The sequence below is a fragment of the Pithys albifrons genome, chromosome 1 (genome assembly GCF_047495875.1).
Source record: "Pithys albifrons albifrons isolate INPA30051 chromosome 1, PitAlb_v1, whole genome shotgun sequence".
NCBI lineage: Eukaryota > Metazoa > Chordata > Aves > Passeriformes > Thamnophilidae > Pithys > Pithys albifrons.
In genome coordinates, this window is record NC_092458.1 from 2,873,246 (window position 1) to 2,945,060 (window position 71,815).

At 42.0% G+C, this 71,815-nt stretch overlaps 1 protein-coding gene across 3 annotated transcripts; it reads left to right on the forward strand.

The window, feature by feature from the left end:
• Positions 1-6,110: 6,110 nt before the first annotated feature.
• TAB3 (TGF-beta activated kinase 1 (MAP3K7) binding protein 3) lies at positions 6,111-55,814 on the forward strand. Of its 3 annotated transcripts, none has more exons than XM_071579858.1 (8): positions 6,111-6,273; positions 36,354-36,542; positions 39,376-40,510; positions 40,691-40,828; positions 43,866-44,026; positions 46,329-46,422; positions 48,392-48,475; positions 51,407-55,814. In XM_071579858.1, the coding sequence occupies exons 2-8, from the start codon at positions 36,441-36,443 to the stop codon at positions 51,553-51,555; spliced, it is 1,863 nt and encodes a 620-aa protein (XP_071435959.1). In that variant the 5' UTR covers positions 6,111-6,273; positions 36,354-36,440; the 3' UTR covers positions 51,556-55,814. The 3 variants fall into 3 exon arrangements, with proteins under 3 accessions (XP_071435959.1, XP_071436829.1, XP_071435196.1); XM_071580728.1 differs by having other exon boundaries at positions 40,751-40,828; XM_071579095.1 differs by having other exon boundaries at positions 39,376-40,828.
• The last annotated feature ends 16,001 nt before the right edge of the window (positions 55,815-71,815 follow it).

Sequence of the window (71,815 nt, forward strand, 5' to 3'; positions counted from 1 at the left end):
TTTGACTTCTCAGCTTCAGTATTGCTGTGTTTACTCATAAGTTCCAAGATATCTTCATGTTGGACTCAAGAAGGTGATCCATGATCCTTGTTAAAACAAGAAACATTTTATACTGCTGTCTCAGAGTGACATGGCTGACATCAATTTGAAATGGAAAAATAGCCAGGGTACCTAGCAGAGTCAAAACAGCTTTACAAACAGCTCTAGCAAAAAGAAAAGTACAAAGGGTGATGGATAGGTCCAAACTGTTTTGACTAAATTTGGAATCTAGTAGGTGAAGAGTGTTCTAGAAATTGTTTTCGGGGCACAGACTTCACCGTAAGTTAAGGAAAGGCCTTAAATGTAATAAAACACAGAGAAGTGAGATGGGCTTATACTGTTTGGCACATTCCAGTGACAAAACACTCACCATGATGTCACAGGGAGAAAGAACTCAGACTTCTTACATTCAAGACTCAGTTTACAGAGCTGACATCAGAAAATTATGCTTTTGATTTGGAAACAGAACTAACTGAGTACAGGAACTTTTCAGACAGAAAACCTACGGAATGGACATTTTCTCACGATACTTGTCTGACTGCAATTTCTTGGCTCAAACATGCTGAAAATTGCTTTCTTCCAAAATAGGAAAATAGGTCTCTTGGACTGTTGCTTATAAAGAGAAAAGAGGAGCAGAAATAACTACATTTTTGTTCTGCTTAAAAATGAATGTAGCATGGAATTTAAATCCAAATCTGAGGCCTTTCAAAGATGGGTTGTAATAAGTGCCATAAGCATTAAATTTAAAAAAAAAAAGTCACACAGAACCCAGGGGCATTTTCATCTAGAAGTTATTACAGGCCTGGATTTAACAATGAATTCCATTCGACTTTGGGTTAACTGTCTGAGCTGCAAAGATTGAGGGCAGTTTTGAAATTCCTCATAGCATATTGCATTTTTAAAAATATAGACAAAAATGGTGATGTATTTCAGAGCCCTGTCTGACACACTGATTCTCACACAGCTGTCTAAGAACTGCCCTGATTACTCAATGCCAGCTCTCCTTGTTTCCAGCTGCTAAATCCCATTAGGAGCAGCTAAAAATAGATTAAATACTTTCCTCATATTACTGTTGCATATAATCAATTTTTGTAGTTGTCATACGGATAAGAGACAGAAAAGCTGGATCAGCAATAAAATTAACTTCTTTCAGAGATGCGTTCAGCAAAGTTAGAACATACACAATCTTTGATTTCTGGGGTAATCAGGCACCTAATACCCATAAGGATTTTTCTCCTAAATTCTCGAGCAGAGCACTGGTTCTGCTATGATTAATTGTGAAGTTTCAAGACTGATTAATTTCCTAGGATCACAGTCCTGCTCTCAAGCCTACAACTAGCTAAGACCAGATGAGAAATTCTGAATCTCTGCAATTTCTGTTGGAACACTTCTGCTTTGAAAGTGGGATATGAATCAGGCAACTGCTAGATTATAGTCTTCCATTACATAGAATCATAGACTCATAGAATCGATTGGGTTGGAAAAGACCTCCAAGATCATCGAGTCCAACCCTTGGTCCAACTCCAGTCCATTTACCAGATCATGGCACTCAGTGCCACGGCCAATCTGCATTTAAAAATCTCCAGGGATGGGGAATCCACCACTTCTCTGGGCAGCCCATTCCAATGCCTGAGCACTCTCTCTGGAAAGAATTTTTTTCTGATATCCAACTTAAATTTCCCCTGGCAGAGCTTGAGCCCATCATGCCCCCTTGTCCTATTGCTGAGTGCCTGGGAGAAGAGACCAACCCCCCCCCGGCTAGAACTTCCCTTCAGGTAGTTCTAGACAGTGCTGAGGTCACCTCTGAGCCTCCTCTTCTCCAGGCTAAACACCCCAGCTCCCTCAGCCTCTCCCCATAGGACTTGTGCTCCAGTCCCTTCACCAGCCTTGTTGCTCTTCTCTGGACTCGCTCCAGCACCTCAATATCCTTTCTGAACTGAGGGGCCCAGAACTGAACACAACACTCAAGGTGTGGCCTCACCAACGCAGAGTACAGGGGAAGGATCACTGCCCTGGTCCTGCTGGTCACGCTATTTTTGATACAGGACAGGATCCCATTGGCCTTCTTGGCCACCTGGGCACACTGTTGGCTCCTGTTGAGCTTCCTGTCAATTAGTACCCCAAGGTCCCTTTCTGCCTGGCTGCTCTCCAGCCACTCTGTGCCCAGCCTGTAGCGCTGCAGGGGGTTGTTGTGGCCAAAGGGCAGGACCCTGCACTTGGCCTTGTTGAACTTCATCCCATTGGAATCAGCCCATCTCTCAAGTCTATCCAGATCCCTCTCCAGAGCCCTCCTGCCTTCCAGCAGGTCGACACTTCCTCCCAGCTTGGTGTCATCAGCAAATTTGCTGATGATGGACTCAATCCCCTCATCTAAATCATCAATAAAGATGTTAAACAGGACTGGACCCAACACAGACCCCTGGGGAACACCACTGGTGACCAGCCGACAGCTGGATGCATCTCCATTCACCAGCACTCTCTGGGTCCGACCCTCCAGCCAGCTCCTGACCCAGGAGAGGGTACACTTGTCCAGGCCATGGGCTACCAGCTTTTCCAGGAGTATATTATGGGAGACAGTGTCAAAGGCCTTGCTGAAGTCCAGATAGACACATCCACAGCCTTCCCCTCATCCACCAGGTGGGTCACCTGATCGTAAAAAGAGATTGCGGAGGAAAATCGTCATTTTCACACAAAAATCACTGGCTGCTGCTGAAGAGAAATGGAGCCACAGAGCCCACTTATACAAAACTGCAGTGGTTTGCCAGAACACACTGGAGCTGTAGGACAGTGACTTTAGAGAGGCAGTGAAAAACAGTGGAGGAGAGGTTTGACTGGGATGTGGATTTGAAAAATCTGGAAGCAACAAATGACAGGATGAATCAAGCCAATAGCTGGAAAACACAAAAAGTGCTGAAGAAGTCAGGGCCAGTGCAGGTAACCCAGGGCACAGAGACTCTTGCGTGTAGCATCAACTGCTGCACCAAGGGATTTTTCTTACATTTTAAGCAAGACTAGATAGAGCTACTGGAACTATTCACCATGTGTTTATATGGAAATTACGGATTTTTGCTGATGAACGTGCACTTCAGCACCTTGATGATAATTCCATTCACAGGACAAGAATCCATGTTTGTTGGGTAACAGTATTGTTGCACTGAAATCCTGTTTACTTCCAGTTTTGCATCTTGCCTGCCTAGAAGGCTTGGCTTGTTTCCAGTGTAGGGATTAGAATACAGGAATTCCTTAATTAACTTCACACAACCTCTGACACAGGAGCTGAGGCCTCTGAACATGGAAGATGACATGGAGAATCAGTAATGGCAATACAAGGCACACATCCTCCCTGCACTTCCAGTTCCCAGAGAGAAACAGGAGGTGGTTACGGAATTCTGTGTCTGCTCTCATTGGTATAAGAACTGGTGTTTCTGTGGCTTTGGTGAAATGTGATAAGAAAGAAGGAAAAAAATAGACTAGACAGATGTTAACTAAAGAAAGAAGAGTATATAAACACAAGTACAAAAAGGATATGAAAAACACAAATTATGGTCTTTTATTGTTTGGGAAAAGATGCTTTAGACCAGTTTACACTGGCACACAAAGAGAACATAATCTCAAGTGAAGGTCTGTGGATGAGAAAAATCAATGCACACCCACTAAACCATCTGCAAGGCTCTGCCTCAACAGGAAGATTTCAGCCCCCGTAGACGTCAACGAAAAGTTCACATTGGATCAACCCATACAATCGCTGCCTCAAGAGTGTCCTGCCAACAGAGGGACACAGAAACACCCCTGGGGATGGCAGAGGACCATGGGCCCTTTGGCCAGGAGCACAGCACATGGGCATTTTCCTGCTCCCAGCCATCCCGTCCTACGTGGGAACACACAGTGAAACAGATTGCCCAGAAAGGCTCTGGGGGCTCCCCCACTGGAGATATCCCTGAGCCCTCTGGGTGCAATCCTGTGCCAGGTGCTCTGGGATGGCCCTGCTTGAGCAGGGAGGTTGGTCCTGATGACGCACTGTGGTCCCTTCTGACCTGAACCCCCGATATGAGCTGTGCCATGTAACCTTTGTGTCCAACCCCTTATTGCCGCCCTCAGCACTGCTCTCCAGGCAACCACAGTCTTCAGCTGTGCCAGGGAAGGTTTAGGTTGGACATTATAAAGAAACTTTTTACATAAAGAATGACTGGGCATTGGAATGGGCTGCTCAAGGAGGTGGTGGAGTCACTGTTCCTGGGGGTGATAATGGAGACACTGGATGTGGCACTGAGTGCCATGGCCTTGTGGGCTGGGCAGTGTCGGGTCAAAGGCTGGATCTGATGATCTCAAAGGTCTTCTCCAACCCAGTCGATTCTGTGATTCAGAGCGCCCACCCTCCCTCAGGAGGCTCCTCTCCAAGGAAAGGGTGAAGGCTGCACCGAGGGTGGGCAGCCCCCACACTCCATCCCTCGGGCCGCGGGGCACCTTCGTGTAACGGAGCCGAGGGAAAGCTCCCGGTGCAGCGGTGCCGGGGGCGGGAAAGGGCAAGACAATCGCAGGGCCCGGGGATGCCAAGCCCAGCATTAGGAACAGAATTAGGACTTTGCTGAAGCTGAACAAACTGTAAGAGAACAGGGGGTGGGGTGTTAGTTTCTAATGGGTTTTCGCGTCTTTGGAGGGGGTTGGGGGTCTTGGACATGGAGGCGGATCGGGCTAGTGTGAGTCCCTCAGTATTGGCCAACAGAACAGGGGCAGGGACCTTTCCAGCCAGGAGATGGTATAAAAACTTGTGGGGTTTTTTGTTCTGGGTCTGTCTCTTGGGCCAGAAAGAGACACACCCGGTTCGGCCGAATCTGTTAAATAAAAGTTTGTGTATGTATGTATGGCCAAACTTCGCCAACGCAGATTTGGGCAGGGCTGTCCCCACGTGGGTGTGCCCTGCCAGCCTGCGCAGTGGATTTTAGGTGAGGCTCAGCGTGCGCAGAACTGGCCCCACCGTTTCAGTCCTGAGGTTCATCTGCCACGGCCGAGCGAGCTTGGACGGTGCCAGTGAAGTCCTCAGGACTAGAACCTCCAGCACCCGGCATTTCCCAGGAGGTCTCCCATCCAAGTACTAATCCGGGGCTGACCCTGCTGAGCTTCCGAGATCTGACGGGATCGGATGGCAGGGAGGCATTTAACTGCCCGGTACGGTCTCCACTGGGACTCGAACTCACGACCTTGTGATCAGAGTCTGGAGCGCTCACCATTACACCACAGGAAATGATGCCGTGAATGACCCTTCCCCCCAAAACCAGGACTTCGAGCCACGTTAGTGCAGGGTAAGATAAAAAGTAAAGGTCCTTTAATATCACAGGGCCTACAGCCCACAGGAATACAGGATGACATGCATGTGTCCCAGTTCTTGTTTCCATGGCTTTTATAATAAGATCCCTCCAATCATTGCTTTACACATTTCTCAGTCCAGCCCCAGTCCCACCCCTGGTCCAACCCCCTGGAATTGGGTCTGGGGTCGTCAAGACCCTCTGTCTTCATCAGCTCTTCTTCCTCAGGCACACAAAGGTCTCTTGGAGTTCATCCAGTTCTGGCTTTTGGGTCACTCTGACCTGTGTTTATGTTTCATTCTGTGGGCCTTCTGATATCCTTCAGCTCTACCTTGGAAAGGAGTCTGAACAAGATTAATTAACTAAAGGAATTTGAGCTCCCTGTTCTGGGACAGGGGTAGTGATAGAAAGGCATTAAACTTAAACTGTTAGAAATATTAACCCTCTAAAAATCCACAACTACTGTGTTCCTAAAATCTACAAAATGTGAAAATCAGAACAAAAACCCCTTTGGCATCAGAAAGCACCAAATAAAAGTTTAGCTTTGCTTTGACGGCTTTGTCCGCTCTAAATTCTATTGGTAAATGTGAGCATTTCTCACACCAGCAATGCAATACCCCAGGAATTCCAGACCCCGGGAATGCCGATCCCGGCCTCGCCGATCCCTCATCCCGCCCCTCACACCGGCCCCGCCTCTTCTCCCGTGGCCACGCCCCCGTCCAAGTCTCGCGAGAGCTGGCCCGGCCGGCGCTCGCGCACCGGGCCCCGCCCCGCCCGGCGGCCCCCGCGCGCCGCCCCGAGCCCGGAAGCGCCGCGCGCGCCGGGACCCCCCGCCCGCGCCCCCGTTCCCGCAGGAGCAGCGGCGGCCCCGGCACAGCCCGCGGCGGGAATGCAGCCCCCGGAGCCGCCGCAGAGCCCCCAGCGCTGCACGGTGAGGGCGGGGGGGCGACTGGGGCCGGGCGGGAAGGCTCAGGGGACACCCCGCGCTGCCCCCCGTCCCGCCGGGCGGGGGTGTCCCCATGTGCCCTTCCTGCCTCGGTGGGAGCGGCTGGAGCCGCCCGGGGAACGCGGACGGGCGGACCCGGGAGCGGGAGGTGTCCCTGCCCCGGGAGTGTCCCTGTCCCGAGGGGGGATGTCCCTGCCCTGCCCCGGGATCGAGGGGGTGTCCCTGCCCCAAGAACGGGGGGTGTCCCTGCCCCAAGAACGGGGGGAGGTCCCTGCCCCGGGGGGTGTCCCTGCGCTGTTCTGGGATCGAGGGGGTGTCCCTGCTCTGTCCTGGGATCGAGGGGGTGTCCCTACCCTGTCCTGGGAGTGGATGGGTGTCCCTGCCCTACCCCAGGAACGGGGGGATGCCCCGGGATCGCGGGGGGTGTCCCTGCCCTGCCCCGGGATCGCGGGGGTGTCCCTGCCCTACCCCAGGAACGGGGTGGTGTCCCTGCCCCGGGGAGTGTCCCTGCCCTGCCCCGGGATCGGGGGATGTCCCTGCCCTGCGTGGGCCCGGGTGTGGTGCCGGGAGGCGGCTGGTGTTGATCCCGGTTCCTGTTTTGGTGCCGCACTCCCACGCAGCACCGAGCAGGGAAAACTTTAGTCTTTGTTTCTGGAGCCCTCGGCAGGGCCCGGGGAGCCCTCCCGTGCGGGTGTCCCCTCTGGTGTCAGCTGGGCCACCGGTGCTGCTTCTGCTGTGTGAGAAAAACAGTAAATAAATAATAAAAAGCAGGTAGAGTCACAGGTAGACGCTGCCCCTCGGACGTGACTGCAGCAGATGATGCTGCTGCTCTGCCTTGGCTCCGGGGATGGACGGCCCCCAAAGGCAGAGAGGCCTCAGTTATGCTCCGTCCAGCGTCTTGGCTTCAGGTGGGGTTTAAGATCTTATCAGTTGTTTGTTTTGGCACCGGGGAAGATGAGCTCGGGTTTCATTTTGGTTTGCTTTTTTAATATAGGTGGATGTGGTGGAAGGATGCAGCTTGTATTTAGAGCTTGATACTGTTCAGTGTTGGCGTTCCTCTGCAGTCCCTGTGCTTTCCCCTTGTTCAAACATGACTTGTAATGTGATATTGGCTCTTGTTCCCCTTGCTTTAGCAAGGAGAAAACAAGGAGAGGAAAGGCAATTGCTTAAATGGCTTAGGAGTAACTGTACTTTGGGGTTTGCTAGAGTTCCCTGTCTCCAAAAAATGGAGTGGCTCAGATAAGCCACACTTGGAAAGTAATGGGAAAACTTAAAGCAAGACACTGTGTTCAGATAGACATGAATGAAACTGTCTCAGAAGGTCTCAGTGGTAACTGATTTGAGGGTGTTATTAGTACTCTATTGATACCTTTGTAGCTGAAGAATGCAGTAAACATTAGCTAAATAAATTGGCTAAAGGCTATTTGTATCTGCTTTCATAATAAGCACATTTCAAGACTTTTGAGCTCGATGTTATTTGGTAGCTTTCCTTTTCCCCTCTTCTTCCATCTAAACAAATATTGAGAGTGGTCATGTCACCCTGTCCTGCTGATGCATTGATAGGCATCTGTTATTTTTAGTGCTGTTGTTCACAAAATTGAGTAATATTTCTTTATGGGCTTGTGTTCAGTAGCAGGTCCACCTGACCACTTCTTAGGACTTAGTCTAACAGAACTCCTAAAACTTACAGGTAAAGCTTCTGTGGTCAAAGGCCAGTCGCTGTTCTGATAACTTTAATTCCAGATCTGTGAGAAAAGCAATACTTTATTCAGCCCCTCTGCAAGTATATTTTCAGTTAACATATTTCTTATAAAAAGAATAAATGTTAAATTCATTTCCTCTTTGTAGAGCGAGAGGAACAGGATTCTTAAAGTGTTTCACAATATTTGTTAAAGCTTGCCCTTTGTCCTGTGTTGTGAATGGTGTCTGTTGATAGCAGCAATCTGAAGAATGCCATAACAGCCTGTGTTAATGTATATATAGACCGTCTCAGTTCATAAAATTACCAGTGTGTCAAATTTTACACTCTTTAGCAAAGGATAAGGCATTTAAGCCTGCCTTTAATATTAAATATTTTGGTTTAGATACAGTTGAATAAGTGTGATGAATCCTTACTATGAAATTATACTTCTGTAATGTATTTTTATCTGGCTTGGGTCATAACCTTTGCTGTAAGTGATTGCAGATAAATGTAAAGAGGTTATTGTGAGATCTGTGGTCAGTCTTGTTCTTTCCTAGGTCCCACTGGGACTCCTTTTTCCTTCCATTAGTTGTCACCTTGAGGAAGACAAGAGAAGTGGAATAGGTGTTGTGAAAACGTGTGTTCTTTTCCACCCATCTTTGGCGTTTGTCTGTTCTCATGTCTGTCCGTGGCATTGCAGAGTAAACAGTAATCCTGATGGAAAAGGATTCTTTTGAAGTCATCCAAGAGAATATGTTAATGTGATTCTTAAGGTTATCTGATGGCAGCTCATCTCCTTCTGTCCCCTTTTGTAGCACTTAAATGAAGTTCAGTTTTTGTTTGCATTGTAGTCTCTTTCTCCTGACTTCAAACCTGTGGTGATTCCTTTTGTATGTGTTTTTAAATAGCACAAGGAGTCTCAAAGTATGATCTGCAAAAGTACTCTTGGTTAGGACAAGAGTTATGTACTGCAGTACATAACAAAGAGGAATCTTAGATGTTTTATTATTTTCAAAGAGCTGTATCTCCATGTTGGATGACAGCTCAAGTCTTCACTCCCACACCTGCAACGTTCCAGCAAAATCACGAGCAACCCAAGCAAAAGCCTTTGATTTGTGCCTCTGACACCAAAGGTATTTTGGTGATGATTGAAACATTGAGTAAATGATCAAATCTAGTAAATTTTGGGTAATGTCAAGTCTGTCATGTGTGCTTAGTCATCCAGTTCAGCTATAGTGTGACACCCTCTGCTCTGGGTGCTGCTGTCCCCTCTGCCCTGAGCTGAAGCAGGAGCAGTGCCCGGTGTGTTTGTGTCTGTGTGTGCACAAATCAGCACAACTCAAGTGTGAGTAAAGGAATTGCAGTGAAAGAGTTACTTTTGTTGCATGGTATGTTTACGGTTAAAAGACAGGTGAGAACTGGAGTGTGAAATGAAGAGACAGTTCATACAAAGCCTGAATAATAGTGCAACAGTGCAATAAACTGTTATTAGTTATTTACTTTAAAATCCTGCCAAACTTCTCTGATACTGTCTTTTTTTTCCTTGCAAATTGGAGCTCTCCTTCAGTTACACAGATAATACAAGTTTTCTGCAGACTTATTTATGTGTGGACATAGACTAAAATACTGTGTGAAGGGTGATACTGGCTGTCTTGTTCTCATGAAAGATCAAGAATTGTTGAGATTAGATGTGTGGTGATGCTGTGGTGCCAGTTCACATGTGAGAAGCTTTCTTCCTAAATGGAAGGATGAGAGTTTTGAAATACTTGTTTAAACTCGTGTATGCAAATGTTGAAGGTGTTGGTTGAAAGCATTGCTAGAATAGGTTTTGTACTCTGCCAAACCTTGAAGTGTCAGTCAGAGTTGTCTTTTGAAAGGCTTTCAAATTATGAATGTGCTGTAATAATTAGCACATTCGTCTCTGCAGCTTCAGACAAATGATGTGAGTTCAACCTCACCGTGTAGGTGGTTCTGTGGTATTGAGTATCTCTTACACTGTGTGAGGCAGGTAGTTGGTCAGCAACTTCTGGGCTGTTCTGTCAGTGTTTAAGAGGTGGCACTCTGGTATTAATGTCCAGGAGACCTGTGCACAACTTCCAGAAACAACATCACTGAGGCTTTTTTGTCAACATGAGAAGCTGAAATACATCTCACAAAATTCAGTATGTAGTAAGGTGAGATGAAGCCACAGTGGTACTAATAAACCAAACAGTTCAAGCTTGTGCAGTGAGTTCTTATTGTTTAGCACTTTTCTTGTTCTTTTCCTCTTTTTTGAAGATTAATAATCCTACACAACAACCCCCTGCAGCCCTACAGGCTGGGCACAGAGTGGCTGGAGAGCAGCCAGGCAGAGGGACCTGGGAGTACTAATTGACAGGAAGTTCAACATGAGCCAACAGTGTGCCCAGGTGGCCAAGAAGGCCAATGGGATCCTGGCCTGTATCAAAAATAGCGTGGCCAGCAGGACCAGGGAAGTGATCCTTCCCCTGTACTCTGCATTGGTGAGGCCACACCTTGAGTGTTGTGTTCGGTTCTGGGCCCCTCAGTTCAGAAAGGATATTGAGGTGCTGGAGCGGGTCCAGAGAAGAGCAACAAGGCTGGAGAAGGGACTGGAGCACAAGTGCTGTGGGGAGAGGCTGAGGGAGCTGGGGGTGTTTAGCCTGGAGAAGAGGAGGCTCAGAGGTGACCTCAGCACTGTCTAGAACTACCTGAAGGGAAGTTATAGCCAGGGGGAGGTTGGTCTCTTCTCCCAGGCACTCAGCAATAGGACAAGGGGGCACGATGGGCTTAAGCTCTGCCAGGGGAAATTTAAGTTGGATATCAGAAAAAAATTGTTTCCAGAGAGAGTAATCAGGCATTGGAATGGGCTGCCCGGAGAGGGGGTGGATTCACCATCCCTGGAGATTTTTAAATGCAGATTGGACGTGGCACTGAGTGCCATGATCTGGTAAATGGACTGGAGTTGGACCAAGGGTTGGACTCGATGATCTTGGAGGTCTTTTCCAACCCAATCGATTCTATGATTCTATTCTATGTTTCTACATAGATCACACTGTCTGTGTGTCTTGGTTTAATATCAATGGAACTAATATTTCAATATACTTACACTCCATTGATTACCACATTGAATGTTTCTCCCTTTTCAAGTATTGTTTCACAACAGCCAGCATAGCACTAGAGTATAAAAGTGAAAAATGTCATCTCTGATAAGGTTATGTACAGCTTTGTGTTCTCAAGAAGCATCAGTTCTCAAATTTCAGGTGGACTTTATTTTATTCAGGGCCTGAATTCCAAGGAGCTGTGTTTTAAAAGCATCTTCAGTGAATTACCAGGTTTTGTCCTAATCTAGCTCAGTTGTAAGGAAAGCAGGGAAGTCACAGACTAGATAGACAGGTCATTCTGCCACAGTGCTGTTCAGTAACCTGACAGTCACAGGGGAAATACAGATGTTTTCCTACCTGCATGTGGGACTTGCTGGGGGATCGTTAAGGGTGTTTTATTAAAAACGCTTTTCAGCTGATCTTGTTTGGTCAGTCCTGTTCCACACTGGAAATACTTGCTTTCAAATGAAATTACAGATCCACTGAAGTGTATAGAAATTTGAGAAGTGGTTCAGTTTCTCTGCAATCATGGTTGATCTAGGAGCAAATGGAGTGTTTTTAGAAAAAAAATCTGTTCCTATCAGTATTTGTCTTGGATGTTGTGGCAGAAAAAAAACTTGAATGGTTTTCTAAACTCTATTCAGTGTTCACTGTTTCTTATCAGATTTGGTAAAAAGGTTCACAGCAGTACTAGTATTTTAATCTTGTTGCAGCTTTAAGCTTTCATTCTTCCCTTGCTTGGTTATGTTCTAAGGTGGTTTGCCCTGAGGTCTCATCTGTTTGAACAATTTTTACTGGTTTACAATGTCACAGCTCCCTTAGAAAAGGGCTGAGGGAAGGCTTGGCTTGTTCTGTATCGATAGAAATCCTCAAGTATAATTCTTTTTGTTCTTCTGGGGAGTTTGTATACTTTGACTTGACTCAAAATGTGGACTTTTTTCCTGGGACTTGAAAGAGTTATCATAGAATCATAGAATCGATTGGGTTGGAAAAGACCTCCAAGATCATCGAGTCCAACCCTTGGTCCAACTCCAGTCCATTTACCAGATCATGGCACTCAGTGCCACGGCCAATCTGTGTTTAAAAATCTCCAGGGATGGTGAATCCACCACCTCTCTGGGCAGCCCATTCCAATGCCTGATTACTCTCTCTGGAAAGAATTTTTTTCTGATCTCCAACTTAAATTTCCCCTGGCACAGCTTGAGCCCATCGTGCCCCCTTGTCCTATTGCTGAGTGCCTGGGAGAAGAGACCAACCCCCACCTGGCCAGAACTTCCCTTCAGGTAGTTCCAGACAGTGCTGAGGTCACCTCTGAGCCTCCTCTTCTCCAGGCTAAACACCCCCAGCTCCCTCAGCCTCTCCCCATAGCACTTGTGCTCCAGTCCCTTCACCAGCCTTGTTGCTCTTCTCTGGACCCGCTCCAGCACCTCAATATCCTCTCTGAACTGAGGGGCCCAGAACTGAACACAACACTCAAGGTGTGGCCTCACCAATGCAGAGCACAGGGGAAGGATCACTTCCCTGGTCCTGCTGGCCACGCTATTTTTGATACAGGCCAGGATCCCATTGACCTTCTTGGCCACCTGGGCACACTGTTGGCTCATGTTGAGCTTCCTGTCAATTAGTACTCCAAGGTCCCTTTCTGCCTGGCTGCTCTCCAGCCACTCTGTGCCCAGCCTGGAGCGCTGCAGGGGGTTGTTGTGGCCAAAGTGCAGGACCTGCACTTGGCCTTGTTGAACTTCATCCCATTGGAATCAGCCCATCTCTCAAGTCTATCCAGATCCCTCTGCAGAGCCCTCCTGCCTTCCAGCAGGTCGACACTCCCTCCCAGCTTGGTGTCATCAGCAAATTTGCTGATGATGGACTCAATCCCCTCATCTAAATCATCAATAAGATGTTAAACAGGACTGGACCCAACACAGACCCCTGGGGAACACCACTGGTGACCAGCCGCCAGCTGGATGCAGCTCCATTCACCAGTTATGGATTTGTTTTGTTCTTTGTTTCTTGGCATTGGGCATTGGACTAATAATACGTGATAAATAGAGGGTAGTTGGTTTTTTTGGCTTTTTTATATGGGTAGTTGTGCAAGTTACGAAAGAAATCTAGAACTTGGCTTTCATGCTGATGTTCTTGAAGAGCAGCTTGCAGGAATACTAAGCCGGGCACTGGATCTTTTGGTGAGCATTGCATTGAAGTTTAGCTGCCTCATTTCCTGAAATTCTTGAGATCATCTTTATGGAATAGTAATTATCACCATAATCCTGCTAATGTCAGATCAGAAATGATTTGTCCAGTTAAGGCAAGGTGCTAAGTTGGTGCAGTTTCCCTCTTGCTTCATATTTGCTCAAAAAAAAAATAGTATAAATTTCTGCGAGCAAGTATTACATCAAATATCATCTCTTCCCACTGCTGTCTTGAAGGTGTTAAAATTTTTTTGTTGTTTTCTGGATATTCTGCTGAAATGCCACTGGTAAAGATCAAGTTTTAGCTGCTGGGTGATGTGCTGGTGTGCAAATGTGACTTCAGTAATTGCTGAGTAAGTGTTATAGCTGGACTGAGAACACTTAAATGAAATTGTATTTTAAAAATTACATTTCTGTCAGTGCTTTTGTACATTAGTATGGGTTTTGCAACTCATTATGTTTCAAATGGACAGCATGGGGTAGCACTTATTTTAGTCTGTGTCTGTCCTTCGTCTCCTGCTGTTTGATCAGCATCGTGAAAATACAATTATAAGGGTTTGCAGGCTGTTCCTTCTTTATCAACAGCAGTGACTTATACAGGTGTTTCAAAACAAATCTCATTGTTGGTCTGAAAAAGGCTTCATGCATCATGACTTTAGCAGTTTTTGAATAATTGTTTAGGAATATGTTTGCAGTTCTGTACTTGCCTTTGCTTCTGTACTGAAGAGGGAGGTTGGTCTTTGAAGTGTACTGGTCTCACTAGTGGCCAGTGACAGATAATTATCCCTGTTCACATCCTGCTTCCTTCTGGGTCAGTTCGAGTTTATTAACCCTTCATGTAACTAACTTATTATTGTTTTCTTGGAATATCCAATTTAAAGAGGAGCCAGACAGGGAAGGCAGTTTCTATCACGTGTTGAAGTTGAATTAAGTTTATAAATGGCAGAATGCAGACCCCTCTTAAATGAAATTTGCCTTTTTGCTTTTGAAGCCATGTCTTTAAATACAGTAAATGCTGGTTTTGCTTTAAAGAAAGTTCCAAGTCAAGTAAATGTTCTACCTGCCAATCCTTTTCAGGATTGGGGAGTTGAGGTAAATGAGGCTGAAGGTAGCCTGAGGCCTAAGAGAGACCTAAGTAAGGTCACCTATTTTGATCTGTCTTTAGTAATGATGATCTACTGTATTAAAAAAAAAAAAGAGTGAAAAATGGAAAAGAAAGGAAAAAAAGTCAAAAAATCACTGAGGTGTTGAAAAAGAGTTCCTTCATCTAAGAACAAGGGGTCTGTGAGAGAGAGATGAATTAGTGGCTTCTGTGGTGGACAACTTTAAGTTTTCCAAAGACAAGAAAGAATCCTCTCAGCAGGTCTTGATGTTTTTAGTTCCATTAGCTGGGTGATATCTTTCTGTAGTAATGTGGACACTGAGGCATCTTCACTGATCCTTGTTGTTGTTACTCAGCGAGACATGAGTACCAACAACACAAATGTTTCTGGTACTGTGATAAGCAGGACTTCTATTCCTGGAGGAACACCAGGCACTTGAAAGCTGCTTTTCCTTAACTGAGACATCTTTCTGTAAAAGTTGTAGCAAAAATTCATGACACATCTCCTAAGAGCATATGTTACCCAAGATGTGCTCAGGGCATGGAGGCTTGTGCTGTTTGGTTCTTATCTGCACAGTTCAGTTCTGGGTTTTTGTCTTCAGGAGTCCCCGTGCAGTTTGTTCTCATGTGCATCTGTTACAGGAGTTTCCAGCACTGCAATGGTAGACTGGTGTCTTCAGTCTGATGGAAGATTCCCCTCCTGCAAACACAGAAAAGTTGATGGAAGAGTTTCTCTTATCTTTTGAGGAATCCATATCTCCTGAAAAAGAGAATTCTGTTCACTCTTCAACTCTGGTGGTTGGAAGAGGTGAAGAAAATATTTTATTGCCAGTCCTGGGCTTGCTGAAGCCATCCCTGTGGGGACTGCAGTTCCTGGACTTGATGGCTCTAAGAACTAAATGAAAGGGAATTGATGCTGGAGAGCTGACAGGAAAGAATCAGAAGTTTGATTGTCTTCTGTGAATTGAGTTTAAATAACTCCCACAAAAACAAGCAGTCCTTATCTGCTTCCCCCACCTGGATTCCTGTTAAAATTTACCTCACAGATCGTTGGTTGGTCCATCTTTCTGAAAAGAAGGCTAAAGAATTCTCTTAATGTCTCCTGTTTTTTGAAAGTTTTGGAAGGTAAGACTTCCGTAAATATTTGGAGTGCTAGGAGAAGAGGAAAAAAGTAGAAAAAAGATTTAAATGTTTTTCTTTCATTTAAAGTCTTGGATTCAGGAGGGAAGAAAGTAGTTACAGCATTGACATTTTGGTAACTTTTGTTCTTATGTTTTGATTATGTGCTAAAACACAGATTCCAGAAAGTAACAGATTTGCCTTATGGGAGAAGTTGTGGCCTCATCACAGTGCAAATTTCTGCCTTGGGGCTACTCTGGTTAATTTCTTGAGCATAATTGTTAAGGGTTCCCCTAGGTGGGCCTAGATTTGGGCTCTGAAGTCTGGACTAGGCCGAAGCTGTCAGCTGACTTGAGCTGGGCTGAGCTAACAGCTGACCTCTTCTAGCCAGTAAGTTTGTATTCCATACCACATTATGACATCATCTCCAGGGCAGTAGGAACCAGTGTGGGAGTGGTTAAGGCAGTCGCTTCTCAGCCCTCCTCTTGGGAGGACACACGATGCTGTCCCAGGGGGGATGGAGAGGACCAGGCCCACCACTGGCTCACAGGGTATCTCAGGAAAGTCAAATGTGTTGTTCTGGGTCTCTCCTTTCTGCTTGAGTTTGTCTCCCTGGGGAATAAGTCTTTTCTTAAGTAATGTGTAGTTAGGACAGTAGAATTTGTGTGTTCGTTAAGAAGTTGAGGTGGGGAACTTGTTGTTGCAGACTTGTGTGAGTGTATATTTGTACTCTCTTCTAATTGTCTCTTTCTTTCTGTGAAAAATATATGTAGTTTTAGTATAAATGCGGTTTGAAGTGGTTTTTTTCTTTCCCCTCTCTTTTCCTCCCTTTCCCTGGTGTTGGGAGGGAGGCTTTTCTCTCTGTGCTTGGGGGGGTTGGCAGTTGCTTATCTCAAACCAGGACAATAATCATGGGGTGCTACTGTATCCACTGGGCAGTTAAATGCCTCCCTGCCATCCGATCCCGTCAGATCTCGGAAGCTCAGCAGGGTCAGCCCCGGATTAGTACTTGGATGGGAGACCTCCTGGGAAATGCTGGGTGCTGTAGGTTCTAGTCCTGAGGACTTCACTGGCACTGTCCAAGCTCGCTCGGCCGTGGCTGATGAACCTCAGGACTGAAACGGTGGGGCCAGTTCTGTGCACGCTGAGCCTCACCTGAAATCCACTGCACAGGCTGGAAGGGCCCACCCACGTGGGGACAGCCCTGCCCAAATCTGCGTTCTGGGAAACCGAGCCACTGTATCCACTTGTCCATTCATGGAAAATTTGAGTTTGAGCTTTGTTAGTAGCCTTAGTTAGTTAACCTTAGAGAAAGGGCTGCTGATATTTTGAATTACTTCCTAAATGCTGTTTGCTGAACTGAGCATGTTTATGTACTGCCTTTTTGCCACTGTTGGTTGTGTTGCCATCAGCAGCAATGGTTTGACTGCCATGTGCTTATGTAACCTGCACTCAATTTTAAGTGAAACTGTTTATGGTACAGGCGATTTAGTCTGTTCAGAAAATGAAAACTCTTTGTGCTTAAGGGGAGTGCATTTAGACTGGCTTAGACCTTTCTTTTGCCTGCTTTTCTGAGGGTTTTCTTTGTTTGTTTGTTTTAACCACGGTTGGTTTTATTTCTGGTGATGAGGGTGGTGCTGGTTTTGTTTTCCCAGCAAGTGTGTGGTATACTTAGACTTGTGGGGCAAGTTATTTCTGTGTATACCAGAATTTGTGAGTTACATAAGCATGTTACATAATCATAAAAATAATCTTAATTTTTATTAAACTATAGTAAGTGTCAGGCAGTCAGAAAAACTTGATGTTTTTGATTATTTGTCCAGTAGTAGTGATGTTCCCATGTTATGCAGCATGAGCATCTTAGTTTGGTTGCCTGATAGTAAGTACAGTGTGACAGAATCCCACTGGAAGACTATCCTGTAGACAAATCCTCTACCAAAAAGTTACTGGACTTTTTTTTCCCTGTCAATATTCAGGAAGTAGTGGTGGTTATTTGAATAATGCATTCTTAAAGAAGCGATGAAATTAAAGAGGTTTTAATTGGGGTTTCTTTAGTGGTTAATGATGTTAGTAACTGTGAAGAAAGGAATGCTTAAACATTGGGTGTGTTTGCTAAGGTGCAAACCTCAAGGTTTAATTATAGTAGGTTTTTATTACACATATATTTGAGATAACTTCTGTTATTTTTATGTGCTAGTTACAGATAGTCAAAGATGAGTAACTTCTGACTATATTAATGTGGTTGTAAATCTGCAGAATAACTTTTCATGAGAGATCTATAAGGATTGCAGACTTCTCTTTAGGTGTGTGTTTTAATTCTTTCATGACACAGAGTCAACTGTTATCACCTCTGTGCATCTTAAAATACTAATATTTTTCAAGCACAGTATAGGTATGTTTTATAGTTTGGGGTTGGGTTATTTTCTCTGTTCTGTGATTATTTGCTAATCCCTGAGATTTGTAACTGATCTGGTTTGATAGTTGTGTTTTTCCTGTGGTCAAGGCTAAAATCTTTTCGTAATTCTTCCAAATAAAAAAGAACATGAAGACTTGAAGGCAGATTTTCAGTGAAGTTCAGAACAATCAAAGCTTCTCCAAGGTTTGGGTTTCTGTCTTGCTTAAATGTAGATCACCTGTGTTTCACAGGGACACTGGTTGTTCTGTCATTTAAGCTTGGAAGGAAGACTTGTAGAAATGTTATCTCTTCTTTTCCATGACTAAATCATTAAGTGGGACTAACTCAATATATTGGTCACAACCAGAGCTGTTGGTTGGATGGTTCATTGAACTTTGAGGTGCCTGTGTCACAGAAGGAAATCTGCTCGATGGAATCAGAGTTGTGGCTTGGACTGCTTTTTGTAATGGGAAAGTCTAATTTCTAATAGTTTTTTCTGTCTTACCTGAAGGGAGAGTCTCCTTTGAGATCTTCCTTGTCAGATGCCACTGTGACACTTGAAACACTTCTCACCCTCACCTCCTGCTTCTGTCTCAGTGTTGTGTTGTCTTGGTTTGAGATAAGCAACTGCCAACCCCCCCAAGTACAGAGAGAAAAGCCTCCCTCCCAACACCAGGGAAAGGGAGGAAAAGAGAGGGGAAAGGAAAAAACACTTCAAACCACGTTTATACTAAAACTACATATATTTTTCACAGAAAGGAAGAGACAATTAGAAGAGAGTACAAATATTCACTCACACAAGTCTGCAACAACAAGTTCCCCACCTCAACTTCTTAACGAACACACAAATTCTACTGTCCTAACTACACATTACTTAAGAAAAGACTTATTCCCCAGGGAGACAAACTCAAGCAGAAAGGAGAGACCCAGAACAACACATTTGACTTTCCTGAGGTACCCTGTGAGCCAGTGGTGGGCCTGGTCCTCTCCATCCCCCCTGGGACAGCATCGTGTGTCCTCCCAAGAGGAGGGCTGAGAAGCGACTGCCTTAACCACTCCCACACTGGTTCCTACTTCCCTGGAGATGATGTCATAATGTGGTATGGAATACAAAATTACTGGCTAGAAGAGGTCAGCTGTTAGCTCAGCCCAGCTCAAGTCAGCTGACAGCTTCTGCCTAGTCCAAACTTCTGAGCCCAAATTTAGGCCCACTTGGGGGAACCCATAACATGTGTCTATGACACAAAGTTTTGTGGAGTTTTGAGGTGAATTGTGGAGCTGATGGAGGCTGGGCCAGTGTTTAGTGTTGGTAAATCAAAGTCTAGCTGTGGTCATATCTGCCTCGCCATTTGCTTTCTAAATTTGTGCTTGCATGTTGGGAGGAGGAAGCATTCAAAGGAAAGGAGAAGCAAATTCTTCAGAAATACTGTGTTTTTGTTGGGTTTAGGTGATTATGAAACAGATGAGACTTCCTTTGTGACAATTTTCTCTTGTGGGAGCACCCTGTGTGCAATCACTAAGCATTTTATGAGGGTAAAAACTTCCCTGAACAAGATTTCCGGCCCCACCCACCAACTTATTTCCTGAAGTTAGTGGGTTTGTGCCTGGTACTCACTTGAGATTTTTAGTGTTTTTTTCAGAGCTCAACAACAGTAGCAAAACCCTCTCTTTTTCTAAGATTGGTATTTGTTTGGTGTTTTCAGTTGTGACACTATGCTGGACAAAAAAACCCTGATGTATTGGGATTTTCCATATTTCTTTTCCCTTGTAACTATTTCTGTCTTTTCATAGAAGGGAATTAGGTTCCAACCTGTGTTCCTTGTTAAAAAAGTTTGTAAGAAGCTTGATACTTGAGAGTAGCTGTGTTTGTACTTTTTGGTGTGTTTTTTTTCCTTCTATTAATTATTTTGCACGTCTGATGTTTAAGATTTTCTTTTCTTTTTATCTCTAGAAATATCGTTCAGTAGCATCTTAATGAGCAGTTCTAATAAATCAGAATTCAGTAGTAAGTTGTCTTTCTACTGACTCCCAAATTAGTCTAGATTGTCTTTCATATAGTCTTCACTGGAGACATGTTTGTTTTACATTAGAATTTAAAAACAGACTTGAAATGTAAATTACATTTCACAGTTCAGTTTTACTTGGGAAGAGCAGTTGTGTGAACAATTCTGTAAATTTGGAATATGTAATTTTGATTTCGGGTAATATTTCCTTTAAATATTTGGTTCGTATTTGAAAATAATATTTTGAGTTTTAAAAGTCACTTTTTATGATAAATAAAACCTGTATACAGTTTGAGAATTTTTAATACAATTTAAGCATGCTTATTATGATCCTTTCATGTTGTTCAGTTATTTAAAGTTTAAAATAATGAATACTTGGACATTAATATTTAGAAAGTCAATACAGCAGTGTATGAACTTATTGCTTGATTGTGTGCCCGGGTTTTTTTGGTGTTTCTGTTTATTCTGGACTCAGTTCAGTTGAATTCAGTGTATATAACTACAGAAAAAATGTATTTACTCTTACACATACTTGGAAATTTGTTTGTTAAAGGCAGTTTCTGATTGGACTCTTTCATCTGTTTCCAGTTCATTTACTTATTAGAATATGTAGCAAGTTGCTCTTCTCGTCTGAGTGAATGGGTGGGTGTGGAAATCTGACCACTAAAGTAATAGAGGTGCTGTATTTGAGCTGACATAGAGAGAGAGTTGAATGTCCATTTTCTTTTGCAAGTCTTCAAATTTGTGTGAAATTTATTTTTAATCCATTTGACAATTAGGCAAAATATGTAATAAGGTATTTGAATTGAAACTAATTCCATAGGTTAAACTGTCTAGAAAGTAATGGAAAATTGGTGGGTCTCAGATAGTCAAGTTCTTTTCTGCACCCTTGTCCTGGGTTGAGCTGGCAAAGCACCAACTGTCCAGGACAGAGTGAAGAGGGTTCCTCCTCCCCCCAACCAGCCAAGGGAAAAAGAAGAGAGAGAGAAAAGAAAAACCCTCAAAACCAGATTTATGCTGGAACTAACTACATGTATTTATACAGAAAAGAGAAAATTAAGAGGAAACTACAATATAACACACACTTACACAAGTTACATATATATATAACAAGGAATAACTTCCCACTCCCCAATTAATACAAAGCCCATTACTCTAAATTCATAAGCTCTCCAAAAGACACTCAGCAAGAAAGAGAAAGTATAACAACAAAATATTTCTACTTCCCTGAATGCAAACAAAATGCAAGCAGAGGCAACAAGAGCAGGGCCCAACATAGTAGAGGAGCTGCCAGACGTTCTCCTCTTAGTGCAGCCATGATGGAACTGCCCAAGCCACTCCCACACATTGGATTTTACCCCCTTTGAGATGATGTAGTATGGTATGGAATACAATATTATTGGCTGGAAGATGTCAGCTGTGAGCTGGCTCAGCCCAGCTTAAATCAGCTGACAATTCTAGGCCCAGCTGAACTTTAAAACCTAAATTTAGGCCCACCTGGCCAAACCCATAACAACCCTGAATGGAGTCCGGTGACCCTTGGCAGAAGTTGGCTGGAACATGGAATCAGTAAGGTTGGAAAAGATGATGCTCTTGTGTAAATCTGGTACCTGGCAGTTCTTTTGATTGTGCTTCTCAAGGAAATATTGTTTAAAGAGAAGATTCTGCTCTTCTTCAGCCAAGAAGAAATCCAAACTGAACAGTGTGGAGTTTGGTTTAACATAATGGAAAAACTGGTGATGTAAAACAATGGTGAAAATAAGAACACATTGTTTTTGTATTATCAGGGTTGTTTTAAAAGATAAATTGCCTTGTTTATTTTTTTTAAAGCTGATGCTGAATCAAAGAATAGGCTTCTTAGAGGTATCTAACTGCTTAATTTGCATATTTCTCCAGCAATTGGAGAGAACAGAGAATCTACATATGACGTATAATCTGACAGGTCGCAGGTCTGTTACAGTATTGCTCAGCTCATCTGACCATTCAGGTATTTAAAACTAAGCTTTAAATACACAATGCTATTTAGCAGAATCATTCTTAAAATGTGCTTATTCGTAGCATTTTAGAAGTATGTTTCTATGTGATTTTCAGCTAGGTTTGAATTCTGTTTCTAAATAAAATAATAGTGTTTAATTGTCCAATGTGTAGCATTGCTTCCCATCCTGTAGGGGAAGGACACAGAACAAAGTAGAATAAGGCTTGTGCTTCAACAGCATGAAAAATGTCAAAGACTTTCATCTCCTTCCTTCTCCTCTAAAAGCAGAGAGAACCCAAAGTGTGCCCCTGACTCTGGTTAATGCAAATGTTTAGACCTGTGAGTTTGTTTGCGTTAGTGTTGTGAGAATTCTGAAGAAGTCATTGGGCTGTTTGGTTAAGCAGAGGTTGTGACTATTTGTGCTGTGATTTTGGAACCAAGGCATTGCATTACAGTGTTATTTTCATGTATTTTTGCTTTCAACCACTTCTTTAGTTCAGAAATGTGCAGATCTCGCAGTTAGTGCTCCTGTCTGGGGCAGGCCCTGTGTGTCAGTTTTGACCTCAGGGGGATGCTCTGGTGGCAGCTGTGCTCGGTTGGCCTCAGGGGGACTGCAAATTATTTTAAACTTCAGATTTTTCTGCTGTTTAACCTCCTGTTGTGTGCCAGACTGCATTGGATTTATAAGCAGATACAGGACCTTGATTTATTTTCCCCCCTCTGTATTCTCAGTAAATGATGCTCTTTTAAGACTCCAGGGAATTAAACCAAAAGATCTGTATTTCAGATTGAGATTCTTAGTTTCTAAATGAGGAGCTGAGCATGCTCCATATTGTTCCTTTCTACAAAACACTGCCACTTCTTAATGGGAAAGGAACTGGGAGATTGGTTAAAGAAGTAACTTAATACCACATCTCCTTTGCTGCAGCATCTAAGCAAAGAAACCAGTGTCACATCAGGTGAAGGAAAGGCTTTTGCAATCCTGACAGGGCATCTGCAGCCACTCAGACTCTTGAGTGGATGTCAGTTCCACTCTTCTGGTGGAGGTGAAGAGCCCCGAGCGCAGCACAAATAACCGGGCAAGTTCAGTGTAGTGTAGAGAATGTTTCAACAGTTCTTTTGCTTCTGCTTTATGAAGTTATCCACAAGACTCCATAAATCCTTAAAGAACAGAGAAGTGTTCAGGCGAAGGAAGACATAGATTTTTAGGATGCACCTACTTTGAGCTGCTGGACAGCATCTTTTTGGGTTTTAGAAGTGAAATAATCCAAACCCCTTCAAGAGTAGAATGAGTTAGTAACTATTTTAAGTTGAAGCTGCCTTTGAGCCCTAGTTTTTTTTCTTCTTCTAAAGCAGGATTATGAGGATAGCTTCCTAAAAGGGAAATGAAATCAGTGCAGTTTATCCTTCCAACCTTAATGGAGTACAGTAAGGCAGATCAGTGTGGAAATGATTTGGCTTTAGGGAGGTGCTGATTGCTTAAAGTGTTTAACAACATGCATGTTTAACTTATATCTGGAAGGTTATTTGTCATGCAGAATAAAAGTAATGTATTCTAAGAACTGAAATTTTGAATAAAAAATTTTGGGTGAAATGTTCTGAAAAGCCAAATACTACTCATTCCTGAAAGTTTCAGAAAGTGTGCTTCATTAATTTTGTGTCATTTTCAGATTTATTGCCTTTTTTTTCTGTAGCTGTAACTGATGAAAGTGAAATTTGCTTGTAACTTCACCAGCTGTGTCTGTTGACTGTGGGAAGACTGGCAGGACCTCTCTGCCTTTATTTTTTATACTGTAAAGCCACAGAGTTGTTCAGCATGTTCCTGCTACAGCTTGCAATCACAGGCTCTGTGAAAGAGGCATCAACTCCACCATCACAACATTGATCTTTTTATACCAGCTGTATGTAAAAAGTCATGCATGCTCCAGCCAGGAATTGCGTTAATCTCATCACTTGGACTTGAAATTTTCTGGTATCAGACCAACAAAAATAAACAAATGTTATGACTGATGACTTGAATACTGGCAAACTGCCGTTGAAGTGTCTCTGAGTGGAGTAACCAAGGTGTCCAGACTGTAGACACGGCTTTGGTTAACCCACCAAAGTCATGGCTTAAACCCTCAGAGAGAGAGGTAGTGTGGGTTTTTAAGAGGAGCTTGTGCTATTACATAGCTATGACTGGCCTACAAATGATTCAGTAAGCTTTCAATTTAATGTTAAATTGTTTGAGAAAGTCAGTTTCCAGTTGTGTCTGCTGCCCAGAGCACACACTGAAGAGCATGAATGTTATTTAATAGTATGAAGACGGCTGTTATTAGAGTGGAATATTCATTAGCTGTAAGTGTTGGGTCTTCAAATGTACAGACTTTGAATACTACATTGAGTTGGAAATGAACAATGTACTGAGTAGCTAATAGATTTTTAATTCAAGAAAAGCAGTAAACATAAATCTAGTGAAAGGCAGTGGGCTTTGAGTTAGGTGATCTTTAAGATCCCTTCCAACCCAAACCATTCCATGACTCAAAGCAGACATTAATTTTGTTCTTGATAAGTTTAGTGTTGGTGACTGCAGTTCTCCTGCTGTTATCTGCAGTTTCTCAGCCTGCTCTCTCTGGTGTTAAACCCACCTGGTTTGGAGCTCTCTGTAAGGAAAAGGATACTCTGAAGCTTTGTGCTGGTTTAAAGGCAAACCAGCAGGGGAAATGAACTCAGCACGAGAGAGATTATAAGTCAGACCTAAAATTTAATAATAATATTACCATAACAACACTGACACAAAAGGGAAATTGCTTTCAACTCACAAAAACCCAGCAGTATAACCCAGTGTCCTGGGGCACAAACCTAAGGGGGTTTGTTTGCCCTTGTGCTGAGACCCCTGTGGCTCCCCCAAGTCCAGAGCAAAAGGAAATGAAAAACCTGTTGGTGCAGGTGAGGGCTGTGGTCTGGGTGAGAGCAGTGATCTGCTCCTGTTGAGGTCCTGCTGCTCCTCTGGATCCAACGAGAAGTTCCTGAAGTCTTCTTACCCACCACTTATGTACCCTCAGGGAGCACCCAGTCCCTCCCCCTGGGTGGGGACTCGCACAATGGGTGATTAACTCTGGGAGCCAGGGGGTATTGTTGAACTGTTGATGGCCCATTAGCAGCTCTGCCCCCTCAGGCTGGGTGTGAAGGTGATAATGACTCCCTGGGCAGCTGCTGCTAATGGCCCATTGTCCTTGGGAATGAATAGAGGGGGTAGAATACCCAGCTTTGATCACCCCCACACAGGGTTAGCTGGTCCCTCCTGCTAAACTAGGACAAGCTTTTATCAAGTAAAGATATTGGATACCATACAAGTCCTTTAAAGCTGTAAGAGACTTTTGGCGGGAATGCATCAGCGCATTTTAGGATGAACAATTGTATTCATATTCTAATCCTTCCATTATCGCTTTTGGCTTGTCCTATTTCTGGCCCAAGATTATGGAACAAGTGAATCTGAAATATCTAGACTTCCTTATGGAGATTTACTATTCAAGCAGTTCCACAGACAGGACAGCTACAGCTTTATCTGAGTGTTGATTGTTTAAGCAGCACCTTACATACCAGCATCTCTTGCTGCAACAGTTGTGACACAGACTAGACCTTTTTTGGTTATCCTGTTAGTATTTTGTAATAGAGAATGCTGAAGTCAGTGTATGATGAAAGCATTTTCAAATGTCTGCATCGTGTAGTATCTAAGGCACGCCTCCCCAGAAGTCAGTCTGGGGCTAAGCTGAGATAAAATGATGTTAATAGAATGTGATTGTAGCCTTAAAATTATGTTGCAGACACAAAAATTTAATTTTAAGGCTCTCTGCCCCCAAAAGCGATAGAAAAAGCATAATCTAGGGCTTATATGACATCTATTTATATTGTTGTAGTTTGGAATTATTATGTAAATTCTCTCCCCTGCCACTAACTGCCCGTGCCAGTAGTTAACAAAAAAAGTAGTTACTGCTGATCACTTGGGTGGGGGCAGGTTGGTCTCTTTTATTCTTGGGGACTACACACAGTTGGGAGTTGTGTGTGTGTGGGGTTGAGGAGAAGCCGGCTTGCTGCTGCCTGCCCTGGACTGCTTCTGGCTGCTCGCTGCTACTGCTCCTCTTTGCTGCTCCTGGCTGCTGGTGTTTCTGCTTCTTGGACAAGGAACACAGGGGGAAGAGAGAGTCCATCTGAGAGATCATCACTCGTCTGTCTCGCTGGAGAGGGACTGGGAACTCACTCGCAGCCAGCCGGGCTGTGACATTGACACTGCTTAAGTATAACTTTCCTCCCGGAGGAAAACCTGCTGGGTTTTGTTGTTGGGTTTTTTTCTCTCTTGTGGTGTTAGGGAAGCTTTCTAGTCTGTTTACATACATATATATGTAGCAGTTAAGAACAGTTATCCTTCTTGTATTAAAAGTTCCTCTTAAATTTGATAAAGAGTGGCGTGATTATTGTGGAGAAGGCCCCTCCCCTGCTTGTGGGTAAACATTTTGGTTTTTCCCCTCAAACCAAGACATATATGTACATACATATAGCTACATACATGTGTATATATTTGTTGTTGGGAGATAATGCCATAACCACATTCCCACAGTAGCAAAAGATACACAGTGCCCTTAAAAATCTGTATGGATATGAATACATATTTCTTCTAAATTTTATTTAAAGATATATTTCATGTCCAAAAAAGAGCTATAAAGTTCATGAAGGGTCTGGAACATGTCTTGTGAGGAGTGGCTGAGGGAACTGGGGTGGTTTAGCCTGAAGAAAAGGAAGTTCAGGGGGGACTTTATCACCCTCCACAACTACCTGAAAGGAGGGTGTAGCCAGCTGGGGCTTGGTCCCTTCTCCTGAGTAACAAGTGTCAGAACAAGAGGAAATGACCTCAAATTGCTTCTGTTTTGCTAGGAAATTGGGCACAGCAATTCCTTAGCTATGACACATGCTTAGGCATCCATACATGTACCCATGTGATTATAGATAACTTCAAAGTGTCAGTCTTATATTGGAAAAACATAAATAAATAACATTAATGTGGTGTGTAACCTCTTGATATGATTTTTTGGGACACCCTTATGAGTGGGTATTCATGCAAGGACTTGTCAGAAGATATCACAGAATTGGCAAGGTTTGTGTTATGCTTCCTTATCTCAACAAATTCTGGAATGACAGAACAGACAGGCACCCTGTATAACTTCACCATATTTTATAGCAATTAGTCATGTCAAAGAAATTTGCACAGTCAGGCCACCAGAGCTTAATTCAAACCTTCAGAACTGGTGGTCGATGCTTTCTGGTGTGTAGGGAGTATGTGTAGTATTGTATTTCCCTCTACTGTTGTTCTCTACTGACTCCTGTCTGTTCCTTTTTTTTTGTATCTGCTTTCTCCTTACTTGTCTTCCTTTTTGTTCCCGTTTACATGTGCCTGTCCACTTCCATCCTCTGTTTCCTCTGCATAGAGTCATATCCTCCAACGGTTTGTGTTGGCTGGGGATTCTGAAAGGAGGTTTTGTCATCCCCTCTCTCCACTTCTTTCTAGTCTAGGGTTTTCTTGTAGTTTCAAATGGCCAAAGTGAGGAGAGGCCAGTAGTTCATCAGGCCAGCATGTTGGTAGAGGTGTTCATGCCTCCCATATTCTGTCCTTTTTCAACTGGTCATACTGGGGGTGGAAGATGTGAATGCAGTGTGTAGGCAGTCTGTGCAGTAGATTTTGCAGAGTTGTCAGTATATGGTCTGCTGATAAACTTAGGCAGGTCACTTAACTGGAAACTAGTGCTAGTGAGTCTCCTTTTATATCTGCAGGAAAAGGAATGCTGCTTCTTTACAGGTGTAAATGTGCTTTGTGATCATTTTCTCAATGATGCAGAAAAATGTGAGTGTTTAAGGTGGGATGTGTTCCAGAAATTGTCTGCATCCTGTAAAGCTCTTCCATGTATGCACTTATCAACAAAATGGAAATCTTTGATTCAATCAGTTTATTGAATATAGAGTATTTTCAGGGTTTGTCATAGAAAACTCATCAGAGACTTAACAGAGAAATGGCACTAAGCTGTTTATTTTAAACTGTTGTTTACAACAGTACTAGAGTGAGGCATCACAAGTTTTGTGTGGGAAAAATTTGGTGAGTTTTCTTTATTATTATTATTACTTCTGTCTTCAGACTTTTTGAAACTTCTGGCTCTAGTGAGTTCTTACTGATCTGAACTCCTGCAAAAGTATGTACAGTGTTTCATGTTTTGGCTGGTGTAAATGTGTCTTGGGAACAAAGCCTGTTCTGAACGTCTTACAAGTGAATTCAGTGCTTAGCCATGAATTTGTGATGTAGGAGCAGGAGCTAATGCTGAGGATCACTTGCCTTGTGTAAGAGCTATCAAACATGCTAGGATGGAACAGTAACAAATTCCTGTTGAGCTGGTCAAGATTCAGGCTTGTGAGCTCTGCAGATAACTCTCCATACATATCAGTATTTGGAAATATTTCTTTAAGAAATGTTAATCTCACTTCTGAGAAGGAAGCTCACTTTCTGGAAAAAATTGTGTATTAAGCAACAATCCAGTATTTTTGCAGTTTGTTGGCTCAGTTTCCATCTAGTATAAACCTCAGCTCTTTGTAATTGTTAAAGCTGGAAATATGAATAACAGGCTGTCCTTTAAAATGAAGAAAAAGCTGAAGTTTATTATCCAAGGATTTGCAGTAGACCTTTTCCAGTCCTTTGTAGTATATACTCACTTTCACGTTTTCTTGTATGCTTTCTGGCTCATTTTGATTCTCAAATAGGGTATAATGCCAAAACATTCTTACATCATCAAAAAACTGCTTTTAGCAGGGCCAGTGCTGAAGTTAATGAATAAGGAGATCTGACAGTGTGCTGTTCACTGCAGGATTTTTCCCAGCCATGGCTAATATTTCACAAACATTCAGTCAGAAATCATAGATCATATGTCCTGGTAAGAAAGCCAGTTTGTCATCCTCATAGCTCTGAGTACTGTCATGATACTTGTGGTAACCTGATGGCTGCTTTGAGCCTCACAGACTCACTTGTGTTTGCAACCTTTGTGTTCTGCAGAGCCTTTCTGGAAGCTGGTACTTGTGGCACAGTAGCATCATTCCTGAACTATTTCACTGCCTTGAAAACTTATTCTTACAAAATTTTGTTCTGTAGTAAGAACTGTTTCTAGTTGCTCCTTGGAGTGAGAGAACCATAAATTCCTACAGAAGTATTTCCTCGAATGTGATGGAGCCTCTCAGCGTGCAAAAGAGACTTCAGAGAAAGATGAAGCTACTTGTCAGCTTTGTTTTCAGTTTCATTGTGCTATGCACCACTTTATTGTGGTTCACATCACCCACCTACCACCTGGGGGCTTTATGAATCTGTTCATCTTATACACAGGTGAATGTTCATCAGCAGACAGCTTGCCAGACTATGAAGTTGTGGTTTTAGTGACATAGCCAGTCATTCAGAGCAGTGGCAGCACCAAGCTGAGCTCAACTCTAAATATTGGCTGCTTTTCTTTTGCTTTGTTGGGCTTTGTATGTCTGTATGAACTGGCAGAACGTCTTTAAATTCTGTTGTGTCATTCTTACCCTGTGAAGTAATACAGTCCTAAAGCTGCAGGATGTATCACCATGTAAATAAGGAAGGCTCTAACAAATTGGAGTCTTTTGAGGCAAATGTTTTGTTATTAAAGATCAGCACTAGGCAGTTAAATGCCTCCCTGCCATCCGATCCCGTCAGATCTCGGAAGCTCAGCAGGGTCAGCCCCAGATTAGTACTTGGATGGGAGACCTCCTGGGAAATGCCGGGTGCTGGAGGTTCTAGTCCTGAGGACTTCACTGGCACTGTCCAAGCTCGCTCGGCCGTGGCAGATGAACCTCAGGACTGAAACGGTGGGGCCAGTTCTGAGCACTCTGAGCCTCACCTAAAATCCACTGCGCAGGCTGGAAGGGCACGTGGGGACAGCCCTGCCCAAATCTGCGTTAGCAAAGCCGAGCCACACACACAAGGATCAGCACTAACATTAATCCAGCATTGAGATTTCTGAGGTGATAGAGTTGTTCTTAGCTATATGGAATCCTGACAATTATTTTAGCTGGACTGTTGCAGGGAAAAGTAATCCTTGTTTTTTGTCATGTATCATGTTTAAAGAGAGTGAGTGTGTAACTGAAGATGGTTGTGAGGAAAAATTACTCTTGGTGCTGTTATGACACTTCTGGTTTCTTGTGCTTCTGAAATTGTAAGATCTTCCGGCTGGCAAATCATTATAAAGATGTCACATTACCATAAAAGCATTTCCTTGCCTTTGCTGCAGGAGCAATCAAGTTTTAGCTGGATTGATAAGAGTATTCTGACATTTGTGGGATGTGTTAATTGGTTTTCTTTATTTTAATGATTAAATAAATAGAAACTTAGTGTACAAGATTGTTCTCTTTATTATTTCCAGTATTGGAATTAATATATTGTGATGACTTTAAACCAATTACAGCCAGTTTAATGTTGTACTGCAGGCAGAGACCTTTGAATTTAAGGTAATAGTGGTTCCAGAGGCTGCTCAAGGATTAGAGGTGGGATTACATGATTGCATCTGCAGCCAGGTCATGTGCTGGGCATGTTTACAAGGCTATAATTGATGCCTATTAAATAGTAGGTATGTTTTTGTATAGTTAATCCTTTGTGCAAAGCAACTCAGTTTGAATCTTCATCTTCAAATGCTGTGGTTTTATATGATGTTTTTCACAAAAATGTTGCTCTTTAGGAGCTTGTTTGCCATATGTTTGCAGCCATTGTAGGAGGTACCACAATAATAACACACCTTAACATCTACTTGAGTACTGAAATACAGAAGTGGGATTTGGATGTGATTCAGACTTTGGATGAAATCATATTTATTTGTTAAAACCACAGTATTAGATAAAAACCCAAAGATACTAATACTTAGTCTAATAAAGTGCTTTCTAAATATGTCAGCTGAGCTACTTGCTCTCGTCTTCTCATGTGTTACTATTGGCAGGCAGTGTATGGAGGGTATCCCAGCCTTTGGCAGCATGTGGAGATGTGGAGGGTATAATCATGTCAGTGGTAAAGAGCTGCTGCCTGTATTCAGCTGATCCATCATAGTTTTCTGAAAGATTTTTTGTAGAGAATAGTGTTGCCTCCACAGTGGGCAAGTGACTTGGAGTTTGAAGTCTCGTTTCACTTCTGGCCTGTTGCTGCTGGTGGTACCTGCAGAGCTCACCTGCCAGGCAGTCTTCTTGCAGTGCCAGCCTGGTCTCTGCCTAACTCGAGTATTGACAGCACCTGGGAAAGTCCCCATCATGATTTAGGGCTGACCATACCAGAACAGCTTTGGTTCTTCTTTTCTAAGTCTACTTCAGGTCAAGGTGTCTTTTTGATATGGCTTTAACTAATCAGGTGGCTTACCTGGGCTGGAAAGAAGGAGGTGTTCTTGCTCCTGTCATCCCTTTCCCCTTTTTACCCTTTCTTTTTCCTTTCCACCGTGGTGTGATGTTCAGTGCAGGGTAGGCTCATTAAGATAGTAAAAAGTGTTTGTGTTTTTTGTTTTTAAACTGTTTTAGCACGTTGAGTTAGTTCGGCTGAGTTGAGTGGGAAGAAAGTTTCAGAAAGCTGTTCAGTTGTTGTATATGAGTTGTAACTCCCACTGATCTCACTGCTGTTTCATACTGCCTCATATGCTGTGACTCTTGGTGTCCTTGAAGGACTGACTGTATCCCTGTGTCCAGATGACTCTGCAGGCAGTGGAAGTTTGTCCACATCTATTCTAGAAGCTAAATTGACATCTCCCCAGAAGCAGCCCTTGCTTAAGGGGTAATGTCATTCCAGAAATTAACAAATGTGTAATTCACTGAATAGTTTCCAATTTATAAAATGTATATCATAGACTATCCTGAGTTAGAAGGCATCCACAAGGATCATCAGAGTCCAACTCCTGGCCTGCACAGGACACCACAGGAGTCACACCATGTGCGTGAGAGTGTCCAAAGTCCTCTTGAACTCTGTCAGGCTTGGTGCTGTGACCCTTCCCTGGGAAGCCTGTTCAGTGCCCAGCCACCTGCTGGGTGAAAAATCTTTTCCTGATACCCAGCTTATTTCCACCCCCAACTCAACTTCTTTCCAATTCGTCGAGTTCTTTCCCGGGTCACCACAGAGAAGAGCTCAGTGCCTGCCCCTCCTCTTCCCCTCACAGGGAAGCTGTGGCTGCAGTGAGGTCTTCTCTGGGTCTCCTCTTCTGAACAGACCAAGTGCCCTCAGCCACTCCTTACATGGCTTCCCCTCAAAGCCCTTCACCATCCTCGTAGCCCTCTTCTGGACACTGTAACAGGTTAATATGGTTCCTATGTTGTGATGCCCAAAACTGCACACAATATTCAAGATGAGGCCACCCCAGTGCAGAGCAGAGCGGGACAATCCTCTCCCTGCTGGCGATGCTGTGCCCTATGCCCCCAGGACACGGTTGGCCCTCCTGGCTGCCGGGGCACTGCTGACTCACATTCAGTTTGCTGTCAGCAAAGGCCTGCAGGTCCCTTTCCATGGCACTGCTTTCCAGCAGCTCGTTCCTCGGTCTGTGTGAACATCTGGGGTTGCCCCATGCCAGATGCAGAATCATCCAGCATTGTCTTTGTTAAACTTCATGTGGGTGGTGATTGCCCAGCCCTCTGGGCCATCTCCCAGACCCAAAGGAAGGACATGGAGCTGTGTCAGGGGACGTTTAAGTTGGATATCAGGAAAAGGTTCTTCACCCAGAGCCTGGGCAGGAGTTGGAACAAGCTCCCCAGGGAAGTGGTCACAGCCCGAACCATGGCAGAGTTCAAGGAGGTTTGGATGATGCTCTCAGGACCATCGTGTGATTCTTGGAGTGTCCTATGCAGGGCCAGGAGTTTAACTTTGATGATCCTTGTGAGTCCCTTCCAACTCAAAATATTTATTATTTGATAAAGTGATTTTTTATTACTGCATTTTGTCTTGGTTTTTTTCCTCTTAACACTTCACTGCCCCACTTATTGTTGCCTAAGGCATTATTTTAAAACTCTTTTAACAACTAACTTTAAATTGATGAGGCCTGAGAAACTATTTTCAGATAATCTGTTTTCTGGAAATTCACTCAGGAATTATTTTAGTTTCACCATATATATTGTAATTGCATAAATGTGTATCAGTACATAATTTATAAATTTTCAGATAGTCTCTGTTGACCTAATTTAGTTTTCCATTGGATTTAATTCCTGATGATTTATGTATCTTCATTTGAGGTGGTTTAATGCTTAAATGACAGTAGTGAAATAGATTTCCTTTTTACATATTTGGACACTGTGGGGAGTAACAAGACTATAGTAATTCTACTTTATTTTTCTTTCTTTCAGAAAAGTGGCATCAGTTGATAGATGAATTGTTTGTTTTCTTAACTTGCAACGTACACAAATATCTTAAAGGAAAGAAGATTAAATTTAAAGATACTGTTTCCCTGTACGTAAAATTGGGCGTGTAGAAGGTGTGAAAAACTGATTATTATACTTGTTTAGGACTCGAGTCACGGTTTGCATAATCCCCAAGATTCACTGCTGTCTCTTGAGGTCGTCTCTGTATTAACACAGCAGGACAATTCTGTGACAATGTGCTTTAGTTTTGCCATTAGAACTGTCATGTATGTGGCAGTGTTAATTTATTCCATCCTCATGAGATACTTTTCATTTGGAGTTTGGGTACGCTCAGCTCATTTCTGAAAGTTACAGATGAAGCATCTTGTTTTTATTGCCACTTGGGGTTGGTTTTTGATGCATTGAACTTTCAGTAATTTCAAGGTAATATAATGCACCTCAGTGTGTCTGCTTAGCCTGTGGGTTCTGTGGAAGAAGGGCTTTGCAGGATTGCTTTCCTAGTCTGTTGTGGCTCAGCAGGAGTTCCTGTCTAAGCATCTTAACTGTGTGGCCTTTGCTTAAGCTCTTGGCTCTCTGAACAACTGGCTTCTCCTCCTGCTGTGTGCTATGGAGCAACATGGGAAGTGGGTATTGTGTTCCAGCCAGTTTGTGCCTGCTTAGAGTGGAAAATGTGCAGTCAGTTGTAGGCAGGTCAAGCAGAATAGGCAGAACAAACTGCTGGACAATACACAGGACAAAAGGCTGCGCTTCTCGGTAATGACAGGAGTGAATTTTGTGGTATTGACTGGGAAAAAACCCCAACAAATTTCCACAGTAGTTTAGCCATGTAATCCAAGGAGTCCTAAACGATTGTGTGTTTGTTCATGCTTCTCAACAGTTTGTTTGGGTTTCTTTTCAAGGCTCTCTGTGTAACTGTAAAAGCTGAAAGCTTCAGTTCTTCAAAATGAAAGTGGAAGTTTGTTACCCATTGTATTTAGAAGTCTGATAAAATTCATTGTTGTCCAGTAACTGCCAATTACTTTGTGTTGCACCTCTACTCACCACATTTATGCAGGAAGTGTTAGAAAACATTAAAGATCCAACAACTTTATTTAAAAACATTGTAGAAAAACACTGTAGGTATTGATGATGGATCTTCAGTCATGGAATGTTACACTCAAGTTACATTTAAATTCTTACTCGAAGAGAGAAGTGTTGCAAAGGCTCTTGCTCATGCAAATGAAATTCTTAAAATGCTTAAAATTATTATCTTCTGTTTCATATACTGTCATTTGCTATTCCAAAGGGGTTTTAGCTGCTGTTTATTCTGATAGGGTGCTCCTTCATTACTGCATTCCAGCCTCTTCCTCCTGGCAGAAGGAGAGAAAGGAAAGTTGTCTAGAATCACACAGGTCTTCATTGCTGTCAGGTTTTCTTTGGTATTGTAGTGAAGGTCTGGGATGATATCTTTCATCTTATGAAAGATCCCCTGCTGTAGGAATTTTCAACCTGCTCATGTAGTCAGTAGCTCATTTCCTTTTAAAATGAAAGGAGTCTGCAGCAGTACTGCACTGGACAGAAATGTATTGTGATTATGCAATGTAAGTAATTGCAGTATTGTTTAAGTCACAGCAAGATAATTCATGTGTCTTACTGTTCTTTAAACTTGTCTCATTTATCTTGAAAAGGTGTGTGATGTGACAGGTGTAACACTGGGTACAGGAGTATATGAGGTAGGACAGGAAGGAACCCTCTCTGTGATCACACGTGGTGTTTAATGAGTGCTGATGGCAGCTGAGAGCTGTTCACATACAAAGCAGCCAGATGGTGGGCTGGACTTGACTTCTGCTATTTTACCTCTAAAAGATTTTACCAAAGTGTTCTTTACCTAAACCTGACATTTTACTTTTCTTTCAAGATCTCTGTTCTATTTTCACACCTCTGAAAACTAAGAGACTTTCAGAGGGAAGACACAGGAAGCTGTTGGAATTTATTAGTGCATGGGATGTGTATGTTTGCTGCTCTGGACTGCTGCTGGAAGTGGAGCTCAGGTGAAAAGCTGGCTGGAATTCCTGTGCCGTGTGCCACCACAGTTGCACTGAGTTGACATAAGCTTGGTTTAAACTTGAGACTTTGAGTAGCTAATTCGTTACTTGAACACCAACTCTGCTGGTGTCTGACTCTCATTTCCTTTCTGAGCTCAGCATTGCACTCTCTGCAGTTAAGAATTCAGCTGAGCAGCATTGTTGGAAAGGCTTTTGAAGCTCAGCAGTGGCAGATGTGTTACAGGGGCTGTGGCATGCACCACCTTCAAAGTTTTTGTGAATCTTTGCTTAGACTTCAGCTGCTTTTTGATGACTGCTGTGATCATGAGCCATAAGTGAGAAAAGCATTTGTTGACTCAGACTGCATTTGCCTTCTAGTAGTCCTTGGGTATTGAAGTTGAGATAGAATCTTTTTGATGTTGAATGCAAGAATCCTGAAATGGAAAGAAGTGTTCTTTTTTTTTGTCACTAGTCACGTTAGTATGAATATAACAGATGCTTTACAAAAATGGTAAATAGATGCTTATATAATCTTAAAAAGGACTCTTTAAATTCTCTTTAATTCTTGTGTTTCACAAAATTTGTTTCTGACTACTTGGATTTGTAGTCATGTAAAGACAAAAGAGTTTAAGTTCTATTAATAGAGAAGTATTTTGGATAATTGTGCTACTTAGTTTTCCAGCCTGTTACTTCTTCTAGCATGTTGTAAATAACAGACATCTATGCTTTGTGATAACTTTAGACTTTCCTGTTCAGGGTATCACTGGGAGTAAGTATGTAATAGTTCCAGTTTTTGCAGGTCAGATTTATTAAAATTATACCTACATGGTGCCACAATGAGACTGAAAAAAGGCCTGAACTAGCACATTCCAGTGAAATGTCATACAGACATACCTGTGGTACTTAAAGTGTTTTAATATTAAAATTTGAGACATGATATTCCCACTCCTGTGTTTAAGCTGTTGTCTCTCTTGATAGCTAGAAGTAGAAATGTAATACAGCAGTTTTTATACATGTGCAGTTTGGGAAAGGAGGAAAATTATGATGGCTTAAAAGATAATTGATTGTGGGTTTTTTTCCTACAGAAAATGCGGGAAGCCTCAGAAGACCATAATCACTGGAAGGCCTGTTGACTTCCATTCTCTGGTAATCTGGAACACCATCACTCTGGCATGGCGCAGGGCAGTCAACAGCTTGACGTGCAGGTACTCCATGATCTCCGGCAGCGTTTCCCTGAGATACCCGAAGGGGTGGTATCTCAGTGCATGCTTCAGGTATGGTACACTCTGTGTATTTGATGTTAGTGTGGAAACCTTTTTTAGTAGTATACATGGAGCACAGACTTCCATTCTGGTTTTATTTTAAAGGGTTGGAAGACTCCACTACTTGCATTTTTGTCCTGTCTTTTAGGTACAAAATTTTTGCAATTCTTCACTTAGATTTGTGGGGGTTTTCCACTGACTGTTCTTCCTTTTCTGTGCAACCTGCGACTGTCATGCTTATGAAGAAATGGAAAGAGGCTAATGGGATGATTACTGATGCTGGCTACATAAATAACATACCTATACTGAAGAAGATTTTAGCAAACAGTGACTCCTTCCAAGATAAGAAGTTGGTCTTAGCTAGGAATCTAAAGGTTTTTCATCTTCATGGCATCTTTTTGCCATGGCTCTCCAAGGGGTTAGTTTTACTTCCCTGTTTCCAAGTCAGGTGGTGGTTCTCCCACCCTCCCACCACCTTGTGCTTTCCATTTCATCCTTCCATTCTTCATCTAAAATCACAAGTTGTAAGTGTTACTAAGTCATCATTTTGCAAAGTAGTGGCCATCTGGGAATACCTTCAGTTCACAGGAAGATTCAGGAATGTAATAGAAATGTACAAGATCCAGTCTGGCCTTGTGTGGCCATGGCTAATGTAATAAAGTTGTTTCTGTATCCTCCCTGTCCCTGGCAGGTAAGTAGATTTACTTAGAGCAGTGGCTGTAATTTTTGCATAGTGTGTCTTCTAAACCACACAAATACAAATTAATTGCTTCCAGACAAATGTAAAGCAGGGCAAGCCCTGCAGTTTGAATCCCTGGCAGTACTGTTATAACTATGTGATCCTTTTGATGAACTGTGTTTGTCATAGATATCTTTAAACAATAAAATTAAGGAACCCCTAATGCTGCAGAAGGATATGGTGTTCTGTATCTATAATAGGGCACTCTGAATAGCAGGTTAACGTTACACAGCAAATGCTTGTTAGTTTTTAAAGTGTAGATTTTGTTTCCAAACCCACTTTAAATATAAAGATGCACGAGCTGGTTTCTATTAACCTTTTGTAGTAAATGCTCTGTATTTACATGAGTTTTAGTTTCAGACCCGTCAAAAATTGGAGATCCTTTGAAATGAAAAATATATTTAGGGCCTGCCCTGTGTTTGTTCTCTCTACCTGCACCAAGTGACCTAAGGAAGCTGAGGACTCTGTGAAGTTGTTTAGATGGCAAGTGGCTGATGAGCCACTTTTGAGACTTCTGTCTTGACACTGTGGAGCTGGTTGTTATTACAAGGTCTAGTTCCTGCATGTTCTGGTCTTGTTTTTAGTGTTATGTCTGGATATTCCCACTGACCATTGGGATCTAGAAGAAGTGCTTAGCATGAAGGGAAGTAGTCAGGGAGCAGTATCCACGGACCATTCATATTTAAATGCTGGACTCTTCTGTCTTTTGTCATGTTCTGAAGTAAGTCTTCATATGACAAGATGTTGAATATGTGTGTCCATCTGATAGAGAAATTATATGAAATTGTGGGAAAGTTACTTTCACTCCAGTATTAAGACTGGCTAGGTAGTGGTCCCTTAGAAAAGAAATGTAACTTGACTTTTTAGCCAACAAATAGGCTGTTGAAAACTGTATTGCATGCAGGCTTTATGTGTATTAATAGGTATAAGAACTTACATAGGGATAGTTTTTTAAAATAGAAGTTAAACCATTAATGTATATTCCTTAGAACGGTAATTTTAGTGCACTGAGGAAGGTGGGGGTGTGTGTTGTGTCTATATATTAATATGTACACACCAGTTCTGGAAAGAGATGCTCTGTGCCACAGAAGGTAACAGTCTTGGGTTATTTGTAGCAAAAGTTCAGGTGCTGTGGGCTGGATTTAGTTGAACTCAAAGTGAAATTTGTTTTCTTTAACTACTGTTTAAATTAGAATCTGATTCAGGCTCTTAAATGAGAAAGTGGAGAATAAAATACCCAATCCATCTGGAATGCTTTCTAGTGATTTTATTCCTTTGGAAAAGTCATCATTTGTGTTGTTCTTTTAACAATACTGAAATAAGCTGACATGAGGGGAGAGGGCAGAAGGGAAAGGGAATTCCCCGTTATATTTCTCACTTGATTCATAATTTATTGTCTGTATAGTTTCAACTGCTAGCACCACAGAACAAATCAAGCATTTATAGGGGTTATTTGGTTTCCTCACTGATGTGTGAATAAAACTTTTATAGTCTTAAGCTTGAAATTATTAAGGCAGTTGATATTTTGTTGGAGTTGTAAGGTGCTTTTTGGAATTGGCAATACTTCAAACAATACTCTGGTTTCTTTTTTTTAAGGCATTAAATACTGTTCTACCAATAAAAGCTGGTTTAAAACTTTCAGGTAAAGAGAAATACTCAGGTAAATAGTAAAGTAAAAGTGAAAACAATAAACACTCAGGTAAGCATTAGAATATTATCTGCATTTGTTTTGCTATTCCAGAGTTTGCAATTTTAATCTAGTTTAATTTGTATTGTTACTAGAAGTATTTAATTGTACCAACCTGTTCCTTGAAGAACATGTGAAGAGTTCTAACCATTGCTTTCCCCCAAAAGTGGACTTGATGTTTTTTTTAATATGTCATAGTGTAGCTGGTGATACTAGAGCATTTTGCCAGATGCAATGTGAGCTGTGTACCACTTGCATACCATGACTTGGTAGGTATTACCTTTATTTTAAAAATTCCTGTATGTGAAATGTTCTCCCTAGTTGTGTTCAAGTTGTGGCTTCAGCTGAGGGCTTGTTGAGCACTGAGCAGTGGCTCTTCCTTCTATGTGACAGTAATAGGTGTCCATTCTTACTCCTAGAATAACAACAACCTCGATGCCTGTTGTCGAGCCCTTGCACAGGAGAGCAACAAATACTTGTATATGGAGTACCACAGCCCTGATGACACCAGAATGAACAGAAATAGCCTTTTGCACATTAATCTGGGTATTCATCCTCATACCAGCTATCACGGAGGGGATGGAGCTCAACTTAATGGTGGTCGTACACTGGTACACAGCTCAAGCGATGGACACATTGACCCTCAGCGCACAGCAGGTAAACAGCTCATCTGCTTAGTTCAAGAACCACATTCTGCTCCCGCTGTCGTGGCAGCTTCTCCTAGTTACAATCCATTTTTCATGAATGACCAGAATAGAAATGCAGCTACTCCTCCTCCACAGCCACCTCCACAGCCATCTTCCATACAACCAGGAATGAACACGTCTGCTATGCAAGGCCCTCCTCCCACGTATATGCACATACCTCGGTACAGTACAAATCCCATTACTGTTACAGTATCACAAAACCTCCCCTCTGGACAGAGTGTACCCAGAGCTCTACAAATTCTTCCACAGATTCCAAGCAATCTTTATGGGACTCCTGGCTCTATTTATATAAGGCAAACATCTCAAAGTTCTTCAGGACGACAGACTCCTCAGAATACACAGTGGCATTCATCGCCACAGGGCCCAGTTCCACATTATACTCCCCGTCCTCTACCTGTGTATCCACATCAACAGAACTACCAACCTTCTCAGTATTCTCCAAAACAACCCCAGATCCCTCAGTCGGCTTTTCGGTCACCACCGGCGTCCCAGTGTCCCTCCCCCTTTGGCTCTCCTCAACACCAAGTTCAACCTCCTCAGTTGAGTCATCAAAGTTCACATGTTTTCATGCCTCCCAGCCCTTCAACTGTCCCACCCCATCCATATCAGCAAGCGTCCCAGACTTTTCAAAAACAAGGCGCTCACTCTGTATCGTACCTTCCTCCTTTTGCTGGACCTAGTTTATCCAAAGGTTCCATGAATAAAATAGAAATTACAGTTGAGCCACCACAAAGACCTGGGACTGCAATGAACAGAAGCCCTTCACCAATAAGTAATCAACCATCTCAACGAAACCAGCACCCGCTGTATGCAGCCACTACTCCTCCTTCAAGCTCTCCATCAAGAGGTATGTCGGGGCAACCCAAACCTCCATTTAGTGTTAATCCAGTATATATTACCTACACTCAACCAACTGGACCTACAGGTGCACCAACACAGTCTCCTCGGGTAATGGTATCTCAGCCAAACCCAACCATTTTTAAAATCACAGTAGGTCGAGCACCGACTGAGAATCTTTTAAATTTAGTGGACCAAGAAGAGCGTTCTGCAGCACCAGAACCTATTCAGCCTATTTCTGTAATCCCAGGATCTGGAGGAGAAAAAGGAAGCCATAAATACCAGAGAAGCTCTAGTTCTGGATCGGACGACTACGCTTACACTCAAGGTAAATGTTCCACCCTGCAAATTGTGGTGTTGTGCAATGCATTTTCAGCTTGATCTTGCTACTTAGTAAGTGAGAATTTTGGAACCTGTACAGAGAAGAATAGAAATTGCGCCAGAAATCACCTAATGAGAGTTTATTATGATTATTTTAAGAAATTGCCAAATTTCAGTCTAATACATAAGACTTTCTGGGGGGGTCTTAAAGTTGCTATGCTTTTGATGTTTGGGGACTTTCTTAAAACAAAAGACTGCAGTGAACAAGAATAAGTGGTTCATATACTGTATCTGGTTTGTGAATTCTGCATTGAAGTGTTGTGTCATAAATTTACATGTGAATTTTTAGGTTTTTTTGTATTTGTTCCATATTCAAGTGTGTTACAAGACCTGAAGCACTGGCTTCTGCATTTGTATCCAATTTATTTTGTTTAGGTTGAAGTGAAAGAGGAGAGAGGTAGGATTGCAGCTTAGAAAGCTGTGTGTCAATACAAATAATATTATTGTTTTGAAAGGTACTAAAATAATTATTTTGAAGAACTTAATCCAAACTTCACTTCTCCCACTTAGAGCTTTCAAAGAGGAGGAGTTTGGCAGACAAATTTTAGGGTGTATGTTCTGCTGCCTAAGGATAGTACATAGTTTTAATGCCATATATAAATGAAGAATTCAGTAATTCAGTAAAGAAAAAAGGTGAACTTTAATTTTTAGCTGAAAACTGCTTTTCTTGGAGTCATCTGCTGTATAAATTTGAATAACTTAAAACTGAGCAAAAGAACTAGTCTGCAAGCATTCAACCCAGTTATCTGGGGTAATGACACATTGATAACCAGCAACAATTATTTTCAGGATTTGTGTTTGAAAGAGAGTTTATTCCTGTGTTGTTCCTTTTGGCCTCTTTTTCACTTTAGAGAGCTGAAATAGTGCTGGTTTGTACCTGGTAGACCCAATCAGAAATCCTTAGACCCAGTTCTTTAGTAAGAATGGATGCCAGTAGGTCTGTAACTCCGAGGTCACACACTTATGTTTGGTGGTGTTCCTATTACAGCTTCAGAGAACATTGTCATTTGTGTGAGAAAACTGCAAGTAGTTGCACATAGCTGTGAAAAACCTCTCTGGAAGTGTAGAAATCTGGTTTTGCCTTTGTGTTATGACTAGATTTTTGTATTTGAAAAACAAACTAAATAGAGCTAGTTAGTGTATGCTTTTGGGGGTATTTTTATTTGTGCCAAGATCTACCAGAGCCTTTGGTATTGCTGCACTCTGAACTCTTGATAGAAATAAATTATAGAAGAGTAAAAATTACATTCTTTACTACTACAGAAGGAGTCCTAAAAAAAAAAAAGAGTATATTTAACAGCTCAAAGCAGGGAACAGGTTTGTTTAATTTTCTCTTGAATGTGAACCATTGTGAAGTGTTACCAAAAATTCATTCTGCACTTTCTACTTCTACTGTTTCTTTGTAGTATGAGTCATGTTTGAGTTGTACTAGAGTATAATGTGAAGCTGTGAAATGTAGTCATACCATGTTAAGTTGGAGGAATCACACAAAGAGGAGGTTTGATAATAATAGTGGAAAATTATACAGCCTGGTATCTGTACTTCCTTTTCTTGATTTTGCTTGCATGACTGTGCTACTTAAAAAAAGGAGAGAACAATTTGGTTCAGTAATACTGGTGCTTGGAGTATAAAAACACCTGATGTTATTCTTGGATGTGATGTTCAGTGTTTATTCTGTGGCTGTGAATTGGTGGATTTGTACAAAATTCAAAGTATAGTGCTACACTTTTGTGCACAATACTGACATCTGATAGAAAAAACGTATTTTAATGCTCCTGGTTGGGGTTGTTTTTGTCATTCTACAGCAAGTTGTGTCATATTGTTGCTTATTTTTCTAACTTCTTTTTACCTCTTAAGCAAATACTATTTGAGGTATTACATGCTTTTTCTTTGCCTTTGTTGGATAAGGTTAAAGAAAAGGGCAAGTGCTGGCTGGGGTCCTTTATGAAATTGCATTTTGCAGGTTCTACAATATCTTATTTTGAATAGTTTGCTGGAATATTTTTACACGAGAAGCTTGTTTGAATACCCACATCAAATATCTTATTTTTCTCTGTCCTAGCAGGCTTCAATCAGGTAAACCCTGCCAGATTAGAAAGGATTAAGCATCATGCTAACTTGGCCAGTTTTACATCATGATGAAATACTGAGAAATGCTCCTCCTGAGGAAACTGAGTATTATCTTTTAGGGAGTCAAAATTCTTTCTTTGGCTCTCTGGGAGCCCAACATCAGCTTGTGACTTAGAGTCATAGGTTTCACTACCATGGCAAAAATAAGAGAATGACTAACAGCAGAGAGAGGTGAGAGGATTCTGACATAGAGTCTGAAGCACCTAAGCTGATCCCACTTTTTGTATTCCAGATTCTCTAGGCTGTTATGTTAAAGTTTTATAGTTTTGCCTTTGAACACTGGGGAACTTACAGTACTGAGGATTTCAGTACTCCTGACAAGCTAAGAACTAATTAAAGTTGTTACAGCATAATCTGTAATAGCAGTGAAAAAAAACCCAACCAGTTCAGGACTGACATTTGGCTGGTGTCTCAAGGCTGGTGTGTCAGCTGCTGTTGAGCAGGAGGTATGAAGTGTGTGTTACCTTTTGATCTTATCTCTGGTATTTTTATTTTTTTCTGTCAGTAGCGAATTAATATGACTAGGTTGCTGTTTCATCCTGAGAAGCTGTCTCCTTGTACAGGTGCCTTTGTATTTTTGAGACGAGAAAGACCAAATGCAAAAAAGAAGCTTTGACCAAAATGGTAATATCAACTTCAAGTTACTGTCTCCAATGTGTTTTTATTCTGGAAGAACTGTGTTCTAAATTGTAGTTCATTTGGCATGAAAGCATCTTCACACTGATACTTGGCTGCATGTTTGCAATCACTTTTTTTTCCCAGAAAGGTCACTCATGAATCTTATGCATAAGTTAAGAATTCAGTTTTTCAGGTTTTTATGTGTTAGTAACTATTTCTTCTGTGTAAAACATTAGCCTTGCTGTTACATCAACGAGCAAGGATGGAGAGATTAGCAAAGGAACTGAAGCTTGAGAAAGAAGAGCTTGAACGCCTGAAAACCGAAGTCAATGGTATGGAGCATGATCTAATGCAGAGGCGGCTTCGAAGAGTGAGCTGTACAACTGCAATTCCAACAGTAAGCAATTTGTTAGTATTTTAATTCAACATACACGTTTATTTTTATGTTTTAATGAACTTAAGTACACTAGAAAAATACTTTTGAGTATAAAACCTTCAGCCTTTGGAGATGATTTATTATAAGTACTTGATTTGTCATAAGCTAGATCTTGTAATTTAGGAAACGTGTGTCTAGTTTTCTTAGTGTTCACAGCAGAGTTTCTGAAAGTTGTATGCATGTGCTTTTGTAGATCACAGAACTGAGTGTAGTTGCTTTCTTAGGAACTTGGAAAAGTATGTCCAAATCTACTCAATGAGCCTGAGCCATATAGAGCTTGGTGTTCATACAGGAAGGTTTAACTTTCTTCTTTGAAAAGTATTTTGTTAGAGCAGTTCCGTCTCGCAGACAGCAGCAGTTCTTATTTGGTATGTGCAGGATGTGCTGAGTAACTTCAGTGGCAGTGTTGGCTCAATAGTTGGCACCCCCCTCTCCTATTTTCCTTGTTGATTCTTCCTATCTGTGTGACTTCACCTGCAAGCAACTAGCCCAGACATCTGTAGGGCTCTGATAAGGGTGTTCATCTGGCTGAAAAATAGCTTCCACTGTGTGCAGTTGTTAACCAGATCAGTTCAGACTTACTGTGTTGACTTAAGCAATGCACGTAGGTATAGGCTGGAAAGCATGGTAGGGACTGTTGGCTGCTTGACTGCTGTGGCTGCTGTGTGTGCCACCTGTCTCAGGGTAGCATCTGGCAGGTGTGTGCCTTGGGAGAAGTGCAGAGGCACTGAGTGTGCAAGGATGAGATTAGGAAAGCCAAAGCCCAGCTGGAGTTGAATTTGGTCTGGGATGTCAAAGACAGAAGGAAGGGCTTCTGTTAGTATATAGGTGGCAAAAGGAAGGCTATTGAAAGTGGGTGCTCAGCAAAATGGGGGAGCTGGTTATACAGAACTTGGAAAAGGCTTGAGATACTGACTTCCTTGCCTCAGTCCTCCAGGAATCCCAAGTCTCAGAGACCCTGGAAAGTGTGAAGCAGGAAACATATACCCTTAGTGGAAGAGAAACAGGTCAGGGAATACTTAGGCAAAGCAGACATACATGAGGTCATAATCCTGGATGAGATGCACCCATGAGTGCTGAGGGAGCTGGCAGATGTCATTGCAAGGCCACTCTAGATAATCTTTGATTGATTAATGCTGTTTGTGAAAGTGCCTGAAGACTAGAGAGCAAATACCACTTCTGTTCTCAAGAAGGGGAGGATCCAGGGAACTACAGACTGGTCAGCCTCACATTGATCCGTGGGAATGTGATTCAGCAGCTAATCCTGCAGACCATTCCCAGCCACATGAAGGACAAGAAAGTGATCAGCGTGGATTCACCAAGGGAAAGTCAAGCTTGACCAATCTGATAAACTACTGTCCTGGTGACCTAGATAGACAGTGATTATAGTCTGTCTAGACTTCAGTAAGGCTTTCAATGTTGTCTCCTGTAAGATCTTCATAGAGAGGCTGATGAAGTCTGGGCTGGATGAGTAGTGAGGCTGCTTGAAAACTGGGTGAATAGCAAGGCCAACACTGTGGTTATCAATGGCACAAAGTCTGTTTGGAGGCTTGGCAGAACGGATGGACAAGGTGACATCCAGATGTTCCTTTCAACCTCAGACACTTGGATTTTGTGACTCTGATGCCAGAATGCATCTTGGGATAAGGCAGTTATTCCTACATATGTATTAATAATCAATGCTGTTAGCATTAAGAGTGCTTTGTGTTCCAGTAAGTTAGGGTTTCTTAATGATATGCAAATATATGGACTTAACTGATTACTGTTAAGAATAATTACCATCTTTCAGCAATGAAAGGTTTACATATACTGGGCTAGAAGGTTTGGCTTGTTGAGGCTCCATCAGGTGATGCAAATAAATAAACTTCTGACCTTACTCAGTTTCAATTGAGTAATAGTTAATGTGGGATCCAACTTGCATTCTGTTTTCTGATCAACTTGATGCAAACTCGGGTAGCAAGTCATCAATTTATACACAATTGTATAAAGTGTGTAGTTTTACAAACTTGAGCTCACCTATGTTGTCTTTCTGAGTAATTTTACTATTAAGTAACTTGTTTGTTTTCTTCCTGACATGCCAATAGAAGAATGTTTCTGAGGGCAAATGGGCAGTGGTAATGGGCCTGATAGTTTGGCTTTTTTCAGTGCCTTATTTATACTCAGTTTCTAATAAAGCTGTTGACAAAGATACAACAATGTTATTTCTATTTCAGATAAGATGGTGATTTCACCACAGTGACTATTTTGGGTTTTTTCTTTCTAGCCTGAGGAAATGACCAGATTGAGAAGCCTCAACAGACAACTCCAGATAAATGTTGACTGTACACTGAAAGAAGTTGATCTCCTTCAGTCTAGAGGTATTGAATGGATATTTTTTTAAAAAACATGATTTGGATATGGTCAGGAGTGTTGATCTGCTGGAGGGCAGGAAGGCTCTGTGGAGGGATCTGGGCAGACTGAAGTGATGGGATGAGGTCAGTTGTATGAGGTTCAACAAGGCCAAGTGCAGGGTCATGCACTTCAGTCACAGCAGCCCCAGGCAGTGCTACAGGCTGAGGGCAGAGTGGCTGGAAAGCTGCCCAGAGGAAAAGGACCTGGGGGTGCTGGTTGACAGTGGCTGTACATGAGCCAGAGTGTGCCCAGGTGGCCAATAAGGCCAATGGCATCCTGGCCTCTATCAGCAGTAGTGTGGCCAGCAGGACCAGGGCAGGGACTCTACCACTGTACACAATACTGGTGAGGCAACACTTCAAATGCTGTATTCAGTTTTTGGCCCCTCACTGCAAGAAAGACATTGAGGTGCTGGAGCATGTCCAGAGAAGGGTGGTGGAACTGGTGAAGAGTCTGGAGCACACAAGTCCTATGAGGAGCAGCTGAGGGAGCAGGGTGGGTTTAACCTGGAGAAAAGGAGGCTCACAGGAGACTTCCTCACTCTCTACAACTTCCAGAAAGGAAATTGTAGCCAGGGGAGGGGTTGGTCTCTTCTCCCAAGTAATAAATGGCAGGATGAAAGGAAATGGCCTTAAGTTGTGTCGGGGGGGGTTAGTTTGGATGTTAGGGAAAATGTCATCTGGAAGAGAGTTGTCAAGCATTGGAAGGTTCCTCAGGGAAGTGGTGAAGTTGCCATCCCTGGAGGTATTTAAAAAAACCCATCGATGTGGCACTTGGGGACATAGTTTATTGGGGGACTTGGCAGTGCTGTGTTAATGGTTGGACTCAGTGATATTAGAGCTGTTTTCCAACCTAAATTATCCTGTGATTGTAATAAATGCTTGTATGTGAATACTTGGAAGTTTGAAAGTTCAGTTTATATTAGCAGTGACAGCTTACCTCCAAAACATGGGGGGGTTCAGTTGCAATCTAATAAACTCGACTTGCTAATACTTCTGTTGGCCAAGTTAAATTACAGTACCAGGAAAGTGGTGACTTAAAAGTGGTTTTGTCAAGTACATATTAAAAAAAATTATAGAAGTACTCCTTTGTGAAGACTGCTTACTTAAAATAGGAGAAGAGGAGGCTCAGAGGTGACCTCAGCACTGTCTAGAACTACCTGAAGGGAAGTTCTGGCCAGGTGGGGGCTGGTCTCTTCTCCCAGGCACTCAGCAATAGGACAAGGGGGCACGATGGGCTCAAGCTCTGCCAGGGGAAATTTAAGTTGGAGATCAGAAAAAATTTCTTTACAGAGAGAGTGCTCAGGCATTGGAATGGGCTGCCTGGAGAGGGGTTGGATTCCCCATCCCTGGAGGTTTTTAAACTGAGCTTGGCCGTGGCGCTGAGTGCCATGATCTGGTAAAGGGACTGGAGTTGGACCAAGGGTTGGACTCGATGATCTTGGAGGTCTTTTCCAACCCAATCCATTCTATGATTCTATGATTCTATGAAAATTTAAACTTTTTGCTGACAAAGTCTGTGGCCAGGTAATACAGAACAGAACTACAAGAGACTGGCAAACAGAAATCTACTGAAATCTTTAAAAATCCTCTTTTTTTCAACAGAAACTTGTCATAAATAGAATCAAATAGATTAGAATATGTACAGTCCTTTTTTATCAAGGAAGTATCCTACAGAAAGATTTATATTTCACATATTTTCAGTGCAATACAAAATGTTTAGCTGGAGTTGATTCTTCAGTACAGGATTACCCTGCTATAATTTACTAGGAGTGACACAAAACTGGTAATATGTGACAAAACTTGTGAACAAGGTACGATGCAATGACATAAAAATATATATATATAAAGTCAGGATCTTCTAAATGTTCATATCACAGGTATAGGCATTTAAATAACCCTCAAGTTACACTTTCTTACTTTTCTTTTCCGACAGGAAACTTTGATCCAAAAGCCACATGTAACTTCTATGATAACATAGAGCCTGGTCCTGTTGTGCCACCAAAGCCATATAAAAAGGGTAGGTCAAAAAACATGCATCAAGTTACATTATCTGCACTGAAAGAGCTTTTATTGTTTTTAAAGAAAATCCCTGTAGTGAGAGGAAGCAATTCTACTTATTTAACTTTTCTTTCTATATATATCCAACGAGAATGCTTTTATGTAAGTGGAGTAATCCTGGCTACAACTTGTTTTCCTCAGGCAGATTGTTGCAAATGAGTGTTGTGTTAATACCTTGATTGTAAATACTGTTATTCAATAGCAGAAAAAGAGTTGAAATAGACAATATTCTGCATGTTTACTTGAGCTTCCTAATGTTTTTCTTTTTTAAATACTTTTAGGTTAAAAGCTCTGTCAGGTTTGTTTAGTTGTCTTCTACTATATGTTGTTAGTGTTTTGTAGTTTAGTTGGAGTCTTTATTTAAGTTTAATTGGTCACAGCAGCTTTATTAATTTGTGTTTATATTCTTAATTATATTTTAACTTAGCTGGTCTCACTTTGTACCTATATTTTTGTGCATAGTATGGATTTCACCGTAGTCCTTGTAGCACAGCAAGAGCTTCACATATTTTAGGGACCAAGGAGGACACTTCCTCACATTGATCTAAAGAGATAAGTGTCACACTTGTATAGGTTCATTAATTTTCAGTGCTAATTGTGTAGTATCAGGATTCATATCCAGTTTAGGACACTTGAGTTTTATGTAAGCATTGGAGCTATGTCGTTTAGTCTCACTTTTTTGTTCAGTGGAGATTCAGTCTGTACATCCCAGAGTGACTCAACACATCCCAAGTAGACACACAGTTGCTGTGTAGCTCAGTAGCAACCTGGATACAACTATGTTGGTGGTGACGTCAGAGCAGAACCCTACCTTTTGTCTCAGGTATTTTTTGACTTGGTTTTTTCTTCCTGAAATCTGTTAAAAGAATGGTCTCAAAGTTTTCAAACACCTTGTATGTTTCTGCTGAAACAGCCAATCTGGGCTCCTGTGCTCTGATACAAGAAAAAGCAGTCGTGTCTCTGAAAATGTTAGTGTGGTGAGGTTCGTAATACTGTGAGTCCTCTTTCTGTACCTAACGTGGACTGCTCTTGTTAGTGGGAAAGAAGTAGCTCTTCTGAGCTGGTAATCATACAGACTCCTTGACACTCCTAAGTTCTGGTTGCTGATAAGCACTTGACAAAGGTTTCTGTCGGTGAATTTTCAATTCACATAAGAAAACTTTCTCCCTCTTCTGAAGCAAGTATTTTATCCCTTAATGTAATAAAATTATTACTGTGTGGAAACTGAAAAGAAAGGAAAGGCCCAGAAATGCTGCTTGTGGTTCAAAGAAAAGATAATCCTGGGATGAGTTCCCTGCTTCTGTGTGTGGTAGTGTCCAGGAGTGCTGGTAGCAGCAGGTGAGCCCACAGTGTGAAGGCAGCTGCCTGGATTCATGTTAGATTGCACAGATCATGTGGTTGATTTAAGGAACTGTTACTTTGTGATGCTTGAAGGGATTGTCTTAATTACACCAGCCTATTTGATTTATTATTTCAAAGCAAACTAATGTTTATTTGGCAGTTGGAAAGATAATGCCTTGTAAGGATTTGTATAACTACCTTCCCAGTTTTGTCTGTCAGCTTACTGGAGATCAGTTCTAGTGCTGGCCTACTGTATTCTGAGCTTGGCTTTTAACGTGACAACATTAATTTATTCTTTTTTCTTATGTAGTAAAAATATTCTTTACCATTCAGCTGTTGCAGATGTGGGCAGACAGACGGGTGTGGGCAGACAAGGGTCTGCTCTGTGCTGCCATCTGGCCAGTCAACAGAAGGCAGTCAAGTGCCCACACTGTCCCTTGCTTAGGAGGAGTTTAATGAGGTCAAGCACTGTTAATGTGACTGCACAGCTGCTGGGCTTGGAGAGCGTTTGAATCTTAGTGAGGAGGTTGCTTTAATTTCCTTTGTCTCAAGACAAACCTAAGTACTGTTTGCACTCAGGCTGCCTGTAGCTGTGTGGTGTGTTTTGCAGCAGGTGGGGCAGCAATGTGTGCACTTTGTGAGCAACTGCAATTTACTTTGTGTGCAATTACAAATTGCAGGCCTTTGTTACACGTAAGTTCCCTTTTAATAAAGCTGCTGTCCAGATGTTTGTTTAGCAGATGGGTATCTTAACCTTACCTTCTAGGGATGTGTTAATGTTGTTTTGAATATTAACATTTTGTATAACATTGTGCTCCCACATCCTGGGAGTATGTGTCACTTTTAATAGATAAGCTGAGTTCTTGAAGTGTTGGTAGGAGATGTGGAACACCAAGTCTTTCTGTGGGTTGAGACCTAATGTATGATTTGCATACATACTGACTTTATGAATGAAAGCAGACTTAAGTGCTGCTTCACATACACACATTCCTGCTACAAAGCCATGGGGAAGAAAAGTAATCATTTTGAAGGCGGCCTATAAATTTTATTTTTATGTGGTATTTTTTTTCAGCCTGGATAAATGCTAGAAAAGGTGCAGAAAAATTGTCATCCATCAGACTATTTAAAAGGAGCTAAGTTAGAAGTAGGTTTTCACTTCAGGTAAAGTAGGGTTATTGGCATATAAAATTTGGTATTATGCTGCTTTATGTAAACCTGTGAAGCTATTCCTTAACAGGATGGTGTTGCAGTGCCAGTAACGAACTTGTATGTTTTAAACCATTAAACCTGTATCAGTGACCTAACAGTGGTGAGTGCTCTTTCTGTTTTTTAAGATGCTATGGTTAGGTGACTCTTTTGAGAAGCAAAATACTTCATATATTCAGATTTTCCAAATTGAATTAGAAATGCTTTAGGAAAATATCTTTAATGTTAAGGTTTCCATGTTCATTTTGAGATAAACTGTTGATCAGGTGACCAACCAGAAGTATGATCTTGACTATCATCCTTCTCTTCTGAAATAAGATGTTTTCTTCTGACTTTTCTTTAGAGCATCAAAACAGCTCTAAGCAGACTCCACGGACTCAGCCAAGAGATGAAGACTTTGAAGGGGCTCCATGGAATTGTGGTAGCTGCACCTTTCTAAATCACCCAGCACTCAATCGCTGTGAACAGTGCGAGATGCCACGATACACCTGAAATTCAGGAAGGGGCTGCATTGGGTTGAAGACAGGCTCTCAAGCCAACAGCTGTAGGAGAAGGAAACATGGGGAACCTTTCAGTCCATCTGCCCTGCCTTTGCCAGTCAACAATCTTCATATTGCAAGGGGTGGGAGTAATGTGTTAAGATGTTTCTGCTTCTGTTGCACTAAAAGATGAATTGTGGTTCTTTCCATTGCAGTGAGCAAAGCAGAAACCTGAAAAGTGTAAAAGGATTAATTTTGAGAAGAATGTATGCAGGAAAGCAAGTAACTACTGGTGTTTAGTCCTGTGATTATAGTTACTTCTTAGTGACTCTAAAAAAAAAAGAAAAACAACCAACCCAAAACTACTGTTTTTAAAAAAAAAAAATTATAGGACTCTTAGTAATGGTGTGAAGTGTTACACTTAACCAGAAAAACTGAAGAGCCAGAGCTGACTTAACCTGGCCACAGCTAGCTGGAAAACAAAGGCTCCCTGTGCTTCTAGATTGTAAGCTACTGAAAAAGAAGACAGGTAAATGCAACAATGAATTTTGCAATGTTTAAAAAAAAACCCACAAAAACGAGGAGAAGGGTATTTGTAATTGCTGCTTTTTTTTCAGGGTAACTTATGTCTACAAAAAATTGCTGTTTGAAATAGTAACCTGAGGTGACTAAATGAGAAACCGTATGAGTGTTACAGAGAGTTTAATTAGAGGTAATTTTTTACAATCCTGTTTGCTTGTACAGTGCTCACCTGGCTGTGTCAACACTGGTAATAAACAGAGAATGAATTCTACCACATTACAGATGAAAATACTGCTGCATGCTTTCATTGGGCCGTCGTGTTTCAAAGCTAAAAGTATGCTTTTATATACAACAATCTTCTAAGCCCGTGCTGTGTAGCAGCAGAGAACATATGCCAAACATGGGCTACTCCAAATTCCATTTGGAAGACTTGAATTCAGCCATGGTTGTGTATGAGAAGAGTTTGTATCCAGTTCCTTAGGCCTTTTCAGCTTCCAATTTGTGAAGAATTCATGATGTTTACAGCACAGAAGGTACTTTGTGCCCCAGATCAAAGTTAGCTGAAAAAAAATTAATCAGCTCTTCAGTAAAGGTTTATTTGCACATTGTTAATAAACCAGCCTGTACAAAATAGCAGATGCCAGATCCGGAAAAATTACACACTGCATTCTTTTTATTTTGGTTGGGAAATACTTGTCGTAGGTTGAAGAACACAAGACTTGGAACTGAAAATCATATTGGTACTTTCTGCATATGATATCCTGTATTATAAAGGTGATGTTCAATCTGTTTGAATGCTTCAGGTTGCTGTAATAAAGCACTCGATACTTGTGAACTCAGCCTTGGGTTTGGGCAGCTGAATGATTGTGGCACAACTGTGCGACTGAATGGGATGTTCTTGTGTACTGGTCAGAGGCTGGTACAGTGCATTTGAGTTCTTATGGTGTACCTTCATCACAGTTCAGATGTGATCAAGCACAGCTGAGTTACAGTAATTGACTTTGTGACCGTATGGCAACATTTGCTAGCTAAACTTTGCCAGGGGAGTTTTAAACTACTTCATTTTAAGCTGTTCTTAGCTCATGGCAGCCACATCCATATGGTCAATTACCACAGTTCACTTCATGTGTGATAACATGTTAAGCTGTGGTAGAACAATCGTGTCTGAATCTTTATTTAAAATAAAGCAGCATTTATGAGGGGTAGGTGAAGGAAAACTCATCTTGACTGCATTGCTCAATCTGGTGTCTTCTCTCGCCACAGTTTATAAAGACAAGAGTAAGAACCAAACTGTTGATCTTAGATGAGGAACCAATATTTTATCTGGCATTTTTCAATATGTTCTTGCACTAATTAAATCTTCAGGACAATTTTAAATAAGCTAAGAGGTATCCAGCAATCACTGATGGGCAAAACAAAGTCAAAGGCATCAGAAATAGGTTTTCTTCCTTCCTAATGGTTCATACTGCTGTGGGGGGAGCTCAGCACATCTGGAAAGTAGTGAAAAAATTACTGTCAAATGAAGTCAGAAGGCAAATAATAATTCTGTGCATGTACGTGGACAGTCTGACAAAACCAAGGTAACTGGAACACAGATGAGTCAGAAGCATTGCTGCTATCAGCTATGCAAGGAGTTATCCCAAACAATACCAGTAACTTCATGACTCTTCTGTACTGATGCCTTTGCCTTTGTATTATTTCAATTTTCTGTTCATATGTACTTTTGTTGAAGTTCTAGAAGCACCTCTTTTTGCTGGAATTACAAAACAATAGCCACTGAAGTGACAGTCAGCAAATGAGAGCAGGTGTGTCCTGCAAAAACACAGTTGTGCCATTTTCAGACAGAATAGATGCTACTTTTGAAGCAGGGCCAGGGGGTGGGGTGGGGGGAAGATATGAAAGATATGCATTCAGTGCAGTAGTTCCCTGAACTGCAATAACCATACATGGAGACTTGCAACTCTAAGTCCAGCTGCAGCAGAGGAGGAGAAGGAAGGGCTGCCAGGACAGCAAGATACTTTTTGGAAGAGTGAGTGAGTGAGCGGCGTTAAATTGTAAAAGAATTCCTTTGTACCAATAATTTTACTCTGATCTTTCAATTACTCTCATTTGTTGGTTGTGCAAAAAGGAAAAAAAAGAAACCCACACCTTCCTGCTGTTGTATTCTTTGACTTGTAAATGCCCATACTGAAACATTAATAGTAAAAACTTTACATGGTGCTTCAATAGTTCTCATTTGTTAGAATGTAAATTGTATTTTGAATATTGGAAGATTAATTTTCCTTCTGAAAGCAGGTGATGCCATTCACACCCCAACTGAATTGTAGGTTATACCAAAAAGATTGGTTTGTGTAATTGTATTGAATGCACATACAACCCTGATGTCAGCTGGCATACAAAATGCACTGTATTGTCTAAAAGCTGTGTGTGTGTGTGTGTGTGTGTGTGTGTGTGTGTGTGTGAGAATGGTGGGATGCTGATGCTGTTGTGTTCAGTTAATGCACTACTTGTGTTTTCTTTTTTCCTTCATGACTGAGCTTTCCCTCAACCATGCTACTACTAGATTGGTAGAGTTTGTAACTGACTTGGACATTCAGTTATTCAAAATGATCTCACTGTTCATTGAAATTTTTTAAAGCTTATTTTATATTTACTGTGCTATGAAGATGAAGTCCTTTTAATTATAGGATACTACTGTAGTTCTTTAAAAGTTTATTTAGAGTGGGGCTTCTGGAAAATTATTCAGAACATAGTAAACCAAAAGAAATCCTGAACTGTGGATCTACTTTTAATTTGATGTAATTATTAGTCTTTTTTGGGTGAAGAGGAAAGGGGTGGGAAGTCAAGCAAAAGGAAGTACTTTGTAAAATGTAGTCTTAGATCAGATTGAATTGTGTATCTGTGTGTCTGTGGTATGTGTGTGTTTCCCTTGAAAAATGGGAGGTGTGGTAAAAAGGTGTAATAATTCTTAAAAGAGCTGGTCTCAGTACTTTCTGATTATGATATGCTACTGAATCACATTTTTAAAAAAAATCCAACTTTCAGTTACTTTTTCTATCCCACCTATACATCTCTCACTTCAGTTCCTCAATACTTTTACATTTATTATTGATTGTAAAATCCCTTGAAATGGAAATAGACATACTTGAGTTGAAATGGGGACAAAATGAAAACAATAAAGAATGTTTTAAAAAAGAATGTGAGAATATTAAATATGTTAAAAACAAGCTTGTCATCAGGACGATAATTTTTGTTTTAAAGTCCAGTGGTGTACCCTAGAATGTGAAAATGACTATCCTGATGAGGACAGTTGAACATAAACAATTCAAGAGCTCGTTTGGTACCACAGAATTTACATGCTCTGTACTCCAGTGACTCTGAATCCCACAAGGAAAGAAGACATGCTCAGATATCACATCTCACAGTCAGTACTGTCTCTATGTGCTGCTGCATTTGTTTTCGTTTCAAAATGTCAATATTACATGAACCCAGACATGACTGAATTTTGCCACATTTCTTCATTTGGGGCTTTCATTACTGTTCATGTCCATAAATGCAAATATTTTTCTTGGATTTGAATAATCAGAAATCAGTGGAGTTAATGCAATATTATAATCCTGGATTTCTAATCCAATTTTAAAAAACTGTGTTCTTGAAACTTATTTATTTATGGTGGCACCAGTGTATCTAATCCATATGTCCTGCTGTGTGAAACCCTGTTAAATTTTTTCATTAAAAAAAAGGAGGACACGATCTTGTTTAATCCTGTATATATGGTGTCTACATTCTAGATTTGTGTATGCTGTGAATGAATTTATTACTAAGAGATGAAATTGTATAAAAGCATTCAGAGGCTATGCATGCATGGTACCTCCAGAAAGTGCATACTCCAAGTTGCAGATTCCTGCAGAAATAAATTAATAAAACTAAGCAAACATCACATCCTGCATTTGTTCTTGTATGTAGTCGGAAACATTTACAAAATACAGCCTTTCTTGGCATTCATAGCCTGATTGTTTCTGGTCTCCCACTTGCACCTGTAGCAAGTTTGTTTCAGGGCTTTTGGGATTTTATTTTTGTGGCCATTAGGCATTTGCTGAATGTTGAACTGGGGTCCAAATCCTGTTCCATGGATGTGGATAAGCAGGAGTCCCACTTAGATGATGATGTGGAAACAGGACATAGAATGTTCAGAGTGTGAAGTTGAGCTTATGACTTGTCTCTGTTTTGAATAGAAAGTTGTTATTAAAGAGGTAGCTTTGTCTGCTGCAGCAGCTCTTCGGCTTTGGGTTGTCGCCTGGCTGACAGACTTGCCTGCTTATCAGCAGTGGCACTGACAGGAGTCATCTCCTGCTCTGACCTCTGCAGAAGGGCACTGCTCTGGAAGAGGGTGGAGATTTGGAAATGGACAGATAGACACGTTACTGGTCTGTCTTCTCAATTACCTCGATTGTATCAGCTCAGTGTAATGTAAACCTTGAAAGCTCCATGGCTGTGCTGCAGCCCTGTTTTGGTCACACATCGTTTGTCATTCCCCACGTTCTCATCCAGCAAACCTGCTGCAGCTCCAGTTCTGGGCTTTGGTCAGTACATAGGTGAGAATCCGGTTCTGCACTCCTTTTGCTGAGTTGGTTTTACCACAATGTCATGGCAGGTTTAAATTCTTATCAAGCATTTGGTGCTTTAACTTCAGAAATAATTGCAGTTGAAACAGAATTTTTTTTTTTAAAAAATGTGAAGTTAAGGTATCTGTAAACTGTATTATGCTACTGGAGACCACACAAACCCAAAAGACACCAGTATAACAAAGTGGTCACTTTTTTTGTTTCTTCCCTGAAGTCATGAAGAGGAGGAGGATTTGTCTGAATTGCATAAAACGGGTTGATTTATTCATCAGAATTGCTTCGTTTTGACAGTAGTGAACCATATCTTAAGGCTTTGGCTCTTTGATAGGTGATTTATCCTGTAATCTGGTACATATTCCTGGAATTAAGTGCTGCTGCTTCTAGTCAGTCAGGATAGTCCACAGTGTGGTGGGTAGGTGCTTTATATTCTTTATTTACACCCTCTCTGATTGTAATTTCACCTTTTGGAAGGAGGTGATTTAGATACCTGGTTGAACAGGTGAACTCAGTGTTACTGAATGAGTTACCTCATGTTTGGTGGAAACCCTGTGAAGTTGTTGAAGGGGCTCTGTTAATTTTTAGCTAGAGGATCTGTGATTGTGACTTGTTTTTGTTTGACAGTAAAAACCAGGCCAGACCTGTAAAAGCCTTTTGTAGTACTGTATTGATTAAAGAAAAAAACAACAACAACAAAAAAAACCCCCATTCATTAAAACCCCACTCTGCAGATAATTTCTTTCCAGATAGGCAAGACTTAAAATTTTGCATTTATTTGCTGCTTTTACAAGTTCCATTTCGAAGATATTGACAAATTAATTTTCCTTTAGCCCCAAACCATTGTGACCTTGCTGGAGTTAGCAAAAGCTCTCTGGCCAGATTTTCTTAAAAAAATTAGGGAAATAGGTAGTATTCTGTTACTGCTTTACAAACAAAACTACAAAGTCTGTGAGTGAGACATCCAACCCAGGTGCTGCTTTGCCTTTGAGTAAATGCTTCATATTTTTTGGAAGTGTTTTAGGAAAAAAAGTTTAGGCATGTGAGGATGGGTTTTCTTTTTAGGAAAAATATGGAATATTCAGGAGAAAACACTGCTAGGTGAGGGGGGTTTTCATAGGTTTGAAAATTACATTCTGATTGCAGATTAGTGCAGCTCAGCAGTGGGTTGTGGTGCAATGACCCACTGGCCATCTCCTCACGGGGCCTGTGGGTGTTATCACAGCAGGAAAGATCCTTGGCTTCTTCGGGAAGAATAAAAACCAAAACCCAGAACCAAGCACTCTCCACCCTTGTGGAAAAGGTGGTTCAGAAGCTGCCTGGGATTTGTGAGTTTGGGCTGGAGGAAGTAAATCAAAGATGTAAGTCACAGCTCAATGAATATTCATCTCAAGCTCTCAAGGGCTCTCTGCTGGATTGTTCTCAAGTGTCCTGAGCCAGTCTTGCACATTCCTGACACGAGGGATTACATTTCATTTCACCTGAAATTATTACTCTCTGCTTTTGAGCCTATTCAATTAATTGTAATGACTTGGCAAAGCAGACGTTGCTTTTGGCAATATAAAATGAGTCTCTTTGCAATTGCCCTGTGTGCTGGAGAGTGCCCAGCGTTACTGCCTGCAATCGAGATCCACGTGTAGTACCCCTTTCATCCCCCAGGGAGGGGGAGAATGACAGTCAAATACACTTTCCAGGCAGATACACGAGTTTAGAGTAAACAAGGTCTGAGAAAGCTGCAAGGAATGACTTGGCTTTATGAAGGCTTGTGAATCCTTTCCTCTAATTAAGTTTGTGTACAGGCTTTGCTTTCTTCATCACAAACAGCTGTGGTGGCGAAAAAACTTGGTCATCTTTCATCACTGCAGCTACTGAAGCCTGATGGTTTGGTCGTGGTTCCAGATAACAGATTTTAAATTCCCCTCCTCTGTTTGTCTCAGAGCCAATAGATCATAAGCCAAACAGATGTTCCTTGACGTTTTTTCCCCTTTTTTTTTTGACTAATAATGATGTATGACTGTGAAGCTGTCCCTGATTATCCTTCAACCCATGCAAACTTCAATGCTACAGTGACTACGTAACAAGCTGTGTGTACATTCACACTCTTCTTCACAACACTGGTACCTCAGGTGAGTGTTGTATCAGAGAGAAAGAGCCACATAAAAGCTTTATTAGTAAAGCAAATCTTAATAAAAACCCCAAAATGTAATCTTGAAACTTACTGCAGGCTTTACTATTGCTTTTTAATGTAACTTTGAGAAGCAGACTGGCTGCCTTGACCTTGGTGCCCTTTTAGGAAACTCAAGCCAATGCTGGTAGTAAGAATTGTAAGTAAGATGAAATATATCCTACTTTGGCCAAGGAGGTTCCCCAACTATGTGATAGTTCCTCAGCTGAGGTTATCTGATGGACAGCAAAATGAACAACAGTTCATGGTGTGAATGTTCACTGAGCATTGCCTTCTCTGCAGCAGCACTTCTGTGAATGAAGCAGACTCTTAAAAGGGAAAAAATCCAAATAGAAAAAATATGAAAATTTCAAGTCAACTCTGAGTGTTGAACAGCTGTGTGCTGTGCTGCAGGATGTGTCATGAAAAATAACCATTATGGAAATGTTATTCTGAGATGTTATTCCACCTGGAAAGGGGGCTGGTGCAATTCGTATCCCAGTGCAAGAACTACTGTTCATATAGGGCCTCAAGTTCTCTCTGAATTTAATATTAGGAAAAACTGAGTTAACTGCTTTTTTGGTTGGCTCTTTCCTAGGTTGTTAGTTAATCCCTTAACTTAGGTTTTCTCCACTTCACTGCGACTAGGGTGCGAAGCCTGACCATTTCTGATTTGTTATGGTGTCTATTTTTTCTAATAAATTCTTAGTAGTTCACTATTTCAGCTCCCAGCTCTGTGTTCCAGATATGGAGAGCTGAGCAGCAGTAGTCACTGCCTTGTCTTCCTGATCCGCCTGGATCAAGGGCAGTGCTGAGATTCCAGTCACACAGGTCATCGATCTCTGAGTGTTGCCATGTTCTGGTGCCCTCTCCAGATATACTCCCTCACTGGAAATGAAATGCTTACTGCATTGATAGGCTATTCCCACTGCTGGGGTTATGCAAAATAAGATTTTGGGGATCTGAGCTGTACTTCTAGTTCAGGATGAGTGGATGCCCTGCCTCTATCAAGGAGCCTGAGAAGCCTTTGGAGGCAAACACAGGTGCACACAAGCACAGGTACCAGCAGCTGGGGAGGGTGAGGGGCTGGGCAGCTCCCAGAGAGACCCCGTGTGTGCCCAGCTCCCGGGGGATCCACACTCGACTCGCGTCTGTGTGTGCTCCCACTGCCAGACCTGTGTCCTGGCTCACTGGGGAGGGGATCAGGTGACACCGGTGGTGCTGTGTTCAAGGGAGTGCTGAGTGTGTCCCCTGTGTGCATCTGTGCCCAGCCACACATATGCATAGCAGCACATCCCACACGGGATCAGCCCCACTGCTGCTCTGCCCTGGAGGCACAGCCCTGTCTGCATCAGCCCGAAGAGTTTGGCAGCTCCACACCACCGGCACGTGTAGCCAAAGGAATGCACTTGTGAAGGTGCAGTTGTTCAGGAGAACAGAGCACATAAACCCCAGGAAGGAGCCATAGTCATACCAATGGCAACAGGGTGTTCTGCTAAATGTGGCTGCACTATGTAAGTGTGTTCTGGCTGTGACTCAATTCATCTGCCCAACACGGAGGGAAATAGAGATGTTTCCATGAGCTTTAAAAATCACCAAGTGTGTGGAATTCCCACATGGTGAAGCCTGGCTTTAAAAATGAAAGCAAGTTTATTACAGCAATAAATGCAGTGTGTGCAAATGTTTCCCAGTAGTTTTGAAGGCTGTTCCTTAAAACTGGAAGTGAAAGATAACCACTATGCTCTTTTTCCAGCTCACAAATTCTACTGACATAAATTTGTTCTACAAGAGAAACTGCTTTGAATGAAATTCTCTGGCCTGACAAATGAGGGACCTGTTCCATATCCAGAGGAATAACTTACTGTCTCCCAGAGATGAATATTTTCTTATCTTTTTTTTTTAACTTCTGCAGGTATCCAGGTTTGTCTTGGTTTGAGGGGAAAAACCAAAATGTTTACCCACAAGCAGGGGAGGGGGCCCTTCTCCACAATAATCACGCCACTCTTTATCAAATTTAAGGAAAGGAATTTTAATACAAGAAGGATAGCTGTCCCTAACTGATATATATATATATATATATATATATATATATATATATATATATATATATATGTAGGTATAGGTATAACTAAGGCAGTTAAATGCCTCCCTGCCATCCGATCCCGTCAGATCTCGGAAGCTCAGCAGGGTCAGCCCCGGATTAGTACTTGGATGGGAGACCTCCTGGGAAATGCCGGGTGCTGTAGGTTCTAGTCCTGAGGACTTCACTGGCACTGTCCAAGCTCGCTCGGCCGTGGCAGATGAACCTCAGGACTGAAACGGTGGGGCCAGTTCTGCGCACGCTGAGCCTCACCTGAAATCCACTGCACAGGCTGGAAGGGCACACCCATGTGGGGACAGCCCTGCCCAAATCTGCGTTGGCAAAGCCGAGCCACATACATAGGTATAACTATAAACAGACCAGAGCAAACCACTTCCCCAACACCACAGAGGAAAAACAAACAAAACAACAACCCCCACAAACAACAATCCCCACAACAACAAGTTTCCTTCGGGAGCAGAGTTATACTTATGGCAGTATCAGTGTCACAGCCCGGCTGGCAGCAGGGTGAGTTCCCAGATGAACTCTGTGTCTCTTGTCCCAAATGAAGAAAAAGAAAGCTGAAAGTGGGGAACCGCCATGTGTCCTGGAAAGCAGCTGCAAACCTCTCTCTCTCCCGGGTCACTGCCCCAGCCGGGGCGGGCAGGCCGTGACGGTGCAGGCGGCGGTGAGAGCGGAGCAGGGGCCGGAGCCCAGATGCAGGAACCAGGAGGAACAGCCGTGGTGAGGAGAAAAGCAGCGGCTCAACAAGAAGCCCCAGCAGCAGGAGCAGGAGAGAAAAAAAGGGCAGCTTCCCTCCTGGGCAGCACACACAACCGCTCCTGCCTTCCACCGAGCTAAGAAGAAAAATGTCCCCAAAAACAAAAGAGACAACCTGCCCCCACCTAAGCGATCAGCAGTAACTACTTCTTTTTGTTAACTGCTGGCATGGGCAGTGAGTGGCAGGGGAGAGAATTTACATAATAATCCCAAACTACAACAAGGTTGTTTTCAGGTCATGAACTTCAGCTGTCATGTTTTTTCACCTGCTTTCGGCAGTTGCAGGCAAAGGCATTGCTGGGCTCCTGCAGGTCTGATGCTGCAGACCCTGAGTGTGACCGACACACAGACAGGTGTGATCTGGATGTGTTTGATGTACCTGTCACGCCACTTTCTCAGGTCCCCACCTGTGCTGTTCCATTAGGAATCAGAAATCCTCAGCACCACCTCAGACACAGGTTTCTCTCATGACCTTGGTCACCTGTCACAGGCTCTGCTTCTCTGTCTCTGATTTTGGGGCAACTCCTTGGAACTACCCTTATTGAAACTGTGCTGCCCCAAGTGCAGCGAGTTCTCACTGGAGACATCTGAGTGTCTGATGGTTCTTGTGTAGTGCTGTGTAGCTGACTCTTGCCTGTTTTTCATGCTCGGCCAGAAGGGAGTATTTTGGGGCCCAGTTCAACTGTGCTTGTGGGTCCTGCTGACGCAAAGAGGATCCTCAATGTGCGTCTGGTTCAGTAAGAGTGTTTTGGCAGATTAAGTTTCAGTGACAGAATTTGTGAGAAACTACAGCTGGTTGCTGGTTTTATTTACAGTATTCAATATTCGGATGTGAGAACAGTGAGACATAGTGAGGGAAACAAGAGAAAGATACCTTGTTACCTTTGTGTAGTTGTTTATATTAAATACTGTATTCAAGACATTGCAATTGTTTTGCTGGTCGTGGTTATCCTTCACAGTTAAAGACAGACCTTTGGAAAAGAAGAGAGTACGGAAATTTGAAATACAAGCATCTTCCTCTCAGCATTAGAGAAGTGCAATGTTGATCCTGCACAACTGTTCTATGACAGCACAGTTACAAAAAGGTTTTCTTATCTATTTATTTGGAAGGTTTAACCACGGTTTGTCAGTCTGAGCCTCACTTTGTTTTTAGCATTCTGGTTTTTTCCCAATTGTACTCATTTGTTTTCTTCTCCAATTGATAAACTTCAAAATTACTGAACATTGTATTATCTTTCTCAGTTACATTGAAAAATCAGCATCTAATGAACTGTACAAAAATGTAGCAAAGCTGGGCTTTTCCCTGTTACCACTCCAAGTTTTGTGACTGGGGAATCACAGAATCACAGGATGGCTTGGGTTGGAAAGGACCTTAAAAATCATCTCATTCCAACCCCCCTGCTATGGGCAGAGACACCTTCCACCAGACCAGGTTGCTCAGAGCCTCATTGAGCATGGCCTTGAACACTGCCAGGGATGGGGAATCCACAACTTTTCTGGGCAACCTGTTCCAGTGTCTCCCCTCCCTCAGAGTACAGTTTCTTCCTAAGAGGACAGCATTGAAGCCAACACATTCCCACAATATCCTCTGCCAGGGACAACGTGTTACAGCTCACCCCATACTGACACACCCTCTCTGGACATGCTTTACAGGAATATCTATGAAAATGCAATAACTGTGGTGTCCAGCATTCAATGTTTGATGTGAATTCTTCAAACATCTGGACTGTAGTACTTAGAGAGATTACAACAAAAAGACATATTAGCCTGGAACATGCAGTTTTATTCATAGAAGTCAATTTTATTTCACAGGAAAGTATGGAATAAAGCAGCTCTCAGTGCAATTTCTGATTTTCAGCACTATTACACCTTTGCAATAATGGAAACTCAGTGAAAAGTATTAATGGAAAAACTCTTTTTGGTTCGTGTGCTCAGTTCTCTTTCCAATAATAAAAAACATTTTTGTCCACATCTTCCACAGATTTCAATGCATTTTTTCCAATCTTTGTTACTTGTTTTGTCAGCTTGGACTATGTACATTAAGGCAGCAAAATTTGGTGCCAAAACACAGGGGTTACTTTGTCTTGTAAACATAATGACAAGGCATTTAGAACAAGGCTGAATATCATCAAAGAAAATAGCAGATACATTGCAGTCCATTTATTCTCCCTTTCCTCCTGACAGGAATAATTACTGTTTAAAGATCCCTCCATGAAGACATATAATCTTTATAAAAGATCAACAGAAATAATCACATCCTTCAAAACTGAGAAGAAACGAGACTTTACAAATTAAATTTTTCCCATTCTGTCTGGCAAAACCTATCAATTTCAGAAGATACAGCAAACAGTTCTCTCATTAAAAGAGCAAAAGAAGCATTTTTTTTTTCACAAAGAGAAAAAGACTTCACAGCAGATTCCATGTAAATTACAGACATTAGACACTGGAAGAATATGAAAGGTGCTGCGGTTGAGTTTCAGGTTCAGTGTAACTCTCTTTCTTTTACTGCACTTTACAGAGTTATTAAAGCAGACACTCAGCACTAAGCCCTTGTCAAAAAATCCCTAACTGCAGGGAAAGTCTGGAATTATTTTTCTTCAAAGAAAGCCTGAACACCACTTCTATTAACTGGGGCACCAAAACCTGAAATAAAAACAAGTGAATAAATTATAGCTACTATGCTATTTTTAACATCTCCATCATCTTCTACCTGCTAAAAAGAAACAAGAAGGAATAAACTACTGGTGGCAGGGGGGTTGAGGGTTGCTTTTGTTGCTTTTTGGTTTGTGTTTTTGGTTGATTTTTTTCCTAATTTTCACAACTCCCCCAGATAACAGAGAATTAATTTAGCCAATTTAGTCTTGCTTTGTTACAGGATCCAGGTGGAACTCTTTGCTGGTACCTCACTAGATGAAGCCAAGCAGAGTTAGGGGGTTGGACCCCTGCAAAGCTGCACAGCCCTTCCTAGCACATTCCCCTTAATCTTATTCACACTCAGCATTTCTAGTAAATTTATTATGAAATTGTCAAGGTTTTAATTTAAAATTCCTGAAACAATTCCCTTTTTTACCCCAACACAAACATTTAGTTGAGGAAGAAATGTTAACTGGAGCAGTTTATCATGATGCTGAGGGGCTATTAAAGGAAAAACCAAAGTGAAGTTGTAAAGCATAACTAGATAGAAAGACAAATTTGGGTATTCCTTGTTCTTTATGTCCTACTGTATGTTTAATATGCAAATAAGGTACCTACATGAAGCAACAGAAGGAAAAAAGCAAACTATAAGAAAAAGTGTAGTCACGAAGCAGAAGGAAATGAAAAACTGGCACTGAAACAAAATGTTGAAAAAGGATAGAGAAAATTTGTCTTTCTGATAAAAAAATGTGCATTCAAATTTAACCAGTAATTAAAGAGAAGGCTGGCAGGCAAACTCATATAGACAAGCTGTAAAATGAGCATTGCACAATGGGAATTTTGGCTACTGCTGCTACAACAGGACTGCACCTTGTCCTTTGGCTGAAGGGTCGGTGTGGAAACCCAGGAGTGCAAGGCCAAGCCCTGAAAACACGCACACTAATGCACAGGTTTTCAAGTATCATCTGACTTAAGCAGCCAAAGAGGTATTTCATATCATCTGACATCATCAGGAAGTGTCGGGGAGTATAACAAGCAAGGGGGGAGGAGTCTCTCTCTCTTCGGTCCATGCCTCTGACCAGGACGGTTCCCGCTCCCTGACTGCTGATATCAGGCACTGCTGCCGGTCCCACGTCTGAAACCCGGGAACTGACCAAGGGTGTGGGCAAGTTTCCCAGGAGCTTGACAGGAAACCAGTGGGAAAAACATCCCATTGTGACGGGGCCAGAAGCCCCTTGCATCCTGGGTATGGACTACTTGAAAAGAGGACACTTCAAGGGCCCGAAGGGGTACCGGTGGGCTTTTGGTGTAGCCACGGTGATTGAAGAAAAGTCCAAACAGTTGTCTACCCTTCCTGGCCTCTCAGAAGACCCTTCTGCTGTGGGATTACTCCGAGTCAAAGATCAAGAAGTACCGATGGCCACCACAACCGTACATAGGTGACAGTATCGGACAAACCAAGGTGCTGTGATCCCCATCCATAAAATGATCAGGAAGCTGGAAAGTCAAGGGGTGGTCAGTAGAACACATTCACCCTTCAACAGCCCCATTTGGCCTGTATGCAAACCAGATGGAGAATGGAGACTGACAGTGGACTATCGTGGCTTGAATGAGGTCACGCCACCATTGAGTGCCGCCGTGCCAGATATGTTGGAGCTCCAGTATGACCTGGAGACCAAAGCAGCAAAGTGGTACGCCACTGTTGACATCGCTAACGCGTTTTTCTCCATTCCCTTGGCAGCGGAGTGCAGGCCACAGTTTGCTTTCACCTGGAGAGGCATCCAGTACACGTGGAATCGATTGCCCCAGGGGTGGAAACACAGTCCCACCATCTGCCATGGGCTGATCCAGGCCGCACTAGAGAAGGGTGAGGCCCCAGAACACATGCAACAGCCTGGAATACTATCCTGGGCCTTGAGAAACAGGTCCTGTGGAGGGGGAAATTTTAAGCCATTGATGTGATATTTGTTTTCTTTTACAGAGTCTCTGGTTAGTCCAGAATTTATTTATACAGGACTCCAACCTGTAAATGCCATGGGTTTAACATAAAATTGTAATAATGAGGGTCACAAGTCAGCTGATGGTGCAACGCTGGGTAATGATGAACTGAAAAGCAAAACTTAATAAATTATTTGTTGGGCTAGAAAAATAAACTCCTTTCCAAACATAAGGGATGATGTATGAACCCTCACAGACAGCAACAGAAACTTCAGGTTTGTTGTCTGACAGTTGGGACTGTTCTTCCTTACATACCATGTGGAATTAATGGTTTTCCAAAACTAAAGTCACTGTAACCTTGAGTAACAAATATGTAGCTTTTGAGGGTGGTAAAAGTCCTTTCCTTTCCAGGGCTCTTCTATCTAATTCAGTAACGACCTGGTAGTGCCTTTCAAAAGATAAATATAACATAAAAATCCATACTGAGATACAGAAATTTTTGGTACCTTTCCCATTATTGATTCAGCTCCTTTTAGAATTTAAGACAATGAAACATTTATTACTTTTTCTAACTTCCTTTTTTGGCCCTGAAAAATTCTCAGTTCTGCCATTCTGTCCCTGCATTTGCTGGTTTCACTTTGCTTCAGGCACTCTATTTCAGAGCCTGTGATGTGAGATACAAACTGAGATCTCCCCTACTTCAATTTGTTCTGTTTACTGTTTCCTGAAAGGACAATCCTTTTGGAGGCTGCTGGACTGGATCTGCATATCCACTGTTCTCATTCATCAAGGAACCCAGACCTCCTGTTCCTCCTGGGGAGAAGGACTAAGGCTGCAAATCAGTCAAAGCTGATTTTATATTCTGGAAACAAGGAACACATCTACTTCTTTTTCACTGAAGCTGATGATAACATAAAAATACAGTTAAAAAATGCTTTGCTGAATGAAGATATTTCCCTGGACCAGAGTTATTACATCCAGTACTTTGGCTTGGATACTCTTTTTTTTTTTTTTCATTTTCCTGTCCTGAAAGACAACAAGTCCATGGTCAGGGCAATCTAAAATCCTTTCCTGACCTTCAACTGAAAGATAGGAAAAGCACAAGAAGAAATGCAACAAAAGTAATGACTAGACATCTTTTGGTTTACAGATCTTTATCTTAAATCATGGTTCAAATTTAAATAAAATAGTGATAAACTGTTTCTTCATTGTTTCTTTATAAGGCTCTTATGCTACCAAATGGCAGCCATAGTTCTGTTTAGTTGCAAATTAAGGTGCCAGGGATTCACAACTCAGAAATATGTATTATGTCTACTCTAGTTTTGACCACCTTTTAAATACTTACACAAAAATCAGCTTAAGTAGAGAAAAAAAAAAGTCAAAGCACAGGATATATTTTGCACTCCTCACATGCATTTTTGTGTTTCTATGAAAGTTCCAAAAGTTTATATCAAGATTCTTTATACCAGTTCCAACTGAGAGGTACCACATCTGCTGATATCCCAGCACACTGAGCTGTACTCTCTGTGCAGTTTCAAATAGAGATTCAATAGCAGATATGAGCAAATTGGTGCATTTGCTTCAAACTCCAGCTTCATTCCACAGAAAAGACTCAGCCATGTTTCAGTGTTGGGTGAAAGGATCTTAAAAACTGTCAGGAAAGTGTTGATGTATCTTTTAGAATTTGAAGTCATTAGAATCATAGAACAGTTTGGGTTGGAAGGGACCTTAAAGATGATCTAGTTTGACCCCTCCTGACATGGGCAGGGATGTCACTCATTAGGACCAGGTTGCTCAGAGCCCCATCCAACCTGGCCTTGAACACTTCCAGGGAGGGGGCACCCACAACTCCTCTGGACAACCTGTTCCAGTGCCTTACCACGCTCTGAGCAAAGAATTTCTTCCTCATATCTAATATAAACCTGCCCTCTTCCAGTTTAAAACTGTTGCTCCTTGTTGTGTTACTACTACCTGTATAAAAAAATCCCTCTCCCTGTGATTTAAAAGCCCACTTAAGGCACTGGAATGCCATATTGAGGTCTCCCTGGCCCTTCTCCGTGATGAAAAGCCAATAACTTTCTTTTTCTTGAAGTACCAATCCTTCACATTGCACTTACTAAGAACATAGCAAGCAAAGATTTTTCCTGTGCAAGTTAATATAAAAGTATTGCCTGATACATGCAGAGTTTGTAGCAATTGTGTGAGGTTTGTGCTTGGGCAGGATAAAGATAAATCCTGTGTGCACTGCTGTTGGGAGAGGTCTATGCCAGGTAGAAGGAGGGACTGGAGAGAGAGACTGATGGCTTCTTCCTCATTTCATAGTCATTAAACCATCATCACATTCTCACCAGCAGCCCCCAATCCGTTTTGCCAACACTTCTAAAGCAAATGCTGAAACAGGGTGTGTACACCCACACCCACACACGTGACACCCCCAGCCCACAGCCTGATGAAGCCTGTAGGATGCCAGGCACAGGGAAATGCCAAAGGAAGCACCCAGTAGCCTAGGAGTGACCTCTGCACTGGGCAAAAGCCACACAGCAAGTCTTATGCCTGTGACCTCTGCATAGGATTTTCTGGCTACTAAAGACCACAGTGGACAGTCATGTCACTTCCATTTCCACTATTTGTACTCTACTGTTAGTTATGGGAAGGATAAAAAAGATGTCCTTGGGCTCTGCCAAACTGTTCCTACTACTGATGAAAATGCAGGGAAAGCATCCTGTCTTCTCTCAATCCCAATTCATAGTCTTGGTAACTGCTGGAGTGAACATCTCCCTAGGTCTAGTCATGGACCAGTCAACATCCAGGCATGTGTCCACAACTCCCAAACTTCTTCACTTATTCCTGCTCTCTCCAATGAAGCTTCAGTGTTTGAAAATGTTGTTAATGAGCAAAGAAGATCTGAGCAAACCCCAAAGACATTTAGAGGCTCAATCAACAGCCCACTACAAAATATTTATCCTGGAGGAGGTACATAAATATCACTTGGGTGTTTTCAATGAGCAATTTAGGGCTTGGAATAGAAATGTTCTCAGCAGAACTTGTTTCTCACTGGCAATTAAATTCTGATCTTTTAGCTGGCTTTGGGGTGTTTTATACAAGCTCTGCTCATTAGTCCCATCAGGAACAACAGAAAGAGAATGAAGGTTATTTTGAAACTAAAATGATCCTGCAAGGAGACAAACACATTGGCTCAAAACTTAATCTGGAGCTGATGGCTCACTGGCTTATCACAGTTAATATGTAATAGATCTGCGACAGAATGTAAATAATACAAGTCCCCCCATGCAGTCCAGAAAGCACAATAATTACAAGGATTTTTTTATATTCATCCATCTACATATATTTTGATTTTAGAATAATTTGTGAACTTCCTGCATTCTAATAATGAAACTGCCACATTCACTTTTGTGTCCTTCCATCATAAAAAATATCAAAATATAATTAAGACGATTCCTCATGTTACAGATCAAATCCTAAAAAGCAGAAAATACCATTTAATTTTAAAAAGGGAGTTGAAAATAAAAAGCAGCAATTTGACATATTAAAACTCTATGAAGCTCTATAGTGTTTCTCTTTTAACACTTCACAAAGGGAGGTAATGGAGAAATAATTAACTTCAAATAGAATAATACTGATGTACTCACACTACTCCACATCAGAGAGGAAAAGAAAAGATACATACAGAGAAAATACTCTCTAGTAGACTCAACAGACCTCTTATGAGAGCTCTCTTCCAAACTCCAGTTAAAGAACATAAACATGCTGCCAAGTCTGACAACTCAAATGCTACATGGTTTGAAAAAGAGAAATATTTTTGTCTTGTTGAGCTTGAGAAGAGGCAAAAATAGAAGCTTTAAATTATGCATATATATATACATAACCATATCTGCAATTAATGTTTTCAATCCAGAACACTAAGCACTGAGAAACTTGTAATAAAATAATTAAAGTTAACAATGGCAATCCCATTAGGTGGAAAAGCAAAAAAACAGTGGCTGGGAAATAAGTTGTAGTCCCCTGCAGGAAAGGGATAAATCCTCATTATTGCCTGTGATCCTTGGGATGTGCATCTACCTCATTCAGTAAACACGCAGTCCATGGGGCAGTGGTGAGAAGTCATGGCTTTCCTTACCAGTTAAAAGGCTGGGAGTGACAGAGGGGCTGGTGGCAGTGAGAAACATCCACCCCTGTCCCTCTGGGATGAGCAATTTACTAATGAAGAGCCTCACCTTCCACCACAGAACCATGGCAGAATCACTGAAACCTGTTTGGGGTAGAACTGTAAATAATCAAACACCACTGGCTGTAACTCACTTACTGACCCTCTAGGAGTGCCACTGGGGCTTTTCCTAATGCACAAACAAAGAGTAGCAGGGTCTCATAATGCCAAATGGATGAGCAGTAATCAGGAGAAAAGCATGTGCATTGGCTGAAGGAGAATGGGAGAACAGGGAATTTCATCTTCAATATAACACTGGGTACAGTAATATCCATATAACATTAGATCCTGACCATATAAGGGAACAAATAGAGACAGGCTGGCAATTCTTTTGTTTTGTGACCTTTTCCAGATGTATCCTCAGTGATGGCACTTTGTCTCTGACTGGAGCTAATCCTGCAAAGTCTGGTCTTCTGCTACTGGACAGCCACAAAGAGATTCCTCCTTGCTTGACAACATCTTTTTCCTGGGGAGAGCAACCAACAGCAGCAGCTGCAAAAGGCAGAGCCTTTCTTATTTCTCAGAAACCACAAAAATTTATCTGCAAAGAAAAGCACAGCAAAGCAGTAGGGAGAAAGTCTAGACCACATGAAAACCATTTCTATTTGTTCTTCCTTCCACTGAGGGAGCACAGAGGGGAAGATGAACAACAGCTTTGGAATAAGAGTAGGAAAATATCCCCCTGGATTTGCTGCAGGGTTTTTGACCATTCTTAAAACAGATTGAAAAAGCAAGGAAGAAGGGTATGGGCTGGAGGGCAGCTCTCAGTGTGCCATGGTCCCTGCAGAAGCTTGATGTGGGTGACCACTCCCCTTGTCACATCTGCCCTCTCCTCCCATGCCTCCAGGTTAGGTTACCCCAACACATAGCTCTGTGCATTGTCAGGCTCTTTGCCTAGAAAGAAACAATGCCAGGCTTGTATGAAGTGTGCACTAAATTGGAAGCATTAGAGATGGATTGTTAAACTCAGTGTGTTAAATGGGCAGCTGCTTCTTCTCTTTCCCTGTCAACAAACCCAGTGCAACACTTCAGCTGTGACCCCACGAGCGTGAGAGGGGCTGTCCCTGGGGATGGTGATGGCCAGGGCACCCTTCTCCCCTGAGTCTCATCTTCTGCCTGCCCTGTCTGTGAGCAGCAGGGGTTTAAGCCTAATAAACATGTACTCCAGGTCCTTGGTCAGGTTGGTAGTGTGTGTGCTTCCTGGAGCAGTGCCAGACAACCTCTGCCACATTAGGCCAAGGGGTGAGACTGATGGTGAAACCTGCAGAGTGACCACTGATATTTAGTCTGGGCTGAGGTCAGAGTGCATTT

What these genes read in the sequence shown, in the direction of transcription:
- TAB3 (XM_071579095.1), top strand. Translation starts at nt 36,441, where the DNA reads ATGGCGCAGGGCAGTCAACAGCTTGACGTGCAGGTACTCCATGATCTC. An exon ending in TATCTCAGTGCATGCTTCAG is followed by an intron (nt 36,543 to 39,375) that starts GTATGGTACACT and finishes TCTTACTCCTAG; the next exon opens with AATAACAACAACCTCGATGC. An exon ending in GTACAACTGCAATTCCAACA is followed by an intron (nt 44,027 to 46,328) that starts GTAAGCAATTTG and finishes TTTTCTTTCTAG; the next exon opens with CCTGAGGAAATGACCAGATT.